This window comes from Dromiciops gliroides, chromosome 1, assembly GCF_019393635.1.
Source record: "Dromiciops gliroides isolate mDroGli1 chromosome 1, mDroGli1.pri, whole genome shotgun sequence".
Taxonomy (NCBI): domain Eukaryota; kingdom Metazoa; phylum Chordata; class Mammalia; order Microbiotheria; family Microbiotheriidae; genus Dromiciops; species Dromiciops gliroides.
In genome coordinates, this window is record NC_057861.1 from 528,706,627 (window position 1) to 528,778,715 (window position 72,089).

The window sequence follows — 72,089 nt, forward strand, 5'->3', positions numbered from 1 at the left end:
GGAGACAAAGCTGAAACTATAATTCACATCTTCTATCAGTCAATAGCTCTTTCCACAATCATTCTTGTGCCATCTTTTTTCAGAAGCTATGTATCTATTCATGAGCCATGAAAACTGAGAAAAGGGCATATTTCTAGGATGTCATTTTTGGAGAAAGATGAAGGCTATGGCTTTGTAAAGCCTAACAGTCCAAGGGCGAAGTCCCCAGTCCAGCCTGTTAAGGGCTAAAATTCTAGCTAAACTGTCTAAAATATCTAATGAGTGGTCGCCAATAAATTATAAGCTTTGGGGGCGGAGCCAAGATGGCGGAGAGGAAGCAGCAAGCTGCCTGAGCTCTCCTTCTGTTCCCTCAAAACGAACATTAAATCAAGCCTCTGGACGGATTCTGAAACTACAGAACCTGCAAAGAGACAGAGAGACACAGTCCTCCAACCAGAGATAATTTAGAAGACTTCAGGAAAAGGTCGGTCTGACTCGGGCAAAAGGGAGGCCCAGCGCAGGGCAGCAACCCAGCGCCGAGGGGGTCGGGGCAAATCAGCAGGAGCTGTGGGTCACAGCCGAACAACTGAGGCTCCCGGAACCTGGTTCAAAAATCTGGTGGCCAAGAAGGACAGTGGAAAAACTTACCTGCACCGGCCGAGAGGGCCACGAACGGCGGGATCAGACGCCGGGGTCTGACGCCTGGCTGGCTGAGCACAATCAGACAGGAAGTGCAGGACAGGGGATCTCCACACACCATAAAGGCCTCAGAGTAAAAGCCCGGTCACACAGCACCTATACACCTGCACAAGAAGCCCAAAACAGGGACCCTGGTGCCCCCAGAGCAGACCTCAACTTAAAGAATAAATAAATAAGCTGCAATAATGAGTAAGAAGCAAAAAAGAGCCCTCTCCATTGAGAGCTTCTGTATCAATAGGGAAGAAGCCAACACAAACTCAGATGAGGACAATAGCCTCAAATTGTCTACATCTGAAGCCTCACAAGGGAAGGTGAATTGGTCGCAAGAACAAAAAGCCTTCCTGGAAGAGCTCAAAAAGGATTTTAAAAATCAATTGCAAGAGGTAGAAGAAAAAATGGGGAGAGAAATGAAAGCAACACAAAAAAACTATGAAAAAAGAATCAGCAGCTTAGAAAAAGAAGTTGAAGAAAACAAAGCCTTAAAAAATTCATTTGGCCAAATGGAAAAAAAGCTGCATAATCTCACTGAAGAAAACAATACCTTAAAAAATTCACTTAGCCAAACGGAAAAAAAGGTACATAATCTCACTGAAGAAAACAATACCTTAAAAAATTCACTTAGCCAAATGGAAAAAAAGGTGCATAATCTCACTGAAGAAAACAATGCCTTAAAAATTAAAGTGGGACAGTTGGAAGAAAAGGAATCCATGAGACACCAAGAATCGGTCAAGCAGAATAAAAAAAATGAAAAAATAGAAGAAAATGTGAAATACCTCATTGGAAAGACAACTGATCTGGAAAACAGATCGAGGAGAGACAATTTGAGAATCATTGGACTGCCTGAAAGCCATGACCAGAAAAAGAATCTAGATACCATATTCCAGGAAATTATTAAGGAGAACTGCCCTGATATCATAGAATCAGAGGATAAAATCATCATTGAAAGAATCCATCGATCACCTCCTGAAAGAGACCCCAAAAGGAAAACTCCAAGGAATATTGTAGCCAAATTCCAGAATTATCAGGTGAAGGAGAAAATACTCCAAGCAGCCAGAAAGAAGCAATTTAAATATCATGGAGCCACAGTCAGGATTGCTCAGGACCTGGCAGCTTCAACATTAAAGGACCGCAAGGCTTGGAATATGATATTCCGGAAGGCAAAGGAGATTGGATTGCAGCCGAGAATCTATTACCCAGCAAAAATGTGCATTTTCTTTCAGGGGAAAAGATGGACATTTAATGACATTGGGGACTTTCAATCTTTCCTGGTGAAAAGACCAGAAATGAATAGAAAATTTGATCTCAACATACAAGACTCAAGAGAAGTTTAAAAAGGTAAACAGAGGGGGAAAAAAAAAGTTACCCTATTAGGTTAAACTGTTTATATCCCTACACAGGAAGATAATACTCATAACTCGTAAGAACTGTAAATGTATTTGGGCAGAGAGAAGGACTTTATATAGAGGGTATAAATATAAATTGTCTTTGATGTGATGATACAAAAGAATTAAGGAGATAAAAAGGGAGTCTATGGGGAGGAGAGGAAAGGGGAGGTGGAATGGGATGAATTATATCATATGAAGAGGTGGAAAAAAACCTATTATAATAGAGGGAAAGAAAGGAGGGGGGAACATGGTTTCAACCCTATTCTCATTAGATTTGACTCAAAGAGGGAATAACATATACGTTCATTGGGATAAAGAAACTTAACTCACTCTTTAGGGAAACAAAAGGGGAAGGGAAAGGGGGGGACTGAGAAGGGAGGACAAAAGCAAGGGAGAAAAGGGTAAAGAAAAGAGAGGGGGGTGATAAAAAGGGAGGGCAGATTGGGGGAGGCAGGGGTAAGAAGTAAAACGTCGGTAAGGAGGAATAGGGTGAAAGAAGGGGGGAAAAGTACAAAGGGGGTAAATAGAATGGAGGGGAATAGACAGTCAGTAATAATAACTGTGAATGTGAATGGGATGAACTCTGCTATAAAACGGAAGCGAATTGCAGAGTGGATTAAAAACCAGAACCCTACAATATGCTGTTTACAAGAAACACATTTGAAGCAGAGAGATACACACAGAGTAAAGGTAAAAGGCTGGAGCAGAATATATTATGCCTCAGCTAAAGTAAAAAAGGCAGGGGTAGCAATCCTTATCTCAGACAAAGTGCAGGCAAAAATAGATCTCATTAAAAGAGATAAGGAAGGAAATTACATCTTACTTAAAGGTACTATAGATAATGAAGTAATATCAATATTGAATATGTATGCGCCAAGTGGTATAGCATCCAAGTTCTTAGAGGAGAAGTTAAATGAGTTACAAGAGGAATTAGATAGTAATACTATACTAGTGGGGGATCTGAATCTCCCCCTCTCAGAATTAGATAAATCTAGCCAAAAAATAAATAAGAAAGAAGTGAAAGAGGTGAATAGATTACTAGAAAAGTTAGACATGATAGATGTCTGGAGAAAATTGAATGGGGATAGAAAGGAATATACCTTTTTCTCAGCAGTACATGGCACATTTTCAAAAATTGACCATGTATTAGGGCACAAAAACATCATAGTCAAATGTAGAAAGGCAGAAATAGTAAATGCATCCTTCTCAGATCATGATGCAATAAAAATTACATGTAAGAAAGAGCCAGGGAAAAGTAGAATGAAAATCAATTGGAAACTAAATAATTTCATTCTAAAGAATGAATGGGCCAAACAAGAAATCATAGAAACAATCAATAACTTTATCCAAGAGAATGACAATAATGAGACAACATACCAAAATCTATGGGATGCAGCCAAAGCAGTGCTTAGGGGAAAATTTATAGCTCTAAATGCTTACATGAATAAAAAAGAGAAAGAGGAGATTAATGAATTGGGCATGCAACTTAAAAAGCTAGAAAAAGAACAAATTAGAAATCCCCAATTAGACACTAAATTAGAGATCCTGAAAATTAAAGGAGAAATCAATAAGATTGAAAGCAAAAAAACTATAGAACTAATCAATAAAACTAAGAGCTGGTTTTATGAAAAAACCAATAAAATAGATAAAATACAGGTTAATTTGATTAAAAAAAAGAAAGAAGAAAACCAAATTACCAGTATCAAAAATGAAAAGGGTGATGTTACCACCAATGAAGTGGAAATTAAAGCAATAATTAGGAAATATTTTGCCCAACTGTATGCCAATAAATTTGACAATCTAAATGAAATGGATGAATATTTACAAAAATACAAACTGCCCAGGTTAACTGAAGAGGAAATAAAATCCTTAAATAAACCCATATTAGAAAAAGAAATTGAACAAGCTATTAATGAACTCCCTAAGAAAAAATCCCCAGGGCCAGATGGGTTTACGGGTGAATTTTACCAAACATTTAAAGAACAATTAATTCCAATATTATACAAATTATTTGGAAAAATAGGTGAAGAAGGAGTTCTACCAAATTCGTTTTATGACACAAATATGGTGGTGATACCAAAACCAGGCAAAGCAAAAACAGAGAAAGAAAATTATAGACCAATCTCCCTAATGAATATTGATGCTAAAATCTTAAATAAGATATTAGCAAGGAGATTACAGCAAGTGATCACCAGGATAATACACTATGACCAGGTGGGATTTATACCAGGAATGCAGGGTTGGTTCAACATTAGGAAAACTATTAACATAATCAACCACATCAATAAGAAAACCAACCAAAATCATATGATTATCTCAATAGATGCAGAGAAAGCTTTTGACAAAGTACAGCACCCATTCCTAATAAAAACACTAGAGAGTTTAGGAATAGGGGGAGCTTTCCTTAGAATAATAAACAGTATCTACCTAAAGCCATCAGCAAGTATTATATGCAATGGAGATAAATTAGAGGCCTTCCCAATAAGATCAGGGGTGAAACAGGGATGTCCATTATCACCCCTATTATTTAATATTGTCCTAGAAATGTTAGCTTTAGCAATCAGAGAAGAGAAAGGAATTAAAGGAATTAGAATAGGCAAGGAGGAAACAAAACTATCACTCTTTGCAGATGATATGATGGTATACTTAAGGAATCCTCGAGAATCAAGTCAAAAATTACTTGAAACAATTAACAACTTTAGCAAAGTAGCAGGATATAAAATAAATCCACATAAATCATCAGCATTTCTATACATGACCAACAAAGTCCAGCAGCAAGAGATAGAAAGAGAAATTCCATTTAAAGTAACGGTAGGTAATATAAAATACTTGGGAGTCTACTTGCCAAGACAAACCCAGGAACTCTATGAACACAACTACCAAACACTCTTCACACAAATCAAATCAGATCTAAATAATTGGAAAGATATCAATTGCTCATGGATAGGCAGAGCTAATATAGTAAAAATGACAATACTGCCTAAATTAATTTACTTATTCAGTGCCATACCAATCAGGCTACCTAAAAATTATTTTATACAGCTAGAAAAAATAATAACAAAATTCATCTGGAAAAACAAAAAATCAAGAATATCCAGGGAAATAATGAAAAAAAATTCACAGGCAGGTGGGTTAGCGGTACCAAACCTGGAGCTTTACTATAAAGCGGCAGTCATCAAAACTATCTGGTACTGGCTAAAAAATAGAGTGGTAGATCAATGGAATAGGCTAGGCTCAGGAAATGCAGTAGTAAATGACACTAGTAATGTAGTGTTTGATAAACCCAAAGACTCCAGCTTCTGGGATAGGAACTCAGTATTTGACAAAAACTGCTGGGAAAACTGGAAGATAGTATGGCAGAAATTAGGCTTAGACCAACATCTTACACCTTATACTAAAATAAGGTCAAAATGGATACATGATTTAGACATAAGAGGTGATACCATAGGTAAATTAGGAGAGAAAGGAATAGTGTACCTATCAGATCTTTGGAAAGGAGAACAGTTTTTGACCAAACATGAGATAGAGTATATTATAAAATGCAAAGTGGATGATTTTGATTATATTAAATTAAAAAATTTTTGTACAAACAGAAGCAATGCATCCAAAATTAGAAGGGAGGCAGAAAGCTGGGAAACAATTTTTGAGGCCAGTGCTTCTGATAAAGGCCTCATCTCTAAAATATATAGGGAATTAAATCAAATTTATAAGAATCCAAGTCATTCCCCAATTGAGAAATGGTCAAAGGATATGAACAGGCAGTTTTCTGATGAAGAAACCAAAGCTATCTATTCCCATATGAAAAAATGCTCTAAATCTCTAATGATTAGAGAGATGCAAATTAAAACAACTCTGAGGTACCACCTGACACCTATCAGATTGGCTAAAATGACAAAAAAGGAAGATAATAAATGTTGGAGAGGCTGTGGGAAAATTGGAACACTAATGCATTGTTGGTGGAGCTGTGAGCTGATCCAACCATTCTGGAGAGCAATTTGGAATTATGCCCAAAGGGCGATAAAGCTGTGCATACCCTTTGACCCAGCAATCCCACTTTTAGGTCTTTTGCCCAAAGAAATCATGGAAGGGGGAAAGGGACCCACATGTACAAAAATATTTATAGCTGCTCTTTACGTGGTAGCAAGGAATTGGAAGTTGAGGGGGTGCCCATCAATTGGGGAATGGCTGGACAAGTTGTGGTATATGAATACAATGGAATACTATTGTGCTGTAAGAAATGATGAGCAGGAAGAGTTCAGAGAAACCTGGAGGGTCTTACGTGAGCTGATGATGAGTGAGATGAGCAGAACCAGAAGAACATTGTACACAGTATCATCAACATTGAGTGTTGACCTACTGTGATGGACTATATTCTTCTCACCAATGCAATGGTACAGAAGAGTTCCAGGGAACTCATGATAGAAGAGGATCTCCAAATCCAAGAAAAAAAAGAAAGAAAGAACTGTGGAGTATAGATGCTGATTGAACCATATTATTTCTTTTGTTTTGGGTGCTGTTGTTTTTTTTTTCTATTTTGAGGTTTTGCATCACTGCTCTGATTCTTTCTCTTGTAACAGGATTAATGCAGAAATAGGATTAATGTTATTATGTGTATATATATGTGTGTGTATATATATATCTATATGTATAGATATATATAGATATAACCTATATCAGATTACCTGCTGTCTAGGGGAGGGGGGGAGGGAGGGGAGGGAGGGAGAAAAATCTGAAATTGTAAAGCATGTATAAACAAAAGTTGAGAACTATCTTTACATGTAACGGAAAAAATAAACTATCTCATAATGTAAAAAAAAAAAAAAAAAATTATAAGCTTTAGCAAGAGTTAGACTTTTAAGCATTTATTAAGGAGAATAAGAATTTGGTAAAGAGAGAGAAAAAGGCCTAGATTTCTATCTATTAAAGGGAGAGCACATTTCTAGCTCCCTTCTCCACCAGAGTCCAGAGGAAAAGAGAGCGAGACGGAGCGCCAGTCTCTTCCTTCCTCCTCCCACTAGCCCGCGTCACTTCCTGACTCCTGGTCTTGCCCTCAAAGACCTTCCCTTCATGGGCAGAACTCCTCTACAGTAAGTATCCAGCAGGTGGCGTTATTCCAATCGTTACAAGCCACAAGTTGTTCCCCTGCCCCAATACTGTAATGGCTACACCAAGCTCATTCCCAAAGAGGTTTTGAAGTCTCCATGGCCACAATAGTCCTTGGTAATGATAAAAAAGTAGGCCGCCTACCTACTTCAGAGCCATTTGTGAGACTTTAAAAACATACATTTAAATGAAAAGAAAGTTACACTATTGAAATGCAAATAGACTTTTACCCAGGGGAATACATGAAAGGACACTGAAATAATATTTCTTAGAAGGGCCTCTTCTACCTCTCTCTCACCTTAGCTCTTTCCCAAGAATTTAAATCTGTTGGAAAGGATGAAATGCTATAAGCAATTTGGGTAGAGATCAAATGGGTTGTTTCCCTCCTACTGTACATGTTTTTCCAAGGCTTATTTCAGATTGATGAAGTTCCTTGAAACCCATGGAACATCACATAAATACTGGTGTATACATTTGGGAATAAGATTTTTTTATTTCAGACATAGGGCTGGGGAGGAACTTCTTAGGTCATATTAAATTATATAAACACTCACTTTATAATGCAATGTTGTTTTTTGTTTTTTGTTTTGGGGGGCAGGGCAATGAGAGTTAAGTGACTTGCCCAAGGTCACATGGCTAGTGTCAAATGTCTAGGGCCAGATTTGAACTCATGTCCTCCTGAATCCAGGGCCTGTGCTAAATCCACTGTGACACCTAGCTGGCCCCAAAACATTCACTTTACAGATGAGGAAACTCCAAGGCCAGGGAGTTTAAGGGACTTGGCCAAGGTAAAAGAATTAGTGTCAGAGGCAGAATTTGAACCCAATGCCTATGACTTCAGTGCCAGGCCACTTTCTACTGTATTTCTACTGTGCATCAAGATGAGAAATGTTAGATCTCCTTGAACATTTTAAGTAATCAAGTAAAATCTCTATAATATATATTATATATCTCTATAATATAATCATTGTTTAAGATGCTTCTTGGGAGGGTCAATTTGTACTTGTTATAGTGCCCACTGAGAGATATGGGATGCAGAACAGTAGATTTTATTTTTTTCCGGGGCAATGAGGATTAAGTGACTTGCCCAGAGTCACACAGCTAGTAAGTATCAAGTGTCTGAGGCCAGATTTGAACTCAGGTCCTCCTGAATCCAGGGCCAGTGCTTTATCCACTGCGCCACCTAGCTGTCCCCTAAAATCTCTATAATTTTGAGAAAATATAAAAGTAGTAGCATTTCTGAGAAACAAAGTCCTCTGTGTGGAATGGCCTTGAGACCAATAATATTGGAACCAAAGTTTAATATGCAAAGGAGCTAAGTTTATTATCCTTTGGACCTTCTTTGTTCCCAGGGAGCCTAGAGAGTTCATATTCTAGCTGTGCTTAGAAATCAATCACTCAGAAGGCCTCAAACATGGAAATGTTATATAGAGATTCAACCTCTTCTATCTCCCGTGACTGAAGCTTAACATACACCCGAAGTCAAGTTTTCCGGAAGTGGATGATTATATCCTGCCAAGATTGTACTTATCTAAATGATACCACCTCAAAACCTGAAGAGATTCCCTTATGAACACAGCATAGCTGTCTATTTCCCATGTCCCAGCACGGGACTTAACTTTCCTCTTGCACACAATGCTTCCAACAAAGGCATAATGGCCTCTTTCTCCTCTCTTCCACAATGACACTTAAAGTGGTGGAGTGCTATACAAAGAAAGAAGTATTTGTATTTTCTTTTCTTTTGTGAGATCAGGGCTACCAGCTGCTCAAATCTGAGATCAAGTGCTGTCTATCACAAGAGATAGTTAGCCAGGGAATGGAACTCAAAGATCTGAGCTGTCATTCTGACCTGTTCCTGACTTACTGTAAAATATATAACTATTCTGTCCAAGTTCCTAAAAACGTGGGCAATAAACACAGCTCTACCTCTTAAGGGTTGTCATAATCAGAAAAGACACTACTAAAGTATGCTGGATGACATTTATAGGGAGTTTTAAAGTTCAGAAAACACTTTCCTTACAATCATCCCCTAAGAAAGGCAGTGCAAGTATTATCCCAGTTTTACAGATGAGGAAACTGAGTGCTTAGAAAGGTTAAGAAGTGACTTGCTGATGATCACATAGCTGACAGGAGCTGGGAATCCATTATCTGATAGCTTTAGACCACTGTTTTTATCAGCGTGCTAGGATAAGCACTTCAATTCCAAAGGTCATGGGAACAAAATAAACTATACATTTAATTAACACCAAACTATTATGAATACCACACACTCATCTCATTCCCTGCAACCCTCTCCTCTCACCCCAACACTTGGTGATGTGTTTAGGGATATAGTTCACATATTTTAAGGCTATGCCTCAAAGTACGTGAGTTAAGATCAATTAATTATTAAAAATCCATGCAAAGAGCTGTGATCTAGACTGTGATGATCTATATACCTAGATATTATATTCCCATGAGATACAAAGCAAACAATATTCCTTTTTCACATGTTATTCAAAATAGTGTTTGGTGGCTTAACATGTCATTTTGTTAGAGATTTCTCTTAACAGACATTGGTTGTGTCCTTGTTGCTAAAGAAGTTGCCCTTCAGTTACAAAGGCCTTAAATTCAGAATGTCAGAGAAAAAAAACCAGAATGTCAGAGAGCTTTCACTATGTCAGCTAATAGTATGAATCGTGGTGTTTGAAAAAAGGAAGTTTTCTACCATCTAGTGGTGGAGAAATAGTGACTACTGATCTTAAGATTTTCTAATTCCTTTTCAATGTAGTTTAAGATGTGGCTATCTCTAGCCTCTTGAAGTATTCACATTTACAACTGAGATGAATAATTTACTTTTCATGGTTAATAAATATAATTTGTAACTCATTGGAAATATTGCTAGTCTTTCCACATTAATTCTATTTGTGGTGGTGTTTTTTAAAGTGTGGCCAAAAAAGAACCATCTAAATTAGTTTGCTATTCACCAATCAAGTTGAGCAGGGCCTGTCCATAGTTAAGAGTTCTGAGGTAAAAAGTATACAGTAAAAATTTATATTCTATCATATATCATACACACATACACACACACTTTTGGGTGGGGGGTGAGGCAATTGGGGTTAAGTGACTCGCCCGGGGTCACATGGCTAGTGTCAAGTGTCTGAGGTCAAATTTGAACTCAGGTCCTCCTGAATCCAGGGTCAGTGCTCTATCCACTGTGCCACCTAGCTGCCCCTCGATTTATATTTTAAGGGTGATGCAGAGTCTTCTGAAATAAAACCTCTTTAAACTCAAATTATGTAACCCCAGCAATTTTCAAAATGGAATGGAAAGTAATCAAGTGGAATCTTAGTACAGGAAAATAAAAACTTCCTCTTCATCTATTCTCCCTCTCTACTTCCCCCAAGCCAAAGAAAAAAATGAATGGAATATTTGATACTTAAGATACTAAGCTGAAGAAAAGCAACACTAAATAGTCGCACAATCTAGGCAAACAAGTTTGTGAGATGCCATAAGATTCTACAAATATTCAAGCCTGTCCTATAACCCCACCCAAGCAAAACAGCAAGGTAGCAGTATTCAAAGTCATAGCCTCCAGTTTTCCTAGGTGATGCCTTTTCACCCTGTTTACATACCTTCAAGTATCAACCTATGTCCACAACACGAATTAGCCTTTTTTGTTTTGTTTTTGTTTTGGCAGGGCAATGAGGGTTAAGTGACTTAGCCAGGGTCACACAGCTAGTTAAGTATCAAGTGTCTCAGGCTGGATTTGAACTCAGGTCCTCCTGAATCCAAAGCCCGTGCTTTATCCACTGCACCACCTAGCTGCCCCGAATTAGCCTTTAAAAAGACATAGGTCTGTAAACTCAAAATAAAATCTGCTCTAGGGGACAGCCCCAAAATGTGTACAGAAAATATAGCTTGCAATACCCATTAGTTTTCATCTGTATAAAGCTATGCAAATTGGCAAGGACATAGTCCCCTCCTTACCCATCCCCAAGAAACAGCAGATAAATTTTACAAAGACAAAGGATAAGCAACTTGGAAACTCTTTAATAAAAATGAAAAGATATGACCCATTAGTATTGTACTTATTTCAGGCCACTGATATTCTCTCTACTAACATCATTCTTCATCATTGTTACAAGTACCATTAGAGTAAGGGTGGACAAGGGCAGATTTTTAAAAAAATTTTCTTTAAGGCTTTAGGCTTTCCTTTGAGTAGGGCTTCCCAAGGATGTCCTTTAAAAAGGGTGGTGACAAGTTCAAAACAGTCTGGTTAACATGCATATCACCATTATACCAGTTTCCTTAATCCCCTGCAAGACCAGCTCAGTTACAGATGTATCGCAGTATGGGCAGTTGGACTAATTTCCATCCTCAGCAGTTGTGCTGCCCCTTAATGGATTTCAGCTTGAACTCTCTTCAAGGCCTGGGGCTCAGGAAAAGACAAGGAACTGAAGATAATACAAAAGGTCAATAGTACAGGTATTGAAGGAAACCAGAATGACCACACAGGTAAGGTGCTTTTTATGTTTCTCTCCTCACAAGTTACTCATTCTATATAATTTCCCTTTAAAACAATGGCCTGGAGCACAATTTTTAACAAGTAACTAAGTACAAAGTTACATTAAATCATTGTGGTTTACAAAAACAAGAGAGGCAAATGATTTGGGTTTTTTAAAAAATGCTACCAAGACTGAATGTGGAGTATCCCATGCCCCATGCTCAAACCCTAATTGTTTTAATTTTCTAAATGAAACTAGGTGATGTGTAGAGAAAGCAACTAATAGAAATGAGGTGATAAGTCAGCAAAAACTTTACCAAATAGAGAGGCCACTTAAAATGTAGGTAATTACAATCAATCATGTCTAGAACCACTTTTCCAGATGCTCACCTTCTAATGAAAGCTACTGTACACTTCATTTGGCAGGGAGAAACTTGAAATAAATGTCTTTCAATAAAGCTTTTCCTTAGCAAAAAGACAAGCTCTTCTCTAATCTAAATAAGGAAACCTCTTAATGAAGTAAACATAGCTTTATATACAATACTTTTTTTAAAAATCTGTAGAGTTGATTGTATTAGAAGTCAATAATATGCACTAGAAGAGAGCCCGATTCCAAGCCAAGAAGACCTGGGTTCAAGTCCAGTCTCTAATACCTACTGAGTTCTGTGACAATAAGTATCACTTAGTATTTCAGTGTCCCGGACGACTAAATCACAAAACTGCTGATCTGCACGCTTAATAAAGGTAATCTTACTGGGAATTCCTTTTACCCATGAAATCACAGGTTTGGACAAAAACGAAAAAAAACCTGTAAGTAGAATGTAATTATCTTCATTACACTCACTTCCCCAATTATAACAATCCACATTAGATTACTGGTTATTAATTTGGATTATATCCCATAACTACTAATACTTACTCCCATGTGTCCCAAAAGTCAAACAAAATGATCTTGGGGTATAAAAATGTAATGACATTAGGTCATAAGCAAAGAATTCTGGTAGAATGATTTATAATATACTTTCTTAAAAATAAGTGACACAAGGCAGTAATTCATGTAAACAAAATTCTTAGTATGATTTTAATCTCCCTTCAGAGTTCTGATGCTATTGATGCTGAAATGTTCTGAGTAGAATTAAGATGAATGCCTCTTACAAATAGATGTACTACTTTCCTGTGAACATGCAATGAATTAAAGAAAGACAACATGTATAACAACACAGGTTTAATGTCTTATGTAGTTATAGAATTCTAACAGCAAGGGACTTTTGATCAAATCCGGACAGTTCATGGGGTGGAATGTAATTTGTAAGCATACTTTTACACTCTATACACACATACAAGACAAACATTAGCAACACATGCTATAGCTTCATCCGAAAACGAAGTGGGAAAAGGAAAAAATTTAAATTAAAGAAAAAAAAACGCACCAGACAATATGGAGGTGGGACAATGAAAGGCTCTATCAAATTTTAAGCTTTAATAAGGTTTGACTTTTCAAAGTCAAATTCTTCCCTAGTCCATCATTGATAAAGGATGAAAAAAGGAGAAAAAGTCATGTCTATTCAAAGCAATTTCAGGAATTTTACCTGAAACTTGCAGAATCTTAAGACAATGTGAACAAAGTATTGAGAGGGGAAAAGAGATCCAATATGGACCAAAGTTATTTCTACATTATGACCCTGGTCAGGTGAGAAATAAAATTTACACATGAAAAATCTGGCTTCTTGATAAATGCCTCCAAATGTGTAATTTCAACCTGAAATAAATTATGCACACACAAAGAACCAGAGTTCTAGATAATGTATTCTACCAAAATTGCACCAATAGCTCAAGTGTGCTATCCTCTTATGTCAAGAAGAAAAAGCTATTAGCTCTCAACTCTGGGAACCATAGAACAAAAGACAAAAGCTTTCGCCTAACTGCATCCTTTTTGGTTTTGATAATTATTAAGTACACTTGTAAAATTATTTGGATTTTTAGTTGCTCAAGCACAAAACTATCAACTATTCTTTTCAATTAAGTAACTCAGTCATTCAGCATGCAAGAGATACTTATCTATACCTATTATAAAGTCATGCTTCATGTAACTTGTGCCAACTTATGAAAGTCAAGAAAATATAAAATATAAAAGGAATTGAATACAAAAAAATTTCCAACTCAGTTTGATTGTTCCGGTCACTATCATCTGTAGGATCTCAACTTTCCTTATGCAATTATCTATAATTAGCCCCTTTGTCTGAGAGTCAACATTACATTTTAAAAATCTCTTATCATTCCATGACAGTTTTACAAGTCTTATTTGTTGTGTGTGACACTGCATGTAGTTATGGGGAAGAAGAGATGCTGTGAAAAGAAAAGAGGCTGTGTAGGGGCTGCAAGGGAAACAAAAAAGGTCAATAGTAGAAAGGAAGCATCCAGAAGTTTCAGTTGTTCCCTCCATTACTTTTGAAATCACTCAAAATCACAATTGGTGGGGCAGCTCCTGACTTTTTCTTGCCCCAGGGATATCCTGGAAAGAGGTGAAATGAAACCAGACTTAGTGGGAGTAAGTACAGCTTGAGTGGTACCTAAGATAGGAGAGGTTCAATTAATAATTTGGCCAATATATAATTCTCATGGCGCCAGGGAGGAGCAGAAACCGAATACATAAATACCAAGGTAGCATCTTGGTCCACTAGACATTTGAGTCACTAGAAATCCCTAACCAGGACACGAGAAACAAGATGGCCAGTTCACAGCCAAAATTGGTGTTTGATGGTCTGTCTCTGATTAATACAGAGATACTATGACAAATGAGCTTTCATTTTTTTTTTTTTAAGTGAGGCAATTGGGGTTAAGTGACTTGCCCAGGGTCACACAGCTAGTAAGTTAAGTGTCTGAGGCCGGATTTGAACTCAGGTACTACTGAATCCAGGGCCGGTGCTTTATCCACTGTGCCACCTAGCCGCCCCGAGCTTTCATTTTTAGTGGGGCCATATGCTAACACGAGAGGCTAGAAGACACACTCTGAAAGAAAAAGTAATTCAAATACCATTAGAGTCTGTTTGGCTTATGAATGCTGAAGAATCAGTGCCAAGATAGGCTATAAAACTAGCCTTCAACTTTACCACAAACCAGGGCTGGACTGTATGCAGTTAGTACCAGAAATAATGAGCTGAATAAAAATAGCATGCACATGAAATCCATATGTAATTCGAGACACTAATCGTGGCTAGTAGTGGTTTTCTACAAAGCCTTGTATCCAAGGACTAGAACTGAATCAACCATCAGGTGAGTTGCAGTGGTTTTTTTATTTTTAAGTTTTTATTCAATAGTTGATCCTGACAAACTAGTTCACTAGGCTTTCTTTCTCTCTTTAAAAAAAATATATATATAAGGAAAACAACAAAATTTGGTTTAACAAAAAATGGGACTGAGTTCAGCAAATTAATAGGATATGTAGAACTAGGCCAAGGTATATTCTAATTTTTAGTCCCATACATCTCTGCTATATCAGTACATCTAATACAAAGATAACCTGTGGCACTTGCTGGAGGCACTAACAATCCCTACCAATACTACTAATATTTAATAGTAGATATTAAATTAGATTAAGTTATTTCCTTTCTCTTTCCATCCCCAAATGGAAGAGGTACTAATAATGAGGCAGTGAAAAGATTGGCTAAAAGAGTAGACAGAAGTTCACCAATAAAGTAGGCTCTCAATGAGAAATGCTTACCTCTATTTGAGGTACTTTAAAACTTTAAACAGTCAATTATTTTCTAATAAAAGTAGCTTTTACTTATTTTAAACTTCCATTCTCTGCCAGTCACATCTTTCAAAAACACTTTTGGCACTAATAATTATAGAAGAAAAATGCAAATGTGTTATCTTTTGCCCCAGGTAACTATCTGCCTTATTATGAAAGCAAATTCAGCCCTTCAAACCAAAATAAATAAATAGACAGGCATGCTCCCAAAATAATGTCAATGACCTCTCAAAGGACAGGAAAAAGCAGCTCCTTCATTAAAAAAAAGTTATTTTTTATTCATAAAAGTGAGGTTTTGAACTGTTAAGGGGAGCACTTCTCACTCTTTTGAATGGCAAAACCTAGACGTGAAAACCAATGCTAGGCTATACCCTAGTGGAGAGAACTAAAACAGAAAACTTAAGGCTTTTCGATAACTTGAGCTACGGACAATGGAATCTACAAAAATACAAAAGTAGAAAGGGCCATGCTACAAAGGACTATGACAAAACTAAAATTCTGCCAGCATTTCTATTTCAACTCCTCCCAGAGATACCTCAATGACTCCACATTGTTCCTAGGAATCCCTGTATAGCAAGGCTCCAGTGAATACAACAAAAGTTTTTAAAGGGAGATACGGCAGTCCTCATTTTTAAAAAACCACTTGGTTCATTTAGATGCTTACCAGACCTATACCATTTGTCTCCTTATCTTTACCAGCTTGTAGAAGCTGTCTGAAGAGATAGGAGATCACATGCAGCCATATTTTGCCTTAGAGATTTGTTTTACTGACGGTAACTTTGGTTACCATCTGTAAATTAACTTTCCTTTCATAGATAGTTTAATTTAGCCAGTGACCAAGACACAAAGAACAAATCTGAAAAACTCTCCTTCATTCCTGCCTGTTATTCAAAACTCAGCTGTGAAACCAAAAATACTAGTTTAAGCAACATTTTTCTTGCTTCTATTTACCAAAATTTAAGCCCTGCCCCGAGTTAGATTTATATCTTTCAAATCATTACTTTCTATCACAAAATAAACTAACTGGTTTGTGTCTTATTTTGGAATGCAGAGTTTGAGGTAATTCAGGATGCTTTAGCCTGTATCTCCCATTAAAAAAAAAAAAAGGAAGAGGGAAAGTAAAGACATTTAGAATCACAGTTTGCTAAATACATCAAGAAAGGAGGACACAAAGGTACACAGAACATAACCTAGCTGAGTAGGTATTTTTATATCCAGTTTCTTCTCATATTTTTGTGCCTCAAGAATTCTCATAAAGATCCCCTTACAAAATGTAAAGGGTGAAGTTACCATCAGAATACAGATTAGCTACAAATTCAACTTAAGTTTTTTGTGCTTTCCTGGGAAAACTAAGTTGATAGGCACTCTTCTTAATGTCAGCACACTGATTAAAAAAAAAAACCAAAAACTAAAATCTAAAATAAGGAACAGATGTTCTAACTCCACATGTATCTTATTCTCTAGATGTTTAAGTACTTTTCTACTTCATGTGCTGAGGTGAAGGAGTTGGCTTTTAATCTGAAAACAGACCTCCCTTGTCCAACTCCCACAAAAGAAAAGTCCACCACAGAAGAAGTCCCACAAATGAGCAACATTCAGGAGGAATTTAATTAACGAAAAATAAAATAAAATATATATATTTTTAAAAAATGGTCCAGGGGTGGGGAACTGAAGAGTGTCAAAAGGTCACACGTCAGTCACTAGAGCACACCGACAAGCCCATGCATAAGAAACTTTCTGGAACTTTGTCAGTGCAGAACCAACCTCAGCATTAAGAATCATGTCTTCACACTTTCTTTATATATACTTACTATTATATACATGTATAAAAAGAAATACAAACTTTAGTTTGTTATAAAGTGGCTTCGCTTTCTCGTATGCTAGCTTGGCACATGAATGCATGCAAAGCGAGGAGGTTCTATGGGTTCACCAAAGAGCTGATTTTGGCAAATAAATGGAAAAAAAAACCACCAACCAAGAAAGCTAAAATAGATAAGATTAAAAGCCACAGAGTTGAAAACAATATATTTTCTCAATAGTATAGAATTAGTCTACGGCTACAACTTAATGTGTCTGCCATCCTGTCTCCCCAAATCACGTCAAAGTTCATAGCAGCTTAACACAGAGTCCTCAAAAGAAGTATCAAGCCAGTGTTCTCTGCTTCAAGGGGTTAGAGTTCACAGGTTAAAGTTCAGTCAGTCCGAAGAATCATGGGAGGATGCTCACTGTCTTCATCCAATCGTAGTGCATTGGTTTCATCTTCCAGAGAAGCACCACCCACTGCACCCAGGTCCTCTGTGTATGCTGCAAAGAAATGGTGATACAGTATTTGGAGGAAATGAAAAATAAGAACTCTTGCTCTTGAAAAAGGTTGTACAAGTTTAGCCTGAGATATTCTGAGAAATCTACAACTCTAACTTATGCTCCCTATGTCAAGATACTGAAACAAATTCTGAACTTCAAATGTGTACTGATGAAAAACTCAAAAGATGAAATGCACTTAAACGCTATCAGGACAGTTAAGGATTAAGAAGTATTTGGTATAGTCATAACTGACTACCCATAATTAATAAGCAAGTTAATTAGTAGAAAAGATGGAGAAGTTAACACAATTGCTCTTCCACTGTTTGGCCTATCAAAAGAAGAGCAGAGCCACAAATTATTTTCCTGGCATACAGATTTTTAAAGATGTAGACTGGTGCTCTGAAGCAACTGACTAGGCAGATTTAAAAAGGTCACCACAAGTATCACAGAAGCAAAGGAAAAATTGAAGGGATATGGCACTTAAGGTGTTACATACCTCTTACAATGAAAAAAAAATGAAATCCCGAGTCATGACAACTTTGATAAGATTAACAAAAATAGAAAGTATGTATAAGAAAAAAATTGGAACTCTGGACCTGAAAAATCTAAATAGTTTCTAAAAGCCTATTTATGTGATATCAAACAGCAATTACCATTCCATCCTAATCCCGCCCAAGGAAAAGAACCTGCAGTAGCAGACACCAGGCAGGTTGTATTTGAAAGATTTCTATTTACTGTAATGAAAGCTGCTACTCCCCACCCTTACCATGTCTCGTAGGTGAGGAAGGTACATAAGCACCTCTTGTCACAGCAGCACTATAGGTCTGAGCTACTAATGGACGGTCATGAGATGCAGATTCTAAGATTTCATTGGCTGGCTCCATACTTCCATCCAACCTGGAGAAATTTAGAAAAATAACTGCGATGATGAATTATAATATTGCACCAACAAGGAAAAGGATACGTACAATGAAGATTATAAAACATGTGTACACCCTAAACAGTCCTGCAAAAGAACCTAAATGCCTCCCCAGGAAGCTTTCAAGTAAGGAAAAAGAAATACTATGAGCCTTGAATTGTGGGGAGATAGTGGCACTTGTAGCAGTAACCTGCCTGCCGCCAGGTTTCCACTCTCCCTTACTTGGTTACCTCGTGACTATGGAGGCATAGTGACACCTGTTTGTTTCTGTCATATAGTCTTCCTAGATCCCTAGGGGAATGAGTATCTGAGATAGAATGGACCAGATTATAACCTTGTGAGTGCCACAAGGTTAGAAAAGCCACTGTCTGGAATTCAAGCACCCCATAACAAATGCTAGAGATAAAAAAAGCAAAACAAAAACAATCCAAAAAACCACTTAAAAGGCTATTGCTGGGGCAGCTAGGTAGCGCAGTGGATAGAGCATGGGCCCTGGATTCAAGAGGACCTGAGTTATTGTACTATTGGGAACTACCATTCTCCTGGTCCAAAACCTGTCAGCCAGACTGCTCCACTGAATTCATCCCACATTTCCAATGCTGCTATTCTACTTCCTAACATTTCTTGCCTCCATTCACCCAGCTACCACCCTGGTGCATACCATCCATCATTCCCTCACACCTGAACTACTGCCTTCTGGTTGTTCTCTCTGCCTTAAGTCTCTTCCCACTCCAACCTTCATGCTCATCTCCCTAAAACCCAAGTCTAACCATATAACATGCTCCCCCCACCCCTTCTTGCTGTACCTTACCCAAGACTCTCCATCTCTGAACTTCCTGCCTTTTTGCTGACTACCATTCTTGCAATGTCCTCCCTCCTTGCTTCCTTCCCACAACTCAGTGTCCATTTCCTGAATCAGGAAAGCCTTCACTGTTAGCCTTCCCTTTGAGATGACCTTACCCCCACCACACACACACATTTACACTGTATATATCCTTATATTCCCAGTATATTTAAGAGTTTAATAAATGTTTGCTGAACCAAAAATAGCTTCAAGCAAGGTCAAACTGGACCTAGCCTCTCAACCCCCCAACCCCTTTCCCTTTCTTTATATTTGTCAGCACTTCAGTCTCTCTGGAGACAAAGGGGGGTGTACCCCAGTGTGGCTTGATGTTTTTGTAACCATCCTTACTATACCTTCTCAGTAAATATTTCTTCATAAAAAGAAATTGCATTCTTTATTCCAGTGCTTTCTTTGCACATCGGTGTTTAGACTGGAGTTGGGAGAGTGCTTCCAAATGCATGTGCTATGTAGGCTCTCATCTGGGACTTCCTCATTATCAGGGACCAAGAAAGCCTTTGGCAGTCCTCCTTAATCTTAGTACCTTCCTTCTGAAATGATTTCCAATATACTTTGTCTACATCTTTAGTTGCTTGCATGTTTTCTTTCCTGTTAGACTGAGCTTGACTACAGAAACTTTTTGCCTTTCTTTATAATCTGTATTTAGCAGTGTTTAGCACATAGGTTCTTAAATACTTGACTTATAGTCTGAATGTAATGTAATCTAACTACCACAAAATTTATATAATAACCTTATTAAAAACGATTTTGGAAAAACTCTGCTTGATGCAATGAAAAGCCATGTTTTCAGTGTACTGAGATGAAGCACATTATCCCATCCTTCATGACAGGTGATGGACTTACAAAGGAAAATGAGAGGGGCAGCTAGGTGGTGCAGTGGAGAAAGCACTGGCCCTGGATTCAGGAGGACCTGAGCTCAAATCCAGCTTCAGACACTTGACACTTACTAGCTGTGTGACCTTAGGCAAGTCACTTAACCCTCATTGCCCCCAAAAGAAAAAGGAAATTAGAGACTTTATTTTAGACAGTCATTATGGGATTTTGTTCTGTTGGCCTGTGCAATTTGTTAGGAGGGTTCTTTTTCTGAACAGTGGGAGGAAGGAAAGAGGAGGATGGGAGGAAAGATCCCAGTTGGATTCTTGCAGGAAAATTTGGGTGTCCTTTTGGAATTATTTATGGTATACTCTTGGAACGATCCATATAGAGACACCTTGAGATTTTTGTGTGGATTTCCTCTGTGTTTCAGATCAAGAAAACGTTGGGTATTCTATTTCAGGGACCAAAAGGATCTGCTGTGCCCCTTGTGGAAAAACAGATTGTCTGGACATCCAACTGGATTGTTTCCAGAGTTTCCCTTTCAGAAACCCAGCAGACACCTAGATGGTTTCCCTAATGTTATCAGGAGTCCCTAGAGAAAAGTTTAGGGTCCTATGTTGTTAGAACCCACAAATAAGTTTTATAGGCATAAATCCCGTCTGTAGGACCTGAGCAGAGGAGAGTTTCCCAGGGCCTGCTAGCTCTAGCTCATGGTACTCAGTTGCTACACAAAACCAGTTTGTCACCTGAGGCTTAGGGGGTGACCCACAGTAAACCCTGTAAGGATAATTTCACAGGGTCTGGGAAGCTCCATTGGGAAACCTAATTTCTCTTTTCTGACTTTGGGCATGGGAATGCTATTTTGAGTACCAAGGCAAGCTCATTAATACCTCTGATAAATACAATAGAATGTTCTTTGCTGAATCTGCCTTTTAAGATCTAAACCATGAATTGTTATAAAAAAATGGAAGTGAAGGTACACAGCACTTATTAACCACCCATCAATGGGGGAGGGGGGGCATGGATGAAAAGATCATAGTGTATTACTACAGTAGATATAGAATAGATATAGAATTTTCTTATAGAATAAGAAAATGTCCAAATGGATGGTTTCACAGAACCTGGTCAAGAGGAGTGAAAAGAACTACTAACACTGTAAAAATGCCTTTTCAAAAGAGTGATCAATGAAATGACTAATCACTATTAGAGGATCAATGATGAAATTGCATGATAATGCAATGCATACTTTATACTGGTGGTGGTGGTGGGGGGAGACCCACTACATATAGGGTTCCAAAAAGGTTGCATAGTTTCCTGATCCTAGGTGAATGAGTATTTTTTTTTGGTCAGGCAACAAAAAAATCCAACTTCTCCCCTTCCAACTAATCCTACAACTGAAAATAAAATAAAGTTACCAGAAGCCCATCAAGTATCATATATAGCAGAATTTGCTGATAGTCACAGTGGTTAACTCCTGTGAGGAGCTAGCCCTGAAGAGCTACCTGCCTGACACCAAGCTCAGTAATGGAGCATGGTTTTTTTGGAAACACAACTGAAGACCAGGAGCAATCACATACAGAGAGGACAGTGACACAATAAATTTATTACATACTTGAAAAAATAAAAGCAAGGAGTACATAACAAATATTCACAGTATCATGTACAACCTTCAGGATAAAAATTTTAAAAATATAAAATTCTACACAGTCCCATTGACTCCTGTCTGGCACCAGGGAAGCAAATGAAAAGCCAGCAGCCTCTCCAGTAACCCTATAGAACTGTTCTAGATAAGGACAATATATTCAAAATACATGCCAGCCAGATGAGGATGGTGGCATGGAGTAAAAGTATAATGGGGAGACTGGCCAATGAGTATTCAGTCCATGGTGGATGTGCATTGAGTCAATGTGGAAGCCTGGTAACTTTGCTTCCAAGTGTGATAGAGCCCCATCAGCCCTTGTACAGAGATCCAGGGACGGGTCTTATTGTACATGAACACACAGTGCTCCTTCTGTTGGCTCTGTGTTGTCTTTCCTGATCCTGAGTAAATGAAACAGACCAGGTTATCATCACATGAGCTTCAAAAAGCCACACAACTACCAGAAGTCCATAGAATCTGGTGATGAGCAAGACCTGAGGGATCTACCTGCATGACCTAGCCCAGGAAATAGCTACACAGTCAATTCTTTCCTCCTCTATCTCTTTGAAAAGGTAAAAAAACCAAAAAACCAAAAAACCAAGAACAGATGGAACTAAATTAAACATTAAGATCTTCCACTAATTAGTAATTTCTGTATTTGTTTGCTTAAAGTAAGAATCAATAAAGCAAGAGTATTGCTTAATTCCAGTGTTCCGCATTTTCATGCAATCATATCAATGCCTTCACTGTCCAAAATATCATTATGCATTTTATTAAGAGCTTATATATCAAACTGAACTAGGTTCTGGGGATATAAAGATAAAAATAAAATATTTCCTATCTTCAAGAACCTCATTACCATATTATATCAAGCCTCATTTTTGGGGGGGAAGGGCAATAAGGGTTAAGTGACGTAAGTGTCAAGTGTCTGAGGTCACATTTGAACTCCAGGGCTGGTGCTCTATCCATTCTGCCACCTAGCTGCTAAAAGTAATGTTCAATAAAGGCAAAATCTAGCAAATCTGAAAATTGTGTCAAGACTTTCAAAAATACAATATTGAAAATAAAGTAAATGCTAGCTACTACTTTGTTTGACTGAAAGATAAAATTCTCCCCTCCTCCACTTCTTGAAAGAAAAAGGAACTTTTTAAAATCTTTCTTTTCAGGGCAATGACGGTTAAGTGACTTTCCCAGGGTCACACAGCTAATAAGTGTCAAGTGTCTAAGGCCAGATTTAAACTCAGGTCCTCCTGAATCCAGGGCCAGTGCTTTATCTACTGGGCCACCTAGCTGCCCCCAAGGCAGTACACTTGTGAAATCATTTAGGTAAACTTACTTGTGTTGTTTCATTAGAGTGCACTCCCCTCCTTCCTGAGGATCCAAGTTGTACATATATAAGTATCCATCTGAAGCTCCCACTAGTAATCGGGGAATCTTCTGAATTCTAGAGTAAAAAAAGTGATTTAAAGGTGAGAGTTCCAGCAACATTTCTTACACTATGCTTAACCTTATCAACATACCACCATGACTTTGCTGAATGACCATGGATAGCTAAATATATTCCCCCAAATTACCAGTCACTGAGTCACAGATTCAGCACTGGAAAGGACCTCAGAGTCCACTCATTTGCAAAGACTCGAGAGAGGGCAAGGCAGTTCCCAAGGTCATATAGACAAGGATTTGAAAACAAGATCCTCTGACTCCAAATCACTTTTCCACTATACCTCAAAAGAATACTAGTTAATTAAGATCTATGTGAGGAAACATACACTTTTGAATGAGATCAAAACAACTGTAAAACTGCTACTAAAAACCCTTCAAACCTCATCTTTAAATATGGGTATTTTAACTTTGACCTTGTCAAAGAAAATGAAATTATTAGAAGGGAATTCGGAGGGGGCAGCTAGGTGGAGCAGTGGATAAAGCACTGGCCTTGGATTCAGGAGGACATGAGTTCAAATCCAGACAGTTCACCCTAGCTGTGTGACCCTGGGCAAGTCACTTAATGCTCATTGCCCCACCCCCCCCCAAAAAAAAGAAAAAAAAAAAGGGCAAAAAAGGGAATTTGGAAAACAAAAATGAATGCTGAATAATGACCAAGCTTGGTAGTTCAGGAGTTGAGAAAAATGCAGAGGTGGAAATATGGCGTACTACTAAAGACAATGTGGGTATACTTTGTCACAGGGGATGGGTAACATCCCATCCTAGGTAGGGGGGAAGGTGAATAAAAAAAAAGGGCATCAATAAAAATAAGCTAATTTTTAAAAATCATTGAGTGCACAGAAGAGGAATTTGTTTAAATACCTTCAGATTCTGGTGAAAGATGAAGGAGGATACATAATCAAAATGTAAAAGGCCATCATTATTCACCTATAGCTACTTATATTCAGGGCATTCCTTGACTGGGTACTTATATAATAACTAAGGAATTAATGTTTAAGATATAATTGACAACTTAGGTTCAACGTTTTTCAGATCAAAGTGACTATTTAACTAATTCTTTGAATACTTTTTCTGAATGCAAATTAGAAGATATCACTAAAAGTGTTACTATCCGGTGATATAAGGTTTCTATGTTAGGCTTTAAAATTTTCAGACTCTAAAATCCCATGATGGCAGCAAACAAACTTGTTTTTTAAGCCATTTCACATGAGGAAATAGGCTCAGAGAGAGGTTAAGGCATTTGCCCAATCACACAACTATTAAGCAAACTCAAACCCTGCAGCTGCACCATTAGGAAAACTCCCTTGCTATTCAATATAAACATTGCAAATCAGATTATGCAAACACCAATCACCATACTCACGTGGCAAGTGAACAGATATTTTTGTGACCGCAGAATGGTAGTCGGACAGTAGCAAATGCTCTACCTTGGTTAAACATTTCTGTAACTTGAGAGGGCAAATAACTGGTAGAGGCCATAAGCACTTTTCCAAAGTAACCAGTCCAGGTAGTGGGTTCCTCCTGAGGTCTAGAAGAAATAAGTGTTAATTTTCTTGATTTGTATCATGGAAATCTTCCAGGCATAGAAAAACATGCTACGAATTCCAATTTCTACTTCCTCATCAATGTTAGCCTGTGACATTTGAAATACCTTTCTACATTCCTAAATCAAGAAAATCAAGGAAGTAGAAAGCTTTCTGAAGGAAAAAACGTCTCAATTCTGCAATTCTGCAGCACCATGTAATAGACAACTGCTTAATACCGTTCCATTTCTTTATTGTTATAAAGACAAAATATGCACATTTCAATGCCAAATACAGGCATAAAAACTCAGGAGTTGTATACTTATGTGATGTAAACAAATTTTTTTATAAGCTTATTTCCTGATTGTTGAGCAATTTTTTACAAAGGCATTTTAAAAGAAAGGAATAGCACAGGCTAGCCTAATTTGAGTTATTGGAATACTATTTTAGCATCCTGGGTATCACACTTTAGGAAAGATACTAATAACCCTGAGAAGGGCAAGAGGGTAATCATGCTGGATTAACATGATTGGAGAGGATTCAGGTGGCTGTCTTTACATACTTGAAAGGTGGGTGTCATGTGGATAAGATCTGAGAATCTGGCATCTATTCTATTTTCTCCTTTTCCAGATGAAAAAATTTTGAGGACCAGAGAAGTTAAGTTACTTGCCTATAGTCAAAGGCCGTAAGTATCAGAAGGGGTATTTCATTCGAAAGTCTTTTTATCCCAGATGTTAAAAAGTGGAAATTACAAAGAGGCAAATTAAGGTTTAATTACAGGAAAAGCTTTGAATCACCCAAAAGAGGAATGAGTTGTTTAAAGAGATAATGTTCAACCAAAGGCTAGAGGATAAGCATCTATTGTGTACCAGATAGCAATACTTGATCTTCGTAACTGTGATAAGTGATCCTATTTTATAGTTGAGGAAACTAAAGCAAACAGAAGTTAATTGACTTGTCCAGGGACACAGTTGTTAAGTGTCTGAGGCTAGATAGAACACTTCCAGGACTCCAGGACCAGCCTTTGAGCCACTGTTATTACTTAACTGTCTAATGACTTGTCTCTCTCAACTCAAACTCCTCTAAGAAGCAGTCCATTTCCAAGTTTATGCAGTGGTTTCTAAAACCTAGTATTTTGACTCACTTCTCTTTCACAGTCTCAAGTTTGAAGATGTGCACCGTTTCAGTGTTACTGGATGCAGAGAGGAACATTCCATCCATACTGAAGGCCAAAGAGCAGATGCTGACACACCTGGAGAGGAGAATACATAAAGATACACTTTTTAACTCTGTTCCACCCTCTAAATAAAACATTCTTGGATATGACTATGGTGACAAAACATTTACTTACAGGACACTTGGGACTTATTCCCAATTGGCTTTTTTCCCCTCATGAAGTAGGAGGGGTTAAAAAAAATCTAAAATATTGCATCACAATGAATTAATTTAAGACTTTTATTAGTCCCATGTTCCTTATGGTGAATATAGCAATCTTTAGGGAAAAGGAACATTTATAAGCACATACTATGAACTTGCAGAGGTTAAGTGATTTGTCATACATCAGGTAATGCAAATCAGCAACCTTTAATGCCATTAACATGGTAGAACTTTCTATGTATCATTGTAAAGCACTGATCTAAGCATCAATGTGAAGTGTTCTCTGTAGTATATATAGGTTTAATTGTAGCTAAAATAATTTATTTTCACAAAGAACAAGAGGCTTATGTTCCACTTATAATAAGGTCATACTGATTTGGGGTCTTTCATATTGTGTCAATTATTTCAGAATTGTTGAATAGCAGGTTGAAAGTGCTAGTTCAAGAGCTTATAGCTAACCAGGTTAGATTCTGGATTTTAAAACCCTTATATAATTTATAATCACCGGGGCAGCTAGGTGGCACAGTGGGTAAATCACCAGCCCTGGATTCAGGAGTACTTCAGTTGAAATCCAGCCTCAGACACTATGTAGAGAAGTGTATTTGCTATTTACACTGCTTACTGTACTATCTGCTACTTACTTAGCATGACATGGGATAGGTAAGACTTGTGGTTTCATTAATTTAAGGATCTGCTGGTGAGAAATTTCCTCTACCAATGCAGGTTGGCACCTTTTCTGCTACTGTAGTCTTTAGAGAGTTTCCTAGAGCACTGAAAGACTAAGTAACTAGGCCAGGGTCACATAACCAATCTATGTCAAAGGTGGGTCATGACCATGTCTTCTTGGCCAGCTCATGCTGTGGATACAATTTAAAAAATTTTCCAATAGCAAGTAGAATCTTTTTGCTAAAACTGTAACTATGCAATACAACTCATCTTTATGCTAGGAGGGGAATAAGGTAGTCAAACCTTTTCCAGATTCATGTGGTGCCACACAATTTAGTTAATCCACTGTATGCCTAGAAGAATGTCTGTACACAATATTCGTGATATGAAGGTACTGCATACCACATTTAGTTAATCCACTGTATGCCTAGAAGAATGTCTGTACACAATATTCGTGATATGAAGGTACTGCATACAATCAGGGAAACTCCCCCTAACCCTGCAGGTAAATCCACTTGTGTATTAATGTCTTTTTATCGGAAATTCAAAACACTTTAAAATATTTATCATTATTTATTATTTTATTATATTTATTATTTTAGCTAACTTCAGGTGGGAGAAAGGAAAAAAATCCTTTTTCATATGTATAACAAATAGCAGCTAGGTGGCACAGTGGATAGAGCACTGGCCTTGGAGTCAGGAGGACCTGATTTCAAATCCAGCCTCAGACACTTGACACTAGTTATGACCCTGGGCAAGTCACTTAATCCCAATTGCCTCACTAAAAAAACCCCCCTAAAAACAAACTCTTGTTGCAATTTAAACTCATTTCCACTTGTTTAGAGGCATTACCTAGAACTGAAATCCAAATATATCCTAAAGAATTTCCAGGAAATGTTGCTATTACCTCTTTACTCCTCTCCGGAACTCGAAGATTTTCTGTCCTTCTGGGATGGAAAATACCCTAATCACAGTTCCCTGAGAGGAAGGAAAAAAATAGTCTAGATAAACTATTAACTATAAATAATGTAAGAAGCATATAAGAAAAAATGGCAACATGGGAAAACAGGAAAACAATATATCATAACACCATGTAAATGGAACCTCCAAGCACCTCAATTCAAAGAATTCTGTGTAACTATTAATGACAAAAGTTGAAAATACACCTTCTTTCCTGCAGTGGTAGGGGACTATGAGATTTGGATCACCACTGGACTAATTGATATTAGTTCTGCTTAACTTCTTCCTATTTTTTATCCTTTTGTTATAAAAGACAACTTTCTGGGTAGTGGGGAGGATGTATCAGGAAATGAAGATAAAAAACAAAAGATAGAAATTTAATTAAAGAAAAAGGGACTCAATAAAAACTGGGGTTTTACCAGTCAGGTTCTACCATTGGGCCAGTGGGAAAGGATGAGGTTATAGTTAGCCACATTTCCCTTGAGGGCTCACTAAGAGACAGTTTAAAAATAAATGAGAATTATTTTGAAGCAAAGTAAGCTTCATTTAAAGTGTAGGAGTTATTTACTCTGATTTATTTAACAGCTCAAAGCCAATCTAATGGTTGAAAACACCCCTCCTTTTCTACCTGTCTGTGATGTGACCCAAATTCTAAATTTAGTTCTATGAATATGCAACAGATGTTAAAATTAGGTTCAAGGAACTACACTAAGTCTAACAAGTGTCTATCTTTTCCTTCTTTGTAATGTTTACATGGAAACATGATCAGCTGTGTGAACAGTATTGCAAAAGAAAAAATTGAAATCCTCTAGCCTACAGTCCATATATGACCTACCTTTTCAGAAGCTGTGGCAAGTTTTGTACCACTTGCATCAAAAGCCAAAGCTGCTAGGGGACTATCATGAGCTGGTATCATATTAGCGGCTCTCTGAAAAGTGTAAAAAGAGCAACAAAATGAATTGTTGAGCAAGATATCATTATAATTCAAAGTTATGTGCTAGAAATACAGCTTACTTAAGGGCAGAGGATACAAAGCTGCCTCAGATCTCTCAGATTAGATCTCTAGAACTAGATTTCCAAAAATTCCCTTGGTGCATAAAAACTTCCCAATCATATTTCGAAAAAAAGGCATCCTCACCAAATTAATGGTGTCAAAGACTTGTACTTCCCCAATAGTTGCACTCCCAGGATAAGCCAGATAACAATTGTCATTGTTTATTGACAGCGCACACAAACCTATGAAGAATACAATGGTAAGACCAATGGTAAGAAAGAATTGAAAGAAAATTTAGAAGAAACTTAAACACACTAGACATAATTAGTATTTAAATTTTTCAGCAATTTCAAACATTCATCCAAGATATCTACACAATGAGGAATGTGGGCAACTTAATTTATTCAAATTTACCTAAAATGTAAGGCCAAGACAATAACTCTTATTACTAAACAAAATTATGAACAGCTGAGGGGGCTTGAATTTGAATGTGTCATCCCCATAAAAAGTTACTTGTCCAAATCTGTTGTTTTATTCAGTAAAGTTTTGTACCTCTTCTACCATTTAGCCAACTCTGATTTAAGAAATTACTCTTCAATATTTTTGTGCCTCTTTTTGCCAAGTTGTTAAATGCTATTTTCACAATCTTCTTTCATTGCTCCAATTTTTCCTCTACTGCTCTTATTTAATTTTTAAACCAATTTCTGCTTTAAAAAATGTCTTCTAGGACTTGTTGAACCTGTGTCCAATCTGCATTTTTCTTGGAGTGGGGGGGGGGGGAGAAAGCTTTTGCTCGTAGGTATTTAAATACTTGTCCTCTGTAAAAAACTTTTAGTGATAGAAACTTGACAATTTTTTTTGTTTGCTCATTTTTCCAACCTATTCATTTATATGGATTGCTTTCCACTTTACAAAGAACAACCCTGTGGAGAAGGTTCAGACATGGTCATCAGCATTTTACAGATGAGGAAACTGAGTCAGAGAGGTGAGACAGACTCAGACCTTCCAAACCATCATGCCTTTTAAAATTACTTAAGAAATCTAGTGTAGTTATAAAACCTCCCACCTGAAGTTAGCTAAAATATAATAAAATAATAAATAATGATAAATATTTTAAAGTGTTTTGAATTTCCAATAAAAAGACATTAATACACAAGTGGATTTACCTGCAGGGTTAGGGGGAGTTTCCCTGATTGTATGCAGTACCTTCATATCACGAATATTGTGTATGTACAGACATTCTTCTAGGCATACTATCAACCTCTATGAAAAAAAAAAACCCCACAAAAAAATCATATGAAACTATCCTGAAATGTTAGGATCATTTAAATATGCATTTGTTTAAAATACATGATAATTACTTCATCTGTATCAGTAGTTACAATTCCTCTAATAACAGCAATACATATTCTATAGCCAGCAATTATCCTTCCTACATTCAACCCCATGCCATGAAGAGAAAGCTTTTAGGGACCCTTAGGGATAGTCCTTTTCCCTGACAATGCACTTATACTAAGCAAAAAGAGCTGTGTAGGGAAGTCTCATAAAACCAAATCAAAAAAGATTAAGGTTCTCCTCTATGCAGAAGAGGATTGAGCTAAAGTTCCTGCTCTCTAGAAACACAGGAACTGGCTGGGGACACAAGACAAGTATATAAAATGCTAAATAACTAAGCAATGGTTCAAATGGAGTAGAAGAGATGTCACAAGAACATATAATTTTGTGATGAAATGAGAAACAACAAGGAAAGTGAAGAACTGCAAGGCATGTTTAGGACACAGTAAACTGGTTTTTGCTGACTTTGAGGATTCATGAAGACAACTGTGAAGGCCCTGCATAAAGGAGTTTGAACTACATTCTGTATGAAATGGGAAACCTTGAATCATTCACAAAACAGAAGAACGGGACACATTTATTTCACTATTTTAACTCACCTGCCTATTCAATTTGACTGCCAATATGGTATTAGGATAGCTATAATTGCATATTTCGGCCCCCTTCTTAAAGTGGCAGACTTTTAGCTTCCGTGGAGCTTTGAGACTAACAATGGCCACCAGACTACTTGAAAACAATCTTTCCACAATACATACATCTTCTGTGTCAGCTGAAATACAAAGTGGGAAGAATCTGTGTTAGTACATATAACAACTCCAAAAGATAACTCAATCCTCAAGTAAAAATGTTATTTAGGTATAACTCCCTTTATAATAAAACATTCTACCTGGAGCAGAAGACTCCTCATGTTAAACCTAAAAGAAAACTAAATATCTAGAAGGAATACAAACACATGACAAGTCTACAGTATTACTACTCAGGAATTCAGTGTGTGTGTTGGGGGAGAGGAGGGAAACTGCAATTTTCCTGCCTTGTTCATTTTGGGCCTGGCGCAATTCAAATGAGTCTGGCGGCAGCTAGGTGGCGCAGTGGATAAAGCACCAGCCCTGGATTCAGGACTGAGTTCAAATACCTCAGACACTTAACCCTCATTGCCCTGCCTTTAACTGCTAAGTTTCTCTACTACATCTAAAATAGTTCAATTTATATCCATTTATACCATTTAATTAAAAAACTTTTTAATCTTAATGCCTACCTTATCCCAATAGGAAGGTGCTATCATGAAAATTTAAAGATTCACTTCTGATCAAAACTTCAATCAGTAAGCAAAACCGAAGGAAAATAAATGTGATCTTGCATTCCATGGGATAAAGTAGAAAAAAAAAAAGTAAAGCACACACGGATTCTTAGATACTTTCTAGTATGTTTTTCAACTTTTTGACACCCAGTACCCTAGACTGTAGACAGATAATTTATCCCAAATAAGCTAACAAAAAGCACATTTACAGAATGCAAATTGAATATAAATCATGAAGAAAAAACACTAGACTGGAAGTCAGGGGACTGGGTTTCGGCTCTACTACTAACTTTGATCATGCCTAAGTCTTAATCTCATGAGTAAATTTGGACATTGGTAAATTAGGGGTTTGAGTCATAGGATTTATCAGACTGCCAGAAGGATCTAACAACTTTTTAACAAGTTTTTAACTTTCACAGACCAAGTTAACAAACCCAGCACCATTCTTGATGCTCCCTCCCAGTGCTAAAATTGTACAATTCTGAATGTGCCCCTAACTCTACAATTTGAGCAGGAAAAACTTAAATCTACAAGTCAGATGACATTTAACCAATTTTTTTCTATAAAATACTTCAAAATTTAGAGAGAAGTAGTAATATGGGTTCTGTCTGAAACAAAAAATGTAATAGAGCAAACAAAATGTTGCAGTCTAGAAATAAACTTTGAAAAGGTTAAGAGTGAGCTGTATGACAAAAGCCATCACACCTCCAAGTCACCCTGGGCTGCTATAAACTTCACACTGGATGAGGGAAGAATGGTACAAATGAGAAAACAATGAGATTTCAGTATGTAAATGTCCTAAGAGTGCTGGGACAGCCCAGAACAAGATGTATGAAGTGACTGTAGGTTTTAATATATTATTAATGATCCATATGCCGGCCATTTGCTGATTCACCGATTATGTAGGAAACAAGTAGAACCACCAAGGAGTATAAAGCACAGAGAATAAACTTGGAAATCTGATCAATCTAGGTCAACAAGAGAAGAAAACCAAGAATATAAGGTGACGTAGATCTGATACCTAGGAAATTCATTTTGATAGGAAGCAATTTTAATATGGTTTAAACCAAGGACATACTTGGAGGCTAGAGTCTCAGCTCATGGGCTTGAAGATACCATGTAGGGGTGGCTAGGTGACGCAGTGGATAGAGCACTGGCCCTGGAGTCAGGAGTACCTGAGTTCAAATCCAGCCTCAGACACTTAACACTTACTAGCTGTGTGACTCTGAGCAAGTCACTTAACCCCAATTGCCTCACTAAAAAACAAAAAAAAGATACCATGTACCCAGAAAAGGGGATTTTTGTGGACAAAAGTCAAAAGTAGTTTTGACCTGAACAACTCAGAAGTACAGAAAACGTTCATCCTAACCCAGGAACTAAAGGAAAGAACTTAGATTTAAATTACAAAGTAGAAGGGTAAAAACATGGCCAATGATCTCCCATGATTCTATAATTAAATATTAAGCAGCTACTTATGTACTCTGACACTCACTACATATAGGGCCCTAGGCAAGTCACTTAACCTCTGCCTTAAGCCACTGCAAATCACTCTTAGGTCAGAAACATTTAAACATCTCAAAGTTACTCATTTTGACATCCAACTTCATTATGTTGAAAGGGCATCTTCTAGACCAACTGGGATTCTGATTTTTATTCCATAGAGTAATTCCTTCAAATATAAAACTATTTGCCTTAGGGGTTAATTAAATCAATCTTCCTATATATACACATTTAAAATAAGATTCAACCAACTAAGTGAATTAAAGGAAAACAGCAACAAATCTAGCTTTTAAATTAAACATACATTTAGCTATATGTCTTTAGTGCTCATTCTATGGTAAAAACTAGGTATAGACCAACATCTCACACCACAAGGTCAAAATAGGTACATGATTTACACATAAAGGGTAATACCATAAGCAAACTGAGCATGGAATTGTTTGTCAGATTTATGGATAGAGGAAGAATTTAACCAAAGCAATACAAAATGAAAAATAGCTAATTTTGATTACATAAAATTAAAAAAGTTTTGCACAAACAAAACCAATGTAACCAAGATAAGAAAAGCATATCATTGGGAAAAAATTTTTGAAACAAGAATCTCATAAAGGCCTCATTTCTCAAATATAGAGAACTGAGTCAAATTTATTTTTTGTTTTTGTTTTTTAGTGAGGCAATTGGGGTTAAGTGACTTACCCAGGGTCACACAGCTAGTGTTAAGTGTCTGAGGCCGGATTTGAACTCAGGTACTCCTGACTCCAGGGCCGGTGCTTTATCCACTGTGCCACCTAGCCGCCCCTCAAATTTATTTTTTAAAAAAGTTATTCCCTAATTGATAGTCAAAGGATATGAACAGGCAGTTTTCAGACAAAGAAATCAAAACAATCTATAGTCATATGAAAAAAATGCTCTCAATCTCTATTGATCAGAGAAATGCAAATTAAAATAAATCTGAGGTATCACCTCACACCTATCTATCAGAGGGGCAAATATTAAAAAAAGGAAAATATTGGATGTAGGAGGGAGGGAATGGGAGAAAACTGGGATGCTAATCCACTGTTGGAGTTGTGGAAAAATCCAACCATTCTGGAGAACAATTTGGAATTTATACCCAAAGGGCTATAAAACTGCATACCCTTTAATCCAGCAATACCATTGCTAGGTAGGTTTACATCACAAAGACATCCCAAAAAAGAGAAAAAGATCTATTTGCACAAAAATATTTATAGCAGCTCTTTTTGTGGTGGCCAAGAAACGTAAATCAAAGTAATTCCCATCAATCGGGGAATGGCTAAGCAAGCTGTGGTATATGATGGTGATGGAATATTACTGTGCCATAAGGATGATTTCAGAAAGGTTTGGAAAGACTTGTATGAACTGATGTATTGTGAAGTAGAACGAAGAGAACATTGTACAGAGACAGCAATATTATTTGATGAACTGAATGACTTAACTTATTTTCAGCAATATAACGATCTAAGACAATTCCACAGGACTAATGATGAAGCACATCATCCACCTTCAAAAAACTGATATTGATTGAACACAGACCAAAGCATGCTATTTTTCACTTTCAGTTTTTCCTTTTATTCAAGTTTTCTTATATAAATGACTAATATGGTAATGTTTCACATAATTGCGCATGTATAACCTCTGCTGCCTGGGGGGGGGCGGTAGAGGAAGGAGGGATAGAATTTGGAAATCAAAATAAAAGTTTTGTTTTTTTTTAAAATAGTGTTCATTCTGAGATATACTCTTGCAACAGTTTAAGGAAAGACAAGGGGGCAGCTAGGTGGTGCAATGGATGAAGCAAATAAATTAAATTGTTTTTTTTTTTATATAAATGAAAGACAAGACCCAGATAGTGCTTATTTCAAAAAATGTAGCAAAATTCTTCAATTCTTGCTGCAAGATACAAAGGGAAAGGATCTCTTTCAGCAAAAGGGGGCAGCTAGGTGGTGCAGTGGATAAAGCACCAGCCCTGGATTCAGGAGGACCTGAGTTTAAAACCAGCCTCAGTGACGCTGGGCAAGTCACTTAACCCTCATTGCCCTGCAAAAATAATAAAGAACAGCAAAACATCTTTTTTTCTCAAATTGGGGCTCAACTCATTCTACATGCCAATGGTAACAGAGATCTGATTTTGAATATGAACTAAATCCTAAAACAGAAAAAACATGCTTTGTTCTTGGCTTCAGCATTTCCAGAAGCTATTTTCTAAAGGACATAAGTTTTCTTAATGTTCTAAAGAAAAGGAATAAAATGACAAAACATTCAATAAGCTACAGAACATTTGCCCTTTTGATCATCTTTCCTTCAGAGCTAAATAGTCATCTTTAGCCAAACCTCACCAGGTCGATCTGTAAAACAAGAAATCATACTATGGCATACTGGCATACTATGCTGTCAAGTTACCAGTCAAGTTTGTTTTCAGAAAAATCGAGTGGAGGAAGGAAGAGAAGTGCCTAAGTGGCAACAACGTAAAACCAAGTCATTACTCAATTTCAGGGAGAATGAAGAACAAAACTAACCATTTGCTAATCTAGTATTTTAAGAAAATTCTGAGGTTTCTCATATTAGTCTGTCAAGAAGTTTCACTTTCACAACAGCAACATTGCAACTTCATGGTTCAAATACTCTAATGTACATTTCAACTTTACCCACCAGGAAAATTACTCTTTATAATTAACAAAATATTTCCATCATACATAATGAGTCCCTGAAATCTCCCATTATATTGATTGGTAGGCAAAATTCTTAAGAAATAATCTTGTTTGGGAATTGGATACGCCTGGTAAACAACTAGGGAAAAAAATAGGAATCAGTAGAGGAAAATTTTAATTCTCAGTGAGCTGAGAACAAGGAGTCGAAATACCTTCTGTTCATATTTCCATCTATTATGAAACCTGTAACTTTACTCTTGAAGTTTGCCACCAAAGGTGGCATTTCTAAAATACTACTACCTAATTTGCACAAAATAGACTATGATACCAAAATGGTAAGCCATAAGAAAATCAGCGATGCAGAGTAAAATTTTAGCAGATACAGTCCACTGTCACAATGTCCTAGGAGCCTTTAAGACAGCAAAACAAAATGAGCTGACATGAAATTCTAAAGTGGGGAAAAACAGAATACTTACTACATTCATAAATCTGTTCCAGCTTATCCACAGAGGAAAGGGAGAAGAATTTGTAACCAGATTTACTACCAACAGCTAAGGACCTGAAAAAGAAGTAAATTATTAAGAAAGGCAACCATGATATGAAATATTTTATTGAAAGACCAGTACATTATGTGGAATTAAACTATGAAACTCTTTTATACCCTATTATCTTAAAAGAACTGGGTGGGCACTGAGAGGTTAAGTGATTCACCCAGCAGCATGTCAGAAATGGGATGTGACTGCCAGCTCTGTTCATTGTCATGCCTCTCAGAACAGAAAAAATTAACTCCCATTTTTTTTTTGGTTTTGTTTTTGTTTTAGTGAGGCAATTGGGGTTAAGTGACTTGCCCAGGGTCACACAGCTAGTAAGTTTTAAGTGTCTGAGGCCGGATTTGACTGACTTCAGGGCCGGTGCTCTATCCATTGCGCCACCTAGCTGCCCCTTAACTCCCATTTTGAACTGTCAAACCAGCCTATGTATTATCTCATTAGAGATGCAAAATAACAAACCTTATTTTATAACTTATTTTATAGCAACTTAGGTGATAAAGCATAGAATATGCATGAAATAGGTGCCATATCAGCTAGGAAATTGTGAATATTCATAAAATGATTAAGATATGCCTGGCCTCACTTGTTTTAAGGAATTGCAGTTAATGAAACGGATAATCTGAGAGAATTTGTGTGCTTTAATTATGATTGTATTATGGTCAGTGGAAGATTTACTTGGACCAATAGTTCAACAAGACACCAAATTGGTAAACTGCTGTACAAAGTACCAGGATGCTACACAGGGTGTCAGAAGTTGGCTTGAAATATGGAAAGCCCAAGGACCAATGTGGCAGCTTTGCATTTAAGGATATCATATCATCAGCCAACATAACAGCTTCTGCCAAGGTTTAAGTTATTACACAGGTCTAAGGAAATTACATAGAGAATTATCAGTGAAACCTAATTTTTTCCCTTGAATGACTCCCCCAAAACATTACTAAACCAAAGAAAATGAAAACCAAGAAAGTACATGACAAATAAAACTAGGGGAAAATAGATAAGATAGCAATACACAGGGGATAAGAATCAGTTATTATAATTTTTAACATCCCTTAGACCATAATAAACAGAAAAGCACAGAACTAGGAATGATAAAGCCAGATTAAAGTTCTATATGTACCTCAGCATCAGTTCCCTTATTTGTAAAAATGAGGACATTAATTTTCTGGTAGTTTCATAAAGTTGTTATAAGTATCAAGAAAGATTATATGCTAACGCATTTTTTAACTGCAAAATGCTATATAAATTAATTATGAGACTTAGTATAAAGAACACATATTTAACATACTATTTATATTTACATATCAATGAAACCAACTAAAATTACCATAGAACAAAGCAGTAATACAACCTAATTAAAATGAACAAATTAGACACCCAACATATGAAAGCAAACATAGAAGCATACTGTTTGATAAATACAAAGACCACAGTTACTTGGCAGGTGCACCCCCCCCTCATCCAACAACCCCCCCCTCATCCAACAACCCCCCCCTCATCCAACAACCCCCCCCCTCATCCAACAACCCCCCCCTCATCCAACAACCCCCCCCTCATCCAACAACCCCCCCAAAAAAAACTTGCTAGGACAGTGAAAGTAAGTTGGCTTATTCAGTTTAGACCAACATTTCAGTCTCAAGTTTCAAATGGATACCTGACTTAAGTTATAAAAGGTCATATCATAAGCAAAAGGAGTAAAGAAGGAAATACCTATTTACAACTACGGGTGGGGATGAGGTCACAATCAAGGGATATGGGTCATTCACAGAAGACAAAATGGACAATTTTGATTATGTAAAATTGAAGTTTTTGCACAGACAAAATTGAGGCAGAGTTAACATTTTAAAGATTTTGCTTAAGTTCCAAATTACTATATTAGAAAAACCCAAATTATGCAACTATGAAGTTCCACTTCACATCAGATTGTCACAACTGGCAAAAAAAAAAAAAAGGGGGGGGGATAAATAAGAAGGGCTACAGAAAAATAGCACTTGGAGCTGTGAACTGATCTAGGCATTCTGAAGCCATTTGGAACTATACCCCCAAAGTTACTAAACTATCAATGCCCTTTGACCCAGTGATACTACTACTAAGCTTCAATTCCAAAGAGATCAAAGAACAGGCTGCTTAAGTACAAAAATATTTATAGCAGCTCTTTCTTGTACTGACAGAACTAGAAACTAAGGGGAATATCAGGTGGGGAATGGACAGAATATCTACACTCTATGAGAAATCTGGAAAGACATGAACTGATGCAGAGTGAAGAGAACAGTCTATACAATATTGTAAAGAAAACTTTGAAAGACCTAAGAACTCTGATCAATGCCATGATTGAGGGTTTCAGAGGACCAGTCATGAAATTGCAACCCGCCTCTTGACACAAGTGATGAACTGAAGGTGCAAAATGAGATATGTTCAGATATGGCCAGATTTGTTTAGCTTAACTATTTTATACAGGGGTTTTATTTTCCTTTCTTTCAGTGGGGTTGGGGTGGTGGTGGCTATTGACAGGGTTAACAAAAAACAAGAGATCATTTAAGCAGAATAGAAGGGAGGTCAGTAGGAAATGTAAACAAAGCAGTACTGCTTTTTAAAAAATGTTGAATTCATTACATATTAAAGCAAAAGCAAAATTTGGCCACAATACAATTCATTATCTTTCCTCCTAAACTTTTCTTCCTCTCTCTACTTTTTTCAGGTCAGACATATCCAATCAGTTACCCAAATCTCTCCTATCTATTCACAGGACCACCACTTTAATTCAGGTCCTCATCAACTCTTGAGACAGCCTCCTAATTGGTCTCCCTACCTTTCAAGACTCTACAATCTCTGGGCCATTCTACACAGTAACTAAAGTGATATTCCTCAAGCTCCTACATGTCTGCCCCATAGCCTTCAGTGGCTGTTTTAGCTTTTAAAACCCCTCATAATCACTCCCCTGCCAGCACTCTGATCCAACCAAAATGATCTGTTCCTCATAGATCTGTGCTTTTGAATGCATTATCTTTTCACCTATGCAAAGAATCCCTTTTTCCTTCCTCCAAGAAACACTACACCTTTTATATGAAGCATTTTCTGATCCCAATTGCCTGTACTTCCCAAACTAATTTTAGCTACTTTGCATTTATTTATACTCATCTTCATAAGTATATTATATATATATGTATATATTACTTATCTGTATGTGCTGATGTATGTTCTTGTCTTCACTCAGAATGTAAGCTCCTTTAGGTGTAGACATCCCTACATATACCATTTGATAAACAGGATGTTACTAACTTTAACCGTAAACTAGAGGATCACCTGGGCTCAGCCTTGCCACAGGCCCTTATCTGCCCCTGTTACACTCTCTTCAAACTCCACCCTGCCATAATCCCTCAGCCCCCAGTCCCAGATCTTACCTACCATTATCCCCATCTTTGGGGTATAGGGATTGTCTAGTTCTTAATAAATGCTTTTCCATTCAGTTTGATTGACAATAACAATTATAAAAGAGCTAGACAAGGTTATCTAAAATTCTTGCAAACCTTGAATAAGTGACAAAAAAATTTAACAAAATATGAGGACAGGACAAAGAAATACTGGAAAAGTTTAAAGTACGCTGTTATTAGAAAAGACAAGGAATAGCAAAGCTAAATAAACAACAAAGTTTTGTTATTAATGAAAACACTATGGTTACAGAATCTTAGATAATAACTATTTTCTTAAATGAGGAAAAAAAATTTGTGAATTAGCGGTGGGTTGCAATGGCCTCCAGAACACTCACTGTTCTAAAAGTGCTCTTTTCCTGAAAGATTTGTTCCTTTAATAAAAGAAAATTTAAAAAAACCAAACAAACTTGGAAGTTCTTTCTATATTCAGCTATTTTGTGTTATCCCTTTAGATTGTTTAATCTTACAAACTAATGAAGTTATGGTCATAAGACATTTACACTCTCTGATAAGAGCAAATGATATAAAATATTTGCTGTAATAACTGCTGGAAGGAGCAAGGGTTCTTAAATTTTTGTGCCAAGAACCCCACACTTTTGCAGTCTGGTAAAGCCTTCTCAGAATGTTTTTTGAAAGAAATGCTAAATTTCAGTTAGAAATCTGTGAAAATAGATTTAATTTTTTCCTCACACTCACACACCTCTGGGGGTTGGGGGCTCATGGACCCCAGGCTAAGAACCTTTTCTATAGTTTTCAAGATTATTCTGTTAGGAAAAATAGCCTATGATTATAAAGGGTATAGGACCAGGCCAATAGGATAGGATTTCTAACCTGCAAGGACATGTTAACTTTTTATTCTCAAAATGGGCCTGTAAAACAGGTTATTATATGTATTTCCTTTTTGCAGATGAGAATTTGGCAGCCCAGAAGCTTTGCAATTACTGAGTCCCAACAAGGTAGATACAGACAAAATTTAGTACTTATACAAATTTACGAAATTCTAAATTATCTAAGACCTGTGAATAATAGTTTCTCTCATCTCACTCAAAATATGAGTTTAATTAATTTTACTAGGTTTGAAAATTACAATACTATTATTTTGAATAGAATTACCATGACAAACTTTGCCCAAATACTTTGTTGTATTGAAAATCTGTTATACAGAATACTGATTGAAAATACCGAGTCATGAAAAGGTTTCAATTCTTTCCTTAGAGTTTTTTTGTTGTTGCAAAAATATGTTGCAACAAGTCCTGGCCTGTAGTGATATCCCTTTCAAACATTAGTTTGTAAATCCACTCTTCTTAAGACTATTCAATACAGCAGAGAAATCATAGTATTAATAGAAAGAACACATTATAAATCAGGGTTTTAGCACATCATAGGCAGGTGCTTAATAAAATGTTGATTAGGTGACTAATAGTTTTGATTTTGCCAATAACATACTGAGTGACTGTGACCAAATACTTTACCTTCCTAAATTTCAGTTCCCTCAATGTATTAAATGAGGGTTGAATTATTAGGTGATCTCCAAAGTCCCTGTACCAGACGTATGATTTTAACTGTCTAATGCAACCAACTATCCTAACCCAATTTCTCAACTCTATTTCTCCTATTCAGTGCAGAGTCCTTCTAAACTCAATTAATTGAAATGAGCATTCAATTCCTAGTTTGTTTTACTGAATGTAATCAATATAGTAGCAAACTCAATCCAACCAAATGACACTCTACCACCACCACCCTTACATCATTTCCTCTTACTCACTTCAAGATGGCCCTCCCTCCCTCATAGTCCCAGTAAGTCATCCTTTCTTCAGCAACCTCAACTCTTAACTATCTTCATAGATTCTCGGTACCATCTTCTTAAGCATCTCATATAGGCCTTTTTGTCAACTCTAAGGACTTGTGTCCCATTGCTCCCTATGACATCTTTTCTAAACAAAAAGTCTAGAACACCAAAATAATGGCCCCAATTACTTTATCATACACTTAGTTTTTTCTTAGTTTTTTCCTCCAGTCCAATACTTAAGATGCCAAGGTTATTATTAATTTCCTTCTATGCATATCTGCAGATTTCAGTGAAGCACGCTACAAAAATACTAAAACAAAACAAAACAAAACAAAAAACCGGCTATCACTATTGATTTCTACAAAATGATGGAAACCTGTAGTGGAAAAAGCAGAGAAAAGGGTTCCAAGCCTATTGACTTTTTTTTAGTCCTAAAGATCTAAGTTCAAATCCCATCTCAGACACAGTAAGTGAGGGACTCTGGGCAGGCAAGTAGGTGAACCTTTCTGAGCTTCAGTTCTTTCGTCTGTAAAACAAAAGGACTTGGTCTCCTATTCTCCGAGGTCCTTTGCAGCTCGAACCCGATGACTGATAGCAGGATGGCAATCCCAGGGAAAAACTTTTTCTGTGTGGATTTGGGTTCAAAGTGAAGCTGAAAGAAAAGCACCTTCCCCTTCGCCTTGGTTTTTTTTTTTTTAAACTTTAAAACACTTCAAACTGAAAAGAGATTATCCGTGGGACGTGAATCTCTCTCTCCCCCTTTCCCCTATCCCTAACCCGGAAGGCCAAAAAAAAATCACTAGAAAGAAAACTCTCCAGTCTTTGATTCCCACCACCAGGAAGCACTAGTCCCTGCTAGCTCCCGTGATTGGCCCTGACCCACCCCACCTCTCTCCCAGCCTCCCAGGGAAGGCCCGGCCTTCACCCCAATCTTTGCTGAGAGGCTGCGGGGGGGTGGGGGGTCACTCCACCTAATGCCTGAGCAAAGAATCGCTCCCTCGGGAGGCGGACTCCTGAGAGAACCCCAGCCCCACCGCGGGCTACTACTCCCGCCTCACCACCTCTTGGGGGTCCTTCCTTACGTGTTGTCCTGGTTGAAGTTGGCGAAGAGCAGCTGGCTGGAGCCGGCCTCCCCGCTCTGACTGGCCAGGTTCATGGCTGAGAGGGGGGGCCTGGGCTCGGGCGCTCTACCTCCCGGGCCGGGAGAGACGAGGGAGTCAGGGTCGGCTCCGGGTCCCGCTCTCCGCCGCCGTCGTCTCCTCCGTCGTGGGTCCTCCAGCTGCTGTGGTTGTTGCTGCTGCTCCTACTGCCGCCTTCGCCACCACCGCCGCTCGCTGCTCCAACTTCTGCCGTCGCCTCATCCCTTCCCGTCTCTTGTTTACGCTCCAGGTCCTAAATCTCGCAGGGCGCTTGCGCCGCTCCGCCCCCACGGCCGCACACGACCGGGGTCGCGCACAGGCGCAATAGCCACAACACGCGTGTGGTGCGGGCTCACGGTAGCCGCGAAGGACGCTGGTTCTGTATCAATGCGCACGCGCGACGCGTGAAGCGCTGTCTGGAGGCTCATCTCAAGGACCGCCGCCGCGGAGCCCGGGAAGCTGCGCGTGCGTGAATGAGAGGTCTCCTTGGCGCATGCGTACTGAGATTTTTAGGAAGTTGTAGAAGACCACTCTCTTCTTTCTACCGCTGTGTGGGGAGTCTATTTTCTTAGAACAGAAATTCTTTACTTTTTTTGTGTATGTCATGTGGTAGCTTGGCGAAGTCTGGACCCCTGTCCAGAATGATATTGTTGTCTACGTTCAAAATTGAAGGAAACGCTGAATTTCAATTAAATGTTAGTGAAAATAAAGATGCAAAATTTCTCTCAGATTAAGAGCCCCTGAGTTCTGTAAATTGCTCCCTGACGCCTTCCGAAGGCACGTGCATTCTGTGAGTTTGCATTGACTTTGCAAATGTTTGTGGTTGATTAATTATAGAAATAATTATCGGATGCCTGCTGTGCGCTTAGTTTCACAGACAGCTGAGGAGAAAAGTCGAGTCGAACAAGGAACAAAACGCATTTATTAACGTGCTTATTACGTTCCAGTCACAGTTAAGTAAAGACATAGCCCTTGACCTGTTTACAATCGCTTAGGGAAGACGAGAGCTGTACATATAAAGAATTAGTAACAATACCAGGGAATATTCAATTCAATAAATATTTACAAAGAAAATAGAAAAGAAAAAAGGTACTGCACAAAATTCAGGTCCTGCCCTCAAGGAACTTACTCTCTAGTAGGGAGGTGAGAGAAGCAAAAAGAATAAGTAATTTAGGGAATCATTAAGTCTATAGTGAAGTAGAAAGATCATTCATTGGATTCAGAATATCTGTGTTCAAATGACCTTCCCCCTGGTTACTGTGTGACTGGTAGGATGGTAGATTTGGAACTGGAAGAGACCTGAGGGGTCAATCAAGCTCAAGTCCTTCATTGTATAAATTAGAAAACTGAGGCCCCAAATCCCACAGCTGGGAAGTTGCAGAATCAGGAATCAAACTAAGATCATCTGAAGCTAAAGCCAAACTTTTTCTGCCATACTACAATACCTTTTTACTTGGCTCTCGGCAATCTTATCAATAGAATAAAGCTATCTATTGAACTAGGTGCCCTCTAAGGGGCTTTTCAGCATTAAATCCTAGGATCCTATAAAAGGTAAGAGTGCTCCAATCCGTATAACTCATCTCAAAATCTCCACAGCCATTGATAAAAAGGTCCTGGCTCCTGTTCAAACACCCAAATTGTAATATTGGCTAAAGGCAGAGGCATGCTAGTAAATTTGTTTAATAACAGGGTTTTTTTGGGGGGGAGGGGGAAGGGAAGAGACACACAGCACATTTTTAAGTTTAATCTGCATTATTAACATTTTTTTCTTCACTTTAAATCTAGACCATCAACAAAACATTAAATCAAGCCCTGATTTGTAGCAGTTGTTAATGTCCAAGGTGTAAATGCTCACACTGAAAATTAAACAATTGGGTCCCACCATAGCACTTGGTACAGGATAGTCTTAAGATTCACTGTAGCTCATAAACAACCAATATATTCCCGTCAACCCCAACAATGCAATGAGTTCCATTTTCTACCCTACAGTCTTTAGCCTTATGGTTTTTATTGTAGCCTTTTTTTTTTTTAAATCAGAGAGGCAATTTCTGCTTGAACCATATCCTACTCCTCCTACTTTGAATCTCCCTGCCCCCCATGTGCCCTGGCCCTTTTCTGGAAAACTTTTTGTTTGTAAGATTTTGTGCTTGGAAACTTCTGAGCTAGAAAATTCTAGCTCTCTGCTTAACTGGCAAACAATTATCAATCAATAAACACTTATTAAGCACCTGCTAAGTGCCAAGCATTGTCACTGGGGATACAAAAAGAAGCAAAAGATAGCCCTTGCCCCCAAGGAGTTTACAATCTATTGGGGGAGACAAGGAAACAAATATCTGCAAGGTGTATATAAAGGATAAATAGGAAATAATTTACAGGTGAAAGACAAAAGAAAGGAACATTGAGGTAGGCCTTGTTTAGGACCCTTAGATGACAGAAAATTTCACGGTGATTTGAAGAGGAGGAAGGCGTGCAGATTCTTGTCATGGCCCTAGAAAACAAAGTTATAGCCCCTAGATGACAGAATTATGATCTTGGCTGTCCACTTTTAGCCCTGCCAGGATTCTTTCTACAAGTCAATATCTAAGACTTGACAATATCTAAATGTTCACTATAGTGTAACATCATTTGGAAAGAAGGTCTCCCCATCTTTATGTTAGTAGACCTGTATGAGGAATGTGTTGCCCATGTGAAGTGTTTGTATTCACATGGGTTGTCTAAATGCAGCTCTCAGGAGGCATTGATAGAGATCTCTGGTACCTTGTCCAATCCTCCCCCAAGGGAAATTTTGATATTTGCCTGGAGGAAACCAGACAAAAAGTCTGGCTATTCTGTTTTCTGAAAGAGAGGGTATCCAGCTAGACATATTTCTATCTGCTCCCCCTCCTAATTGTCTAGGGGAATGATTTTTTTAATTTCAAAAGCTACAAAGCCACAAGTTTCCTTGGTCTCTGACCCTTAAAGGGGAAGGAATAACCCCAATCTTACACCTGTAGGCTTGACTCCTCATCAAATGCTAGTTATCCAAAAATATTGAGTAAATCCATTTATCTGAGCAGAAAGGAAGTAGAAATCAGAGATGTTATTCAGATGAAAATATACCAGAAAATATACAGAATGAATGAGCTCTTCCACTGAGAGTGAGATCCACCAAGATAGAAGCTTTCCATTATCTCACCCAAGGAAAAAATTCCTTTAAGTCTCTAGGGAGGCAGAGCTGGAAATTAAGGTTATGTTGAGGAGCTTGCTTTCCAAAGCATTTCTCTTTCTGAGGTGCCCTCTGTAAGGACACTCCAAAATCAGGTGTATTACTTTTTTTTGGAAGGGAGGAAGAATATCTCTCATGCAGTCTCCCAACCATAAATTCTCATTCACTTTAGTAATCAAAGAACCATATCTATGCAATAGTATGCAAAATGTGTTGGGCTTGACAACCGGTTTCCCCAAAAAGTCCATTATTAATAATTATTTTCTCCCAATGGTAACCTACCTTTTGCTGAGGTGTCTATAGAAATTAATTGGGGGACAGCTAGGTGGCACAGTGGATAGAACACCAGCCCTGGAGTCAGGAGTACCTGAGTTCAAATCTGGCCTCAGACACTTGACACTTACTAGCTGTGTGACCCTGGGCAAGTCACCTAACCCTCATTGCCCTGCAAAAAAAGAAGAAGAAGAAGCTCACATTGGAATGGGGTAGATGACCTACAACTATGTACATACAAGATCTATACTGTGTAAATGGGAGGTACTGGGATTTGGGTGGGGGGAGACTGCAAAGGGCATCTTAAAGATGGTAAGGTTTGATCTCAGTCTTGAAGAAAGTCAAGGAAGCTAGAATATGGAGGTGAGGCTAGTCAGTGAAAAGGCAGAGGGAGAGAAAGTGTCATGTGTAAGGAACAGCAAGAGCGTAAAGTGTGAGAACAGTGGAAAGCTATGAAGGGGACAGGTGGTGAAGGGCTTTAAAAGCTAAAACAGAGGATGTATATTTGATCATGAAGTATTTAATAGGGAGCCACTGGAGTTCATTGAGTAGGGGATTGACATGGTCAGGCCTGTGCTTTAGGAACATCACTTTGACAACTGCTGAGAAGAGGATGGACTAGAATGGGGACCAGGGTATGCTGGTAACTTCTCTGGGGGAAAAGTATACATGATATGTGTTTACATTTAATCTGTATTATTAACAATTCTCACCATCACTTTCTTTTTTTTTTTTAAGTGAGGCAATTGGGGTTAAGTGACTTGCCCAGGGTCACACAGCTAGTAAGTGTTAAGTGTCTGAGGCTGGATTTGAACTCAGGTATTCCTGACTCCAGGGCCGGTGCTCTATCCACTGTACCACCTAGCTGCCCCTCCATCACTTTCTTAAGTCTAGAAAATCATTGAAACAGTAAATCTAGCCAATGTGTAGCTTTCCTGATTTCCCAGGTATAAATTTTCACACTGAAAATTTGACTATCTTTAATTTTATTTAAAATTAAATAAATTTAACTGTTCTCCAGAGCAGGTAAGAGCTATCTCCAGCATACCTTAAGTGAAGAGAGACTTGAGGCAGGGAAATCAGTCAGAATTCTATGGCAATAATAAAGGCAGGAGGTAATGAGACTGTGCACCAAGGTAGTAGATGTATGAGTGGAGAGAAGGGAATGTATTCAACATATTTTGCTTATATTCTGATGGGGAAGACAAAAATATTTACCGCATGAATATATTATAGTTAAAGACAAGCTAGTTTGGGAAGGAGGACACTAATGGTTGAGGGGGATCCAAAGATACAGAAGATAGTGGTGAACACTAACAGCAAGGAGGGTTTCTTAGAGGCGTAGATAGGGAACAGCTTGTGTAAAAGAATATCTAGAGGCTGAAGATGCCTTGCAATAAGAAGGCAAATTGCATTGGAATATATAATGAGGCTAGAAAAGGAAGGGGGAGTGTGTGAAGGACTCTAAATGCTAGATAGTTTATATTTGATCATTGGGAGCCCCTAGAATTTACTCAAGAGGGAGTAAGGAGTAGCATCAGACCTCAATGTTAGGCAAAATCACTTAGGCACTTGTGTGGAAGATGAACTGTGTGAAGTGGGGAAAGACTTGAGGTAGGGAGACCATTTAGGAGGCTAGTCTAGGGGAGAGACAATGAATGAAAAAGCATATTTGTGGCAAAAGTGATGTGGGATGGAATTTAGGGTCAAATTGATCATGAGTCATCCCAAAAGAATTACAAGACTCAGTGACTTAATTTCCCAAGTTTTATTGCAATACTGTGAGTGACCACAGGGAGAGAACCAGAAAAGTGGAAAGGTATCTCTCCAATAGTGAAAGAAAAGATAGTTATATTTATAGTATGGATAAATTGATTATCAGTCTCATTATAATAATCTCCACCTTAGGGAGGTACAGGGGAGGGCTTATCCTAATTTGGAGTTCCTGGGAGTTTGAGCCAACCCCCAAGACTGATACCTTTTTCCGTGAAGATGTGTTTTGGGAGTTTACACATCATAAAGTGAATCAGGACAAATTTGGCCTTTTCTGTGCATGTCACCTTTTGATTCCCATGTCTAGTTTAAAAATATTTTCATTTATCAGTTTGAATTTCTATGTCCTGTCGGTGTATCATTGTTATAGTTAAGGTCTCTATGACCTACCTCTTTATATTCTTGTTATGGGTGTTGATTAATGTGGGTAAGGAGAACCTAGGCCCTGACTTGTATTAATGAAGGCCCAAATCCTTCCCTGGTGTCTACAAACATATCTAGATCTTCCTTATTATTTAAAAGCAACAGGGCAGCTAGGTGGCGCAGTGGATAGAGCACCGGCCCTGGAGTCAGGAGTACCTGAGTTCAAATCTGGCCTCAGACACTTAACACTTACTACCTGTGTGACCCTGAGCAAGTCACTTCACCCTAATTGCCTCACTAAAAAAAAAAAAAGGCAACAACAAAACTCTTATTTGTGAGCCTACCATTCCCTTATGTTATTTTCTTATACTTCTCTTTCACAGCCATAATCCTAAAGGAAAAAATACCATCCATAGTCATTGACACTCCTTCTCCTTCTCTCATTTACTTATCAGACTACCAACCAAATCACTCAACTGAAACTGCTCTCTCCAAAGTTATCTCTTATTTGCAAAATCCAATGGACTTTTCATAGCCCTTATCATTCTTTTTTTTGGGGGGGTGGGGGCAGGGCAATGAGGGTTAAGTGACTTGGCCAGGGTCACACAGCTAGTAAGTGTCAAGTGTCTGAGGCTGGATGTGAACTCAGGTACTCCTGACTCCAGGGCAGGTGCTCTATCCACTGCTCCACCTAGCTGCCCTGCCCTTATCGTTCTTGACCTTACTCTAGTATTTTACAGTGTTGACTGTTCTCTGGGTTCTAGTAACACTATTCTTATTTGATTCTCTTTTTAACTACCTAATTGTTCCTTATCATTCTCTTTTGGTTTTTTTTCTTTTTTCTTTTTGTTTTTTTGGTGAGGCAATCAGGGTTAAGTGACTTGCCCAAGGTCACACAGCTAGTAAGTGTCAAGTGTCTGAGGCTAGATTGAACTCAGGTACTCCTGACTCCAGGGCCTGTGCTTTATCCTATCATTCTCTTTTGATGTATTGTTATCCATATCTATCCCCTAAACAAAGTTCTACCCCAAGGCTCTTCTCTCTTTTGCTAATCTTGTCCACTTCCATAGATCAAATTATCATCTCTATGTAAATGTATGTACATAAGCCTCTCCAGCCTTAGTCTCTCTCCTTAGTTCCAGTCCAACATCACCAACTGCATAATGAACATTTCTAACTAGGTATACTATAGGCATCTCAAACTCAATATGTCAAAGAGAGAACTCATTACCTTTCCCCCAAGATTTGCTTCCAAATGTCCTGCTTTCTTTCAAGTATATAACTGTCCTTCCAGTCACCTACTCTCAGATCTTCTATCCAGTTCCTCACTCTCCAACACTTGCTATGTCCAATCAGGTGCCAAGTTTTGTTGATTCTGCATCAACAGTATTTCTCACATACATCCATTTCTGTCCACTTATACCATAACCACCCTAGTTCAGATCTCCATCACTTCTTGTCTTTACAATTATAGCACCACCCTAATTATATCTGCTTCAAGTTTGCTCTCCTTTCCAGTCTATCTGCCACATAGTTTTCCAATCTTACTCCCTTGTTCAATGATCTCCAGGGGCTCCCTATTTTATACAAACTCTTCTATTTGGGAATTAGTGTTCTTCATAACCATTCTACCTACCTTTCTAGCCTCCCATATGGCCTTCCATTATTTCATTCCATCTCCTTCACATCTTCAGTACACCAAAGTTGTCCTGTTTGTACTAACCAGCATTCTGTTTCACATGTCTGTACTTTTGTATAAGTAACCTCTTATTCTCCAGGTCAGGGATATACTCCTTCCTCACTCTTGCTTTTAGAAGCTCCATCTTCCAGGGGCAGCTTGGTGGCACAGTGGATAAAGCACCAGCCCTGAATTCAGGAGGACCTGAGTTCAAATCCGGCCTCAGACACTTGACACTTACTGGCTGTGTGACCCTGGGCAAGTCACTTAACCCTCATTGCCCCGCAATAACAAAATAGAAACAAAAAACATAAATGTTTTTGCCATCTGCCTTGAAGCTGACCTTCCTTTAGAGGGTAGCTAGGTGGCACAGTGGATAAAACAAACACTGGCCCTGGATTCAGAAGGACCTGAGTTTAAATCCCACCTCAGACACTTGACACTGGGCAAGTCACTTAACCCTCATTGCCCCACAAAACAAACAAAAAGAAGCCCCATATTCATTCTAAGTTCAGCTCAAGTGGTACCCTTTTATTTTTATTTATTAATTTTTTTTTTTTAGTGAGGCAATGGGGGTTAAGTGACTTGCCCAGGGTCACACAGCTAGTAAGTGTGAAATGTCTGAGGCCGGATTTGAACTCAGGTACTACTGACTCCAGGGCCGGTGCTCTATCCACTGCGCCATCTAGCTGCCCAGTGCCATCTAGCTGCCAAGTGGTACCCTTTTAAATGGGGGCTTTTTTGATCCTCCTTCCCAGCTTCTTCTCATGCATACCAAATTAACTTATATTTGTCTTGTATAGAATTTTCATTTTATACATGTACTATGTGTTGTTTCCACAAATAGAATATAAACTCAGTGTGGGCAGAGACCTTTTAATTTTTACCTTTATGTCACATGGACCTAGCAGTGTCTGCCACATAGTAGGCACTTTATAAATACTTGCTAATTGAACTTCACAGGGAATAACTAGTAGCAAACTACTAGTTGATGATATAAGGGAAAACTTCCTAACAGTTGAAGTTATACAAAAGTGGAATGGGCTTCCTCTGAAGTCAAGAAAACAAGAAGTGTCTACTATATGCCAAGCTCTTGTGTTTAGCACTGGGGATACAAGAAGAGCAAAAGACAGTACCTGCTCCCAAGCAGGTCACAGTCTAATAGGGAAGACAACATGCAAATAATTATATACAAACAAGATATAGAGAGAATAAAATGGAAATCACTAGGGGTCTTTGAGAGAAGGCTGGATCATTGCCAGTTAAGAAAGTTGTGGAGCACCGGCCCTGGATTCAGGAGTACCTGAGTTCAAATCCGACCTCAGACACTTAACACTTACTAGCTATGTGACCCTGGGTAAGTCACTTAACCCCAATTGCCCCACACACAAAAAAAAGTTGTAGAGATTCTTTTACAGGTAGAAATTAGTCTAGATGGTCTATGACAGAGATGTCAGACTTGGAGCCCAAACCAGATTAGAATGTAATTGGGAAATGGTTAATAAAATAAATAAAATTACAATACAACATGTTAATTTGTGGCATTCTAAGTCAATATGGCCTACATGGATCCATTTCTATTTGAGTTTGACACCATTGATCCATGATATCCCTTTCAACCCTGAAATCCTCTGATTCTGTAATAGAATGGAAGAGGAAGAGACTACAAATAGACAAATGCATGAATAGATAATTGCAATAACACAGACTTCCAGTGATAAAGACCTGGACAGTGGAAAAGAGATAGAAGCATATTACAAAGGAAAAAGAAACAATGTTCATACTGTGGTTATGGGATAAAGAAGAGAGAAATGAAAAATGATCTCAGGTGGGGAGCCTGAATGACTGGGAAAATGAAGATGCTATTAGGGAAGGGGAGCAGGAAGGAGCTTCTTCAAGAGTGGGGAGGAACTGTTTCAAGGGAGGAGTAGAAAAACAATGAGTTGGTTCTAGACCTACTAAGAAGCATGTGTGTGGTTTTTAAAAATTAATTTGCTATTTATATATATATATATATGTGTGTGTGTGTATTTAAGTTTTGGCAGTGAGTATATTATTTATTTATTCCATATTATACCAGTAAAGGATTGACCACATGTCTCCCTAACTTCTCATGGTCTCAGGCCACTGTGTGGTAGAGAAAGCAGGGAGAGAGAGCTTCAGCATGCCAATTAGCACAAGCAGGGGAAAAACCCCAAAAGACCCATGCTGTCTCCCAGAGAGACAGCTTATTGTCTCAAGGAGAACTAAGAGAGCTCAGAAAGACCTAGAAAACCTCTAAAACCCAAAACTCTAATGGCTTCTTCCAAGGGTTTTTAAATCCTCTTTTGATACAGGTGTGTTATTATACATTGATCAAAGTTAATTAGTTAGCATCATTCAATCCCATTAGTTAACATGACTTGAAGGTGGTCTACATTAAAATGAACTCTACAGATGACATCAGGGGAAAGAATGCAAAAGACCCTTATAGGGGTTTCTCAAGGCAAAGTCCAATTATCTAGGTGGTGATTTAATCCCTTCAATCCTTCACTGAGCTAGACAAAAGAATCTGTCTCCATTTCTGTTGTTCCCTTGAGTTTGTCTCAGATCAAGGAGAACATGACTTTCTGGAGTGGGGTTGGCTGGTGTAGAAAGCACTGAGAAACTGATCTCTGGGTCCCCCCAAGGTATCCATTTTTAATAATTGTTTTCTCACAAGCAACAGTGGAACACTGATGTGAATATATCTAATAAATAGACTAGAGCTTTCAAAAGAAGTCAAACTTGTTGACTTTAAGAATTCTATTCTGGATTTACTTTGATAGGTCAAACACTTTAATTCAATTTGATTTTGAGCATCCCCTATGTGTAAGGTGATGTGTCTGGTGCTAGAACAGGTATGTAAAGATGAAGTAGACAATTCCTATCCTCCAAGAACCTATAAGCAGGTCCCCTTCCCACATACCCGGTTTCTGTTAGTGGTACCATCATCCTTCCAATCTTTCAACCTAGAAACCTAGGAATCATCTTTGATTTTTTATTCTAAACTTATATTTTGTTTGTCACTAAGTGCTGCCTTCAAACTGTCTCTCAAATTCACCCCAATCTCACTATTCCAAGCCTCCATTGTAGAGTCATAAATTGAGAATGGGAAGAGACCTTAGAGATCATCTGTTTCAACTCCCAAACCTAACAAATGAGGAAATAAGGCCCATAGTGCTTAAGCGACTTTGCTACAGCTACATAAGAAATAAGTGACAGAACCACAGTCTTCTGTAAATCCTTTCTTGTCCAGTTATTCCTACTCTTCTGACCTCATTAGGGATTTTCTAGGAAAAGATATTGGAGTGGTTTGCCATTTCATTCTCCAGATCATTTTACAGGAGAGGAACTGAGGCAAACAGGGTGAGGTGATTTGCCCATAGTCACATAGCTAGTAAGTGTGTAAGGCCAGATTTGAACTCAGGAAGATGGTCTTCCTGATTCCAGGCCTATCCACTTCTGCCACCCTCTACTCTTTCCATTCTTTGTGCTTCTCTTCTCTTCCCAATTTATCCTCCCTCATTCAACCTGCCTAATATTGCTAGACCAGGGCTTAAACTTTTTCCATGAAAGACCCCTTTCCATCCAAGAAATTTTTATGTGACCCCAGGTATATAGGTATATAAAATAGGGATACCTATTTTTATTGTTGCCAAATTTTTTGTGATCTTCACATTCAATTAAGCAATTTAGGAACCCACAGTTTAAGAAGCTTTGTGCTAGACTAACCTTCCTAAAACAACATCTTTATTATGTTAATCCTCTGTTAAAAAACCTATCAATGACTCCTTGATGTCCATTGTATCAAGTCCAATCTCTTCTGCCTAGCTTTAACAGCCTCCACAGTCTGGCTTCACCTATCTTTCTTCTTCTTCTTCTTCTTCTTCTTCTTCTTCTTTTGGTGAAGCAATTGGGGTTAAGTGACTTGCCACGGGTCACACAGATAGTAATTGTTAAAGTGTCTGAGGCTGGATTTGAACTCAGGTCCTCCTGAATCCAAAGCCAGTGCTCTATCCACTGTGCCACCTAGCTGCCCCTTCACCTATCTTTCTAATCTCATTACCCCATACTCTGCTCTAGCTATAATGTCTCCTCATTGTCTCTCTCACCAGACATATTTATTTTCATCTCTAAAACCTTTGTTCATTTGATTTCCCTTCTTTGAATTTCATCTTCTTTCCACCCCAATTTTCCCCATAGAATTCAGAGACAGCTGGTAGCAAAGTGGATAAAGAGTGCTGGGACTGGAGTCAGGAAGACCTGAATTCAAATCTAAGATCAAAAGTTAACTAGCTGTGTGACCCTGGACAAGTCACTTCTATTTGCTTCAGTTTCATCATCTGTAAAATGGGGGTAATAATAGCACCTACATCAGGATTGTTGTGAGGATCAAATGAAATTTGAAAAGTTCTTAGGACAGGGGCCAGGCACATAGTAGGTGCTATATAAATGCTAATTTCCTTCTTTCCCCCCATAGCCCTAAAACAAGGGGTTTATACCAGATTAATAAAATAAAAACTAAATGTTGTCTAATTAATTATAATGAATGTGCCTGGCTCCAAAGAAGAGATATAAGAATGAACCTTTCTCCCTTCTTTCCAGAAGTGGGAGAATATGGATGCACTTCATATGCTATCAAATTTGATTGATGTATTATCTGGTTTTGTTGAACTGCTTTTTTTCCTTTTTTTTTCTTCTATGTTGTAAGTATATCAGGCTTCACGTTACTCCACACATAGTAATCCCATGGACAAGAGTGTGATGCAAAATGAGAATAATACCTCTCAGGTGCTCTCAGGGAAAAATATACAAATCCCTACCTCTCAGCCTCCTTCTCGATCCATTACTTTATTCATTCTCTCACCTGGTTCAAAGACAATCAAGGCATGTGTTTTGATGTTGCCTTATAATTTACTAAAACTGCAAAACTCCCTCATGAATCTATTAATTAGCTTTGAGCCTTCACTGGGTAAAACTGGGGAAACCTCTTTATTTATTTGTTTGTTAGTTCATTCATTCATTCAGTTAGTTATTTTGGCAGGGCAATGCAGGTTAAGTGACTTGCCCAAGGTCACACAGCTGATAAGTGTCAAGTGTCTGAGGTTGGATTTGAACTCAGGTACTCCTGAATCCAGGGCCACCTAGCCGCTCCTTACGTAAACTTTTACTCCTCTGTAGTTTCAACCCCCAAACTCAGACTGTCTTTCATATATCCTTAGGGAGACAGTGTGGTACAGTGGGAAGAGCCAGGCACTTGAAGACAAAAGACCTGGGCCAATTACTATGCACCTTGGGCAGGTCCCTTAGCTTCTTGGGACCTTGGCTTACTCATTTTTTGTTTGTTTTGTTTTTTGCAGGGCAATGAGGGTTAAGTGACTTGCCCAGAGTCACACAGCTAGTTAAGTGTCAAGTGTCTGAGGCTGGATTTGAACTCAGGTCCTCCTGAATCCAAGGCCAGTGCTTTATCCACTGTACCATCTAGCTGCCCCAACTTATTCATTTGTAAAACGAGGTGGTTAGACTGGTAGATGTTTTCAAAAGTTCCTTCTAGGTCTAGATTTCTAATTCTTTGACAAATGTCAATGTTACTTACCCACAGAATTCATACACAGTAACAAATAACACAGAAACATAGATAAATATTAACACAATGTAACAAAGCTGAGGAAGGTCATATCTAGAGTCACGTCTATGCTTTTAGAGAACTTGTTGCCTACATTCTCTCACCAATGGTTACAGTTCTAAATGCTTCCAAAAATGGAACCACAGTCCTACAATTCAGTTTTCCCTGGATGGTGGTTAAAGTGTCTCAGTTCCCCTCAAACATTCTCCTCAGACTGTTTTCTTACTTTTTTTGGGGGGGGGGGGCAGGTAATCAGGGTTAAGTGACTTTCCCAGGGTCACATAATAAGTGTCTGAGACCATATTTGAACCTGGGTCCTCTAGACTCCAGGACCAGTGCTCTATTCCACTGTACCGCCTAGCTGCTCCATGTCTTTGTCATAAGAATATTTTCTCCCCAGAATAAGAGCTTTCTCTATGCTGGTAAATGTTTAACATCCACCTCTCTAGGAAAAAAAAAAGTACACAAGACACAATTTTAATTTTAAATGACCCCTCTCACAGAGGAGAGAGAGAGAGGGAGAGAGGGGGAGAGGGGGAGAGGGGGAGAGGGGGAGAGGGAGAGGGAGAGAGAGAATGAATGAGTCTTGGTGATTGCGATTGACAGTTAATTGGTGAGGACTTCCGGAGCGGAGCCAAGATGGCAGGAGGAAAGGCAGTGAGCTCTCGAGGTAATGACACGATCGCTCCAAAAAACATCCAAATAACGCCATAGGAAAATGCCCAGAGCAGCAAAACTCACAGAAGAATGTGTTGAAATCATCTTCTAACCAAGAACGGCTTGGAAGGTCAGAAGGAGAGAGCTGCTGTGCTAATACAGGAGTCAAGTTCAACCCCACAGTCACCCTGACACAGACCCAGTTCAAGGAAGGCCTCACCAGAGAAGCAGACCCCCAGAGCCTCTGAAACAGCTGAAGCACCAGTGTTGTCTGGAACTAAGCTCACAGTCTGGTGAGTGGGCTGAGCCCTGGGCAGGGGGGAGACTACAGGGGTATATGCTGGTGCTGAGGCAGAACTTGGGTTTATACCCCTGCTGAGAACCAGGAGGTAGGCTCAAGTAGCAGTGGCCCAGGTGGGGGAGGGGCACAGGCTTGGCTCGTCAGAGCTAACAACCACAACACACAAAGCTGGCTGATTAGCAAGTTGGTCTGGGGTCATCTAAGGACCAGGGAACAGGCCGGGCAAGTGAAGAACCTGATTCTCCTTAAATCATACCACCTGGGACTTCTTAAGCTTGGGATACTGCAGCCTGGAAACAGTGTCCCACTTTAAGGAGCTAAAAGTCTAGTAAAAGAAAGGCAAGATGAGCCAACAGAGAAAGGTGAGGACCATAGAAAGTTTCTTCAGTAACAAGGAAGACCAAGGGGCACCCTCAGAGGAAGATGTCAACATCAGGGCCCCTATATCTAAAGCTTCCAAGAAAAATATGAATTGGTCTCAGGCCATAGAGGTGCTCAAAAAGGACTTTGAAGATAAAGTTAGAGAGGTAGAGGAAAAAATGGAAAGAGAAATGAGGGTGATGCAGGAAAGACATGAGAAAAAAGTCAACAGCTTGAAAAGTCAAATTGGCCAAATGGAAAAGGAGGTACAAAAGCTCTCTGATGAAAATAATTGCCTAAGAATGAGGATTGAACAAATGGAAGCCAGTGACTTTATGAGAAACCAAGACACAATAAAGCAAATCCAAATGAATAAAAAAATAGAGGGCAATGTAAAATATCTTCTGGGAAAAACTGCTAACCTGGAAAATAGGTCCAGGAGAGATAATTTGAAAATTATTGGTCTACTTGAAAACCATGATCAAGGAAAGAGCTCAGACACCATCTTCCAAGATATTCTCAGGGAAAATTGCCCTGAAATTCTAGAAGAAGAAGCTAAAATAGAAATTGAAAGAATCCACCGATCACCTCCAGAAAGAGATCCCAAAAGGAAAACTCCTAGGAATATCATAGCCAAATTCCAGAGCTCTCAGGTCAAGGAGAAAATATTGCAAGCTGCCAAAAAGAAAGAATTCAAGTACTGTGGAGCCCCAGTCAGGATAGTACAAGATCTAGCAGTTTCTACATTAAAAGACTGGAGGGCATGGAATAGGATATTCCAGAGGGCAAAGGAAATGGAATTACAACCAAGAATCACCTACCCAGCAAAACTCATCATAACCTTTCAGTGGGAAAAAATGGGACTTTAATGAAAAAGAAGACTTTCAGACAGTTAATTGGTCATCTTTGAAGGATGAGGTATGAGGCCTTTCAAGCAGTCCAGATGAGCTTCTTTCCTGAGGATATTTGGAAAGTTAACTGTCATGACTGAGAGAGTCAAATGTGCTCTCCTTAGTAGGCAGGATACATTATTCAAGTCCACGGGGCTTCTTCTCCCCCTCCCCACCATTCCCTTCCTTTTCCTGCTGAGCTAGCAGTTACAATTGAAAGGAATATGTTCCTCTCAGATACGGCAGACTACATTGTTCAAGTCCCAGGGGCTTCTCCCCCTCCCCCAAATTTTCTTCCTTTTCCTCCTGAGCCAGCAGTTAGTCATCTAAAATTAGATGACAGAACAGTGAAACCCCCATCCAGAAGTTGTCCTATGGGTATGGGTACATGTTTAGGGGTGTCAGGAAGAATGTGCATCTAGAGTAGCCAGATAAACAGAGAAACAGGGGAGGGAATCTTTGCCTAGGCACCTACTATAAGGCTTACTGTAATGAACATGCTTTGCACAACTTCTTTGGAAGTGTGTGTCCATTCTTGCAAGATTGTAATAAAATGGCCCGCTTTGCACCAGACCTGGAGTCCTGCCTCAGTTTACCCATTTCTAACAATGATGAAGGAGACTGAGATAGTTAACTTTCCTTTTGGAATGAGTCTATGAGGTACTTGTGGAGTTAACTATCATTTTTGAGGGAGTCTGAAGCAGGATTGTACTGGAGCCAGCTCTTACCAACTCCTGAGAGCTGATTCTTAAATTTTCAGTGTGAGCATTTACATTTCATAAATGGACAAACAGTACAAATTAGGACTTGATTTGTTGTTTTGTTGATTGTCTAGGCTTAAGAAATGATGTTGATGGGGCAGCTAGATGGCACAGTGGATAGAGCACTGGCCCTGGAGTCAGGAGTACCTGAGTTCAAATCCAGCCTCAGACACTTAACACTTATTAGCTGTGTGACCCTGGGCAAGTCACTTAACCCCAATTGCCTCACTAAAAACAAAAACAAAACAAAACAAAAAAAGAAATGATGTTGATGATGTTAAATGTTGCACTGTTAATGATGCAAATTAAACTAAGACTAGGACTTACTGTCTAAAAGGAATCCTGGATTTTAATTTAGACTTTGTTGTCTCTGCCATTAGACTATGAGCCCCTTTAGGGCCAAGAAGGTCTTTTACCTTTCCTTGGCCCAGTAGTTAGCATAGTAAGTAGCACATAGTAGGTGCTTAATAAAAGTTAATTGACTGACTGCCTATTTCTAATTCCTATATGTCCATCTATACGTTATTTAGCTTTTCAGCCCCCTAGTTTCCACTGTAATGTTTAGAATATATTAAGTGACACTAAACCCTTTGAAAACTATTCTATTGATGCGAAAAAGCACCCCGAATTACCCAATACTTTTTATGATATAGTCAAACATTTGTTAATGTCCAAACACTTTTTGAAATCCAGAGATGAAAGGGCCTATTGAGCTGCTGAGGAAATGGTAGTCTTACTAGCCAGATGGCTGAAAAGAACACAATAGCTCTAATAAATAGAAAATACTTTTAATAAGAAACTCTTTGTGAGGTTGCTGTACTATTTAACCTCTTTTTTCATGCAGTGATGCTATCCTGGTATTTAGTTTGGTGTTTTAAAAAAAGTTTTGTTTTTTGTTTGGTACTTTGATTTATTTATTTATTTGTTTGTTTGATTGATTCTTAGTGGCAAGGACTAACAGAATACCAGATCGAATAACTGGAACCTTTATTTTTTTATTCATCTGGATCTCCCATTCTTGAGTTCCTGCATTCCAAGGTACAAGATAAAAGAGCTTACTAGACTAGTTTTCAAAACTCAGTATTCCTAAATGATGGTTTTAAAAACAAGTCTGTTGAGCTATTTCATTGTTCATGTAAAGTGTGGTAATGTTTCCAGCCAATCAATCTGCAGTGATCACATTCTAGGAGAGGAGAGAAGGTCAAAGTGCGTTGCTCATTTAGCATTTGCTTTTAGGAAAGAAAAAGAGCCTTGACTAGAACTAAGGTCAGAAAACTTAAGGAAACAGACTAAAGCAAATTCTTCTTACTCCAAGCCATTCAATAGACCTCTAAAGGGCTATCATTCCCAGCTTCAAGGAAAAGTACACAAGCTTAGATTATTTCCCAAGTCTTCTGAGAGATGTTTAGTAGTTTCCTTCTTTGTTAATCTAGTAATAGCCAAAAAGATCATCAAAGAACTATTTGCTAAGTTAGGAGGCAGAGAGGTGTAATGTGATTGGTCAGTCAGTTGACTAGCATTTATTAAGTGCTTACTATATGCCAAGTATTGTGCTAAGCACTGGGAATGCAAATATAAGTAAAAAGAAAAACAGTCCCTCCACTGAAGTAATTTACATTTTTAAAAATATTTTTTATTTCCCCCTAATTACAAATTAAAACAATTTTTAACATTTGGGCTTTTTTGGGGGGTGGGGGACTTTTTTTTAATGATTTGAGTTATAAATTCTATTCTTTTTTCCCTCCCTTCCTTTCCCCCTTGCTGAGATAGTAAGCAATCTGTTAAAGACTATACATGTGCATCCATGTAAAACAATTCCATATTTGTCATTTTGTACAAGAAGACTGAAAAACAAAAAAGAGAAAAAGAGAATGAATGAAAGAAAGAAGGAAAGAAAAGAAAGAGAAAATAGCATGCTTCAGTCCGTATTCATATAATATCAGTTTTTCCTGAAGGTGAATAGCATGTTTCATCATGAGTCCTTTGGAATTCCCAAGTGGGAGGGGTAATCTATTTAACCCTATAGAAAAGTAGGAGGGGATGAGGATAAGGAGGGAAAAGGGATAAAGGAGTGCAGAGTGGGGGGATGGGACAGTCAGAAGTAAAACACTTTTGAGGAGGAATAGGTTAAAAGAAGATAGAAAATAGAGTAAATATCATGAGAAGGAAATAGGATGGAGGGAAATAGCTATGATGATTGATTATAATGGCAAAATGTAAGGTACCTACTGTCAAGATAATGGAATGTGATAGATGAGATTTGGCAGATACTCGGGAGCCCACCTGAGTGGATTACTGGCTTATTTGACTGGATTAGTAGTTGACTAGATTCTAAGCACATCTGGCTGGTACTTGAGAGTACTTAAGAAAGCATGGTTCTCAGAATCTAAAAAAACTTTGAACTTCTGGCCTAGTCAACCAACCAGCTTGAAGAACCATCCATTTCTGGGAGGAAACAGGAAGGAGGAAGGGGAACCTGCAGGGAGAATGCTGTCTCTTTGGGTTCCTGACTTCACTGTGGTGGTGGTGGTGGTGGTGGTAGGGGAAAAGGAAAACAGAGGAGTTGAGGAAAGATGGGATTGCCAGGTTGCAGGAATTCTGTTCTCAATCTTTCTCTTCTTTTACTATCTTTCAATAAACCTTTAAAAACCTAAACTCATTTTATCAGTGATTTTAGTCAGTTTCCCCCCAAACTGGTGGAATAGATTAGGACCCACATTTAGAATTTTAAATTATACACTACTTTGCTGGGCTATTATGAAGAAAATTCTTTGTCAAGTTTAAGGTACTATATACAGGTTATGATGAACAGAATACTATCAGAAAAACCTGGAAAGACCTACATGAACTGAAGCAGAGTGAAATGGACTGTATACAAAATAACAGCAATAGTGAAAGATGATCTGCTGGGAAGCATGTGGTTATTTTCAGCAAGGCGCAATGATCCAATATAACCCTGAAGGATTTATGAAAATTGCAATCCATCTACAGAGACAGAACTGATAGTATCTGAAAACAGATGGAAACACTTACATTTTTTTTGACAATTTCTTAATCTGAAGTTTTGTTTTTTTAACTGTTTTCTCTCACAACTTAGCTAATGTGGGATTATTTTCCATGACTACTCATGTACAATTTATTCTTAGTTGCTTGAGTTCTTGTGGGTGGGAGGTGGGAAGGGAAGGAAGAAGAGAAGTCTGAACACAAAGTTTTAAAAAATTGATGTCAAAATTTGTTTTTTTTTGTTTTTTTACATATATTTTGGAAAATAAAATTCTATTCAACTATTAAAATTAAATAAATTTTTAAAAATCTCTGAGATATCATTTCACACCTTGGTTAAGATGACAGAAAAGGAAAATGACAAGTATTGGAAAGGTTATGGGAAAATTGGGACATGTGTACTCTTGGTGGAGTCCAAGTCTTGTCCAGTCATTCTGGAGAGCAATTTGGAAATATGGCTAAAGGACTATAAAAATGTGCCTGCCCTTTGACCCAGCATTACTACTACTAGGTCTATATACCAAAAAGATCAAAGAAAAGGAAAAAGATATTTGTACCAAAATATTTATTGTAGCTCTTTTTGTGGTGGTTAAGAAGTGGACATTGAAGAGATGCTCATTAATTGGGGAACAGCTCATGAAATTGTGGTGTGAATGATTGTGATGGGATTCTACTGTGCTTTAAGAAATGATGAGCAGGCTGATGTCAGAAAAGCCTCGGAAGACTTATATGAACTAATACTAAGGGGAAAGAGAACAGAACCAGGAGAACATTATACACAGTAACAGCAATATTATAAGCATGATCAACTGTGAAAGACTTAGCTACTCTGAGCAAAACAATGATCCAAGACAATTCCAAAGGACCCATGATGAAAAATGCTATCTACCTCAAAGAGAGAATTGATGAAGTCTGGGTACAGATTGAAGCATGCTTTTAATACTTTCTTTGTTTTTATTGGGCTTTATTTTGCGTGTGTATTTTCTTTTGCAACATGGCTAGAATGGAACTATGTTTTACATACTTCATATATATAATAGATATCATATTGCCTTCATAAGGGATGAGGGAGGGGGCAGATAGGTGGCACAGTGGATAAGATGCTGGCCCTGGATTCAGGAGGACCTAAGTTCAAATCCAGCCTCAGACACTTGACATTTACTAGCTGTGTGTGTGACCCTGGGCAAGTCACTTAAGCCTCATTACCCCACAAAAACAACAGCAACAAAAAATAGGTGAGGGAGGGGGCAAGAGGGAGGGGGAGAATTTGGAACTCAAAAAAATTTCTTAAATGAATGTTACAAATTTTTTACATAGAATCAATAAATATTTGATGAAATAAACAAAAAATAGATATATATTTTCAGAGTAACTACTTTATTTCATCATTTCCATATCTGAATTTGGATTGAATAACTTCCTCCCAATTTGTTTTTCTTTCTTTCTTTTTTATTATAATAAACAAAAAAAACTATTTTTAAAAAAGATGAGTTTTTGTAGCAGCTATATAGATCAATGACAATGCTGCAATTCTCCAAATATGATTCAGCTTAGGGGCAGTTAGGTGGCGAAGTGGATAAAGCACTGGTCCTGGAGTCAGGAGTACCTGAGTTCAAATCTGGCCTCAGACACTTCAGTTACTAGCTGTGTGGCCCTGGGAAAGTCACTTAACCCCCATTGCCCTGCAAAAAAAATTTTTTTTAATTAAAAAAAATCAAATATGATCCAGCTTAGATTTCTTTTCCTAATTTATTTCTGAGTCCAGCTCATTTCCCATCTGTAGCATCTATCAAAGATATATGTACAGATGAGCCAATTCAATAGATTGCCCATCCAAGTACACATTGTAATTTGGGTAACAGGAATTCATCTTATACTTTGTTTTTCCTGTGTAAATGTCAGGACTGGTATCTTTAGAGTGCCTATGAATCTCAGTGGGAAGGTCTTATAAGTGTTCAAAGGCTTAATGTTTACAATGTCATCTGAAAATAGGAACAGCTAAAGAACCTCTCAAAAAAGAACCCTTCTTTTCTCTGGACTTTGCCTGAGACATTCTGTATGACACTTGGCAAATGCTTTTGGCAAGTAGATCTCTCTCTGTTTCATTCCTCACTTAATGTTGATACATCTTTAATTGTATCTACAAAACTGGACTAAGAGGAAGAATATGATTCTTTGAGAGTGTTGGGTTTGCATTTGAATAAAGTTTTTCATGCCTGGGTTGGAATTGAATTTAAGCCCCAATCAACTGTAAACTCCTTGAGGGAAAGGCATATTATTTTTTATTTTATTATTCCTAGTAACCAGCAGAGTTTCTGGCACCTAGAAGGTGCTTAATAAATACTTGTCGAATGACTGAATCATGTAATCTTATGGAATCATAATATATGTGTTGGAGGTATCTTATATGAAAAGAGCCTTTAAAGCTGCATTTTGCTCTATGAAATCTTTTCTTTTTTTTTTTTTAAGAATAAGCGTTTTTGCCTTTTCTTGTATTCTCAGCACTTAGCACGGTGCCTGGCACATGGTAGGTACTTCACAAGTGTTTACTGATTGATTGACTAATAATTGAAAAATAGCCACAGCAACTTATATTCTTCATATTCAATCTCATACTCTTTGTGCCTCTCAGTTAATTTCATGATTAAGGCTATGTAGTTGGCTATAGAAAAGCACTTACAGTGCCTGTCTGTTCCATTCTTGTAGTTTCATCATGCATACTGTTAATGTGCACTTAGACCATTTTGATAAGGATTTTCTGGAAACGTAGACATGAGAATTGAGAAAGTTGGGGTGGTCACTTCTGATTTCTTCTCAGATGCCTTTTTTTTTTTAAAGGGAGGGACTCAGAGTCAGGAAGGGCAAGCCTAGAGTGATAGAGGAGCAGTTGTCTCGCGAGGATCGTGATTGAAAAGGAGTTAGAAGTGCCAAAAACAACTTTCCTTGCAGCTTTGACTCCAGATTCTTGAATGAGGTGACCAGACAAGCACAAAGCCTTCTTTAATTGTATCTACAAAACTGGACTAAGAGGAAGAATGTGATTCTTTGAGAGTGCTGGGTTTGCATTTGAAGTAGTCCCTTTCAGCAAGAACAGGGCATGCTAGACTTAATGTTATTTCTTTTCTCCATAGGCTTTCTAAAAGACTGGTTGTTCAGGGGAATGCTATCGATATAGTTTAATTAGATTTCATCAAAGTAATGAATAAAGTCTCTCAAGCTATTCTTGTGGGAAAAATGAAGAAATACAGGCTGGACAGTAATACAAAGTAGGTGTATTTGGAATGGGGGTTGAATGGCCAGATGCAAAGAATTCAGGTCAATAACACCTAGGAAGGGTGGTCGTTGGCTGAGTGCCCCAAGAACATCTCCTTGACTCTTTGATACTGAACATTATTATCAATGATTAGAATAAGGCATGGATGACGTACTTATCAAATTTGCAGAAGACACAAAACTAGAAGGGCAACTAACAAGTTGTTTAACAAGGTCAAAATCCAAAGCAATCTCAGCAGACTAGCACATTAAGCTGAATCTAAGAAGAAGAATTTTGATGGAGAATAGTGTAAAATCTTACATTTGCATTTAAAAAAAACATTTTATAAGTAAAAGATGGCAGAAGGGATGGCTAGCTCATGAACTAACAAGCTAATTATTATTTTTTTAAATTTTTGGTGAGGCAATTGGGGTTAAGTGACTTGCCCAGGGTCACACAGCTAGTAAGTGTTAAGTATCTGAGGCTGGATTTGAACTCAGGTCCTCCTGAATCCATGGCCGGTGCTTTATCCACTGCACCACCTAGCTGCCCCTAAGCTAATTAATTTTTAAAAGAGCTAGGAATTTCAGGAGACCATAAGCTCAATACGAATCAACAGCCAAAAAAAGAGAATGGTATATTAGATGGTATTAGGAGAGGCATAGTGTTTAGAATGAGGAAGTCCTACCTTATACACTTTGCCCTGGTTGGACCATATCAGGAAGGTTGTGTTCAGTTCTGGGGACCTCATTTTAGGAAGGACATTATAAGCTAGAAAGGGTAGAGAGCCAGATGGTAAAGAGCCTGGAGATCATGTCATATGAGGGTCAATGGAAGGTACTGGGGGTATTTCATTGAGGAAGAAGAGACTTAAGGGAGGACTTGACTGATATTTTCAAGTATTGAACGGACTTTCCTGTGGAGGATTAGGCTTGTTCTATTTGCCCAGAGGGCAGCTAGGTGGCCCAGTAGATAGGGCACCTGTCCTGGATTCAGGAGGACCTGAGTTCAAATCAGGCCTCAGACACTTTACACTTACTAGCTGTGTGACCCTGGGCAAGTCATACCACCAAAAAAAAAGAAAGAAAGAAAAGAAAAAGAAAAAAGAAATGTATCTAGGCTGTATGTAAGGGAAAAGTTCTGAACAATTAGAGTTTTATTAAAAAGTAGAATGAACAGTCTTGGGAATAAGTACCTTCCTAGTCACTAGATGTCTTCAAGAGCAGGCCAGACGTTACACTGTAGAACATCTGATCAAATATGGGGTATTACTACATAGCCTCTGATGTCCTTTCTAGTTCCAAGATTCTATGAATCTGTGGTTAGAGGACCTGACCTCAATATATTTTTTTTAGGAGCAGTTAGCAAGTTTAATTTAGTGAAAGCAGAGAGCAGGTAGGCCAAAGAGGACATGTGGTGGGGGTTGGAAGGAAGGATGTTGGTAACCCTGACAATATAATTAGTTGCTTCAGGAGCAAGAGGATCATTTTCACACTGAGAAAGTTAGGGGATTTTTTTGTGGAAAGGGGACTTTTGTTCTCAGCCATTCAGCACCATCCTGACGAGCTCTTCATAGTTGATACAACCGTTGCTGTCCTCATGCCCTGCCACCAACACTTCCACTTCCTCCTCTGTCATCTTCTCACCCAGAGTGATAAGGACGTGCCGTATTTCAGCCCCCATGACTGTGCCGTTCCCTTCCTTATCAAACATCCGAAGTCCCTCTACATAGTATTCCTATGTGCCCTGCTCCTTATTCTTTGCTATGGTCTGCAGCATTGGCAGAAAGTGTTCAAAGTCCAGCACCTTCACATTCATCTCATCACTCTTGGGATTCCCTAAGTCCTTGAGCACCTCAGCATTGGTGAGATTCTGGCCAAGTCACTTAATTTGTATGGATCTCACTTTCCTTATCTGTAAAATGTGGATTATATCATACATCAAGTCCTTTCTAGCTCTTTCTTTATTAACATTTATGAAATATATGTTATATTAAAGTATATTACCATTTATTAAGCACTTAATATATACCAGGCAGCATGCTAAACATGTTACAAATATTATCACCTTTGATCCTCACAATAACCCTGGGAGGTAGGTGCTAAAATTATCCTCTTTTCACAGTTAAGGAAACTGAGGCAGACAAAAGTTAAGGTACTTGGCTAGGGTCACACATCCAGTAAGTGTATGAGGTTAGATTTTATCCCAGGTTTTCAGGGCCTGAGTTCAGGCCCAGCACTCCATCCACTGTGCTACCTAGGTATCTTTAAACCTTGTTCATCTTTCAGCCTTCATTCTCTCTCTTTTTTTTTTTATTAGTGAGGCAATTGGGGTTAAGTGACTTGCCCAGGGTCACACAGCTACTAAGTGTTAAGTGTCTGAGGCCGGATTTGACTCCAGGGCTGGTACTCTATCCACTGCGCCATCTAGCTGCCCCCTCAGCCTTCATTCTCAAAGAGGACCAGTGACATCACCAGCATGATGTCTTGTCTTACACATAAATTGATTTGAGTGATTCAGTGACTCTTCTAGGACTTAGTCATTTCCTCTTTTGAATGCTGAAGAAAGTCATAAGAACTGGTGACTGATGAATAAAGGCTAGAACCATGTGAAATGCTTAGATGCAGAGTTTGTAGAGATGCACAATAGATCATAGCACGTTAGAGATGGGAGGGAGTTTAGCCAGCATCCTAACACCTTCCATTCACAGATGAGGAAACTGAGGGTCTTGAGAGAGAGATGTGATTTTCTTAAGTTATAGCCAGCTCTGAGAGAACAGGGACTATTTTTCATATTTGTTGATATTTTTGGTTTTTATATCATCAGAATTGTTGGGGGGGGGCAGGGTAATGAAGTAACCCCAGGATGTTTGAAGCAATTGGGGTTAAATGACTCACCTAGGATTACACAGCTATGAAGTGTCTAAAGTGAGATTTGAACTTAGATCCTCCCAACTTCAGGGCCTGTGCTTTATGCACTGTGCCACCTAGCTGCACCAAGGAGTTTATAATCTATCAGGAGAGAAAATATGTTGTATACAGGTATATAAATACCATATTCTCCCTCATTCCCCCTCCCCCCAGTTCAGTTGATATGATCCTAAGGTAATAAAACATGTGATTGCATCAACTAAGCTGAGGGGAGAGGAATCCAATCTCCTTTCCTTATACAAATACAAGATGATTTTGAGAGAGAAGACAGCAGCAGCAGCTAAAAAGATCAGTTTGGAGGCGGGGTGCAATTAAAGTAACTCCTTGATTTAAAGGCTTTCTTTCCATTTGGATTTTAAAGCCTATTAGGCTTGGTTCCATTCCCCCCCCCCCTTTGTCTATGAACATACGATCAGAGCTGGCTATGCCAAAAGGAACTATAAATATGATAGTTTTCAATAGACCAGCAGCTTCAATTCATAGCTGCATGCTCTGTTGCCTGTCTTTACCCCCTTTCTTCCAGATGTTGGCCTTCTTGACTCCAAGGAAATCTGGGGCTCACAGATTAATTTGATAATTTTAATTAGTAGTTAAGAAACACATATTCCATCCTCTGACACATACTGACTATGTGACCCTGGGCAAGTTACTTAAACTTTCAGTGATCTAGACCCTAGCTTTTTAAACTGTGGGGCACGACCACATATGGGGGTCGCATAACTGAATGGGGGGGGGGTCACAAAAATTTGCCAATATACCCAGAGTTGTGTAAAAATTTCTCTGGTGAAAAGAGGTTGTGAGTGGAAAAAGTTTAAGAAGCCATGATTTAGACCACTCTCCTGGACTATGAGTTGTAAAGAAGGTGTCCCTGATGTGGGGTGGGTTTAATTAATCCAATTGATTGTGAGGCATCCCAAAAAATTACAAGACTCAGTGACTCAGTTTCCCAAGTTTTATTGCAGTACTGTGAGTGACCACAGGGAGGGCACCATGGAGGTATCTCTCGAACAGGGAAAGAGAAGACAGCTATATTTATAGTATGGATTAATTGATTATCAGTCTCATTATAATAATCTCTACCTTAGGGAGGTACGGGGAGGACATATCCTAATGTAGCGTTCCTGGGGTCCTAGGCCAACCTGCAAGGGAGGTACCTTTTTCCATGGAGGTTTGTTTTTGGGGTTTACATGTCATGAACTGGGGGGGGCAGCTAGATGGCGCAGTGGTTAAAGCACCGGCCCAGGATTCAGGAGTACCTGAGTTCAAATCCGGCCTCAGACCCTTGACACTTACTAGCTGTGTGACCATGGGCAAGTCACTTAACCCCCATAGCCTAAAAATAAATAAATAAATAAAAATACATGTCATGAACTGGGGACAAATTTGGCCTTTTCTCCGTGTTACCTCAACTTACCAAGGTCAGAGTATCCCTATGTTTTTTTGGTTTGGTTTTGTTTTGTTTTGTAGAGCAATGAACGCTAAGTGACTTGCCCAGGGTCACACAGCTAGCAAGTGTCAAGTATCTGAGGCAGGATTTGAACTCAGGTCTTCCTGAATCCAGGTGCTTTATCCACTGTACCACCTAGCTGCCCCCATGTCCCTATGTTTTTCATTCCCAGGCCTAGTTTCTGGGTATTAACATTTATCAATTAGGGTTTCTATAGCCTGCCTCTATGTTTTTATTGTAGTTAGGGTCTCTGTGACATGCCTCTTTATGTTCTTGTTATGAGTGATGATTCATGTGGGTAACAAGAACCTAGGCCCTGGTTCGTATTAATGAAGGCCCAAGTCTTAAGTTATCCCTTAATCCCTTTCGGAGCTGGGGTCTGTAAGTTATAGCCCCTCTTGGAGCTCAGATCTAAATTAGAGTTCAGGTCTTAGGTTTGTCTGTTAAACCCTTTTTGGTACTATTGGTTATCTGTTAACCCTTTTAGCCTCCGTCACCCCGACCTGCATTGGTGGAGAGAGTTTTCTCCCATGGGAATTCTTTATGGAAATAAAACCACAGGTTCAGTCCCTATCTCTAATCCAATTTAAGAATGAAGAGTGTTGCTTTTCTGATACAAGCCAAGTCAAGCCCACACCTTGCTGCCTCTTTTTTAGCCCATTCAGGCACCAGCCCCGATAGGTTTTTGCCTCCCCCATCCTGCCAAATGATTGATTTTTTCCTGTCAGATTGCTTTGTGTCCCAGGGCCATTCCTTCAGTTCCTGTCAATTCTGTCTTAGAGAAGCCAATGGAAATATTAGGTGAGCTTGTCTTGCTCTGCCTGACAGCTTCAGAGCCCTATCTGTAGGCATAACTTAGTGATGAGCTCTCATGGCAGCAGCTCTCAGAACTCTTCTCCCAATGTTCTCAGACTGAGAGAAAAGCATGCCAGCTTGTGCTATGACTGAATTGTTCTAGACCCAGAGGGAAACACAAGGCAGCGCTTCTGACAGCTCAGAGATGCAGAACCAATCCTATTGAATTGCTGTCAGGCCAGTTGGGAATCCTTCAGTGTACTGGCAATTAGCCGATTCCAGATAGCAAAGTTTCTTTTCATTTCAGTGATCTCAGAAGTACCACCCGTCACTCCAACGTGGTTGGAATGTTCCATAGTTATTTTTGTTTTATGCAACACTCAAAGCTGAACAATCCTCCCATAGGCAATTTTCTAAATAAATTAGTGGGATAAACAGATGGCAGGGAGGAGAAAGATAGATGGCTGAATAGATAGTGAGGATGTGCTGGTGTGTAGATGTGGTGTAAGGTTTTCCAGGTTTCATGCTATCTAGATACTGTTCCTGTAGATTGTTGCCATTCAGTTTTGCTCTTGGCCACTGGAGGGCACCAGGGATTAGCACATGGACCACCGGCAGCCATTCTTAAAATTCTGCCAAGGACACAACGAGCCTTGACCCCAGATGTCAAGAATTTACTTACCTCAAGCATCTTTCTCAAAGCTGCTAAGTGGATCTGTTTATTCAGCAAACATTTGTGTATAAGGTCCACTGCTGGAGGATATTAGAAGATGAAATTAGTGAATGAAACTATGAATTTCAGATTTGGGAACCATGCCCTTGGGCAAGTCACTTCCTCTTCTCTGGGCTTCAGTTTCCTCATCTGTAAAGGTACCATGGTGTAATGAAAAGGCAGCTGGAATCAAGAGACCTTAGTTCATATTCTGCCCCATATATGTGATTAGGGATAAGGTACTTAACCTAACTCTCAACTTCTCCTCATCAACAAAAAGGAGATAATTAGAACTTCCCTTACAAGAAAAGTCCTGTATTTTTTATTTATTAACTATGTGATCATAGGCAAGGGAAGTCATTTAACCTCATGGAACCTCAGTTTTCTCAACTTCAAATTTTTTTGGCATTTCAGTCATGTCTGATTCTTCATGAGGTTTTTGTGGCAAAGATACTGGAGTGGTTTGCCATTTCCTTCTCCAGCTCTTTTTTTTTTGGGCAGGGCAATGAGGTTAAGTGACTTCCCCAGGGTCACACAGCTAATAAGTGTCAAGTGTATGAGGCTGGATTTGAACTGAGGTCCTCCTGAATCCCGGGCCAGTGCTTTATCTACTGTGCTACCTAGCTGCCCCTCTCTAGCTCATTTTTACAGATGAAGAAACTGAGGCAAATAGGGTTAAGTGACCTGCCAGGTTCACACAGCTAATAAGAATCTGAGGCCAGATTTAAACTCAGGAAGATGAGTTTTCCTGACTCCAGATCCAGTGTTCTATTCACTGCACCACCTAGCTCAGGATTACTGTAAGAATCAAATGAAATATTTGAAAAGTGGTTCATCGATTTGAAAACACCATATAAGTGTCAAGGATTATTATTATTAACATGAGAAAGTAGGACTAGATCATCTCCAAGTCCCCTTATAGCTTTAAAATTCACTAATTGTTGTCCTTGAGAAAAAGAAAATGTTGGCGAATGTTATTTACACAGAATAAACATTTGCAATGCAGTTATATGGTATGTAAAATATTATAATTCTACATAATCACTTAAGCACTTTGTGCCTCAGTTTCCTCATATGTGAATCTAAATGGTCTCTTTTGGCTCTAAATCTATGGTCCTTTGATCCTAATAAACAATAACAAATCGTACTGCAGTTGTAGCAAAAAATCCTCCATGATGGCATATTTGCATACAAAAGTCATCCCAAAGAAGTGGTGTTTGGGGGGATGAAGACCTAACTTTTGAACACAGAAGGAAAGATGTTAGAGCTGGAAGGGAATTTCAAAATTATCTAGCCAATCTTTTATTTTACAGGTGAAAGAATCAAGGTCCAGAAAGGTTTTGTCCAAGGTCATCTAACAAGTTAATGACAGAGTCAGAATTAGAGCACTCAGATTTTTTTGACATCCCCCCCCTCCCTGCCCCCGCTCC

At 38.5% G+C, this 72,089-nt stretch overlaps 1 protein-coding gene and 1 pseudogene across 1 annotated transcript; both read right to left on the reverse strand.

Annotated features, from left to right (window-relative positions):
- Window positions 1–12,860: 12,860 nt before the first annotated feature.
- WIPI2 (WD repeat domain, phosphoinositide interacting 2) lies at window positions 12,861–42,923 on the reverse strand. The gene is made up of 12 exons (XM_043994880.1): window positions 42,555–42,923; window positions 36,178–36,260; window positions 30,841–31,010; window positions 30,073–30,169; window positions 29,051–29,148; window positions 28,748–28,840; window positions 27,860–27,930; window positions 26,054–26,161; window positions 24,750–24,914; window positions 23,280–23,387; window positions 18,474–18,604; window positions 12,861–17,707 (listed from the first exon to the last, which is right to left on the reverse strand). The coding sequence occupies exons 1-12, from the start codon at window positions 42,626–42,628 to the stop codon at window positions 17,595–17,597; spliced, it is 1,311 nt and encodes a 436-aa protein (XP_043850815.1). The 5' UTR covers window positions 42,629–42,923; the 3' UTR covers window positions 12,861–17,594.
- A 23,391-nt stretch (window positions 42,924–66,314) lies between these two features.
- Window positions 66,315–72,089, reverse strand: part of LOC122751268 — an 11,380-nt pseudogene continuing 5,605 nt past the window's right edge.

What these genes read in the sequence shown, in the direction of transcription:
- WIPI2 (XM_043994880.1), bottom strand. Translation starts at nt 42,628, where the DNA reads ATGAACCTGGCCAGTCAGAGCGGGGAGGCCGGCTCCAGCCAGCTGCTC. An exon ending in AACTTCAACCAGGACAACAC is followed by an intron (nt 36,261 to 42,554) that starts GTAAGGAAGGAC and finishes CTTCTTTTTCAG; the next exon opens with GTCCTTAGCTGTTGGTAGTA. An exon ending in CAGTCAAATTGAATAGGCAG is followed by an intron (nt 30,170 to 30,840) that starts GTGAGTTAAAAT and finishes TTTTTTTCATAG; the next exon opens with AGGTTGATAGTATGCCTAGA.